This window comes from Lytechinus variegatus, chromosome 7 (assembly GCF_018143015.1).
Source record: "Lytechinus variegatus isolate NC3 chromosome 7, Lvar_3.0, whole genome shotgun sequence".
NCBI lineage: Eukaryota > Metazoa > Echinodermata > Echinoidea > Temnopleuroida > Toxopneustidae > Lytechinus > Lytechinus variegatus.
Window position 1 is genome coordinate 28164721 of NC_054746.1, and position 60948 is coordinate 28225668.

At 35.9% G+C, this 60948-nt stretch overlaps 2 protein-coding genes across 2 annotated transcripts; both read left to right on the forward strand.

Moving 5' to 3' along the window:
* Positions 1–5738: 5738 nt before the first annotated feature.
* LOC121418894 (B-cell lymphoma/leukemia 11B-like) lies at positions 5739–14005 on the forward strand. The gene has a single exon (XM_041613087.1). It carries the CDS (start codon positions 5757–5759, stop codon positions 7998–8000), a length of 2244 nt encoding a protein of 747 aa, XP_041469021.1. The 5' UTR covers positions 5739–5756; the 3' UTR covers positions 8001–14005.
* Positions 14006–26585: 12580 nt separating this feature from the next.
* LOC121418895 lies at positions 26586–58392 on the forward strand. The gene is made up of 28 exons (XM_041613088.1): positions 26586–30807; positions 31160–31450; positions 32016–32186; positions 37847–38000; positions 38251–38353; positions 38959–39103; positions 39521–39595; positions 40225–40386; positions 41187–41384; positions 42024–42194; positions 42472–42744; positions 43041–43254; positions 44131–44282; positions 44838–45070; positions 45595–45807; positions 47329–47455; positions 47982–48086; positions 48793–48941; positions 49456–49638; positions 50097–50223; positions 50880–51110; positions 51857–52013; positions 52498–52683; positions 53445–53608; positions 54259–54507; positions 55296–55319; positions 56170–56333; positions 57511–58392. The coding sequence occupies exons 1-28, from the start codon at positions 26751–26753 to the stop codon at positions 57913–57915; spliced, it is 8883 nt and encodes a 2960-aa protein (XP_041469022.1). The 5' UTR covers positions 26586–26750; the 3' UTR covers positions 57916–58392.
* Positions 58393–60948: the final 2556 nt, after the last annotated feature.

Here is a 60948-nt window from a genome sequence, read left to right on the forward strand (position 1 = left end):
TCCTGGCAAGAAATTTTCTTTATTATTATTTCTATATATTGTTTTTTTTCCAGTTCTCAGTTGCAATGCAGCTTTCTCTGTCGGATATTGATTGTTAAATATTTGTGATAAAAATGAAAATAGTGATGATGATCAGGATCTTCATCATAATGATCAACATCACAATGATGATGGTGGTGATGATGATGCCCATAATATCAGTAATTAAAAAAACACTCGTACAAAAAACATTGAATTTGGTTTAATTTTGGACCTGCTCAGACACAGTAAAACTTCCCTGTGTGAATGAATATAGGTATATATAGTACTATACTAGTCCATTCAGATTGTTTTGGTGACCTGAATCTAAGGACAAGGCCATTCCAGTAAATCAGTGCAGACTGATTACATAACTCAGGATGTATTTAGGATTACCCAATCAAGAGGACAAGGTTACTCCAGTCATGAGCCTTCCAGACTGATTACATAACCTGTGGGATACTACTAGGATTACATCCAAGGCTATCATAACAGACTGGACAGGGAATGTAAACAATGCCTCCCTATAGTCTAGGTTTTGCAGACCCACTTCATTGATTTTCACCAGAATTCTACTAGAAATTTGCAGATTTTTTAAAACAAACTAAATGATTAAACACATAGTGTGCTGTGTGGTTTGTATCATCACATAAAGGGTTGATGTTCATTCAGAAGCAGTTATGAGTACGAGGATGATGGCAGATCTATATTGGAGAAAATGAAGAGAAGAAGAAATTGATGATAAAAAAGCAAATGATGGGAATAAATGATATAGATGGGAAGTAACCCCAAAATAAAAAAGGAGATAAACTTTTGAAGGACTGATGGGGGAAGGATACTACTTTCCACGGTCTTTTTCAACATTAACCTAACACCTCAAATCACATTATGTGCAACTACATGTGTATATATGTTTTTCATTTAACATGTCAACATCTGTGCTGTACAAAGTTCCTTTGAAATCACAACTGCATAGTTTCCCTCTACAGATGGCGTTGTTTAATATATCCCAGTTCTTGCTCCATTGTGGGCAGTATTGAACTTGCAAGAGTGTGAACTTCATTAGTCCTTTCCTGGCCATCTTAATACTTTGATTAATTATTGGTGATTGAATAAAACTGAATTTAAATTCTTTGAGCCAGTTCATCTCCTGAGGCTATTTCAGGGGATCGTTTTGGTTGGTGAGAAGTCCAAACTAATTACGTCCTTTTACAGAGTAAAGGACGGTTTAACTTGACCACAGGCCAGTTGAAAGTCACATGTACTTTCACTGAGGTCAGTTGTGTCCTTGATCATATCAAAGTGTGATTAGAACAAATAGCTCCATGATTAGAACATGTTGTGATCTATTTATTGTATTAAGGTCTATGTCAGGGATATGTCAAATACTACCAACCTAGAATTTTGATAATTCCCTTCTCATGTATAAAGAACAAATGTTCATTATGTTAAAATGAATTAAGACTAAATTCATCAAAAGTTTATGTTACATTAAAGGAAAATGAAACCCAAGAAGAGAAGCAATCTTATTGGAAAGAGTAAAATGAGAGGAACAATTAAAAAAAAAATCATCAAAATCGGTTATGAAGTAAGCAAGTTATGGCAATTTGAAAACTCTTGTTGTACTTTCTATGGGCATCCTCAAATTGACAAACGTACTTCAAAATGGTTGATTTTGTGGACAACTCTCCATTTGTTTTGTACACAAATTTTCAGATTTTCCTCATTATCTTTCAAATTGCATATTGTCTCCTGAGCACAACACATGTCATTAGAAAATATAATCCACACCATATATGTCAAAGTCAGGAGGAGATAATGTGAAATATGTAAAATAAAGGGGAAAATATGTGTACAAAACAAATGGAGAGTTGTCCACAAAATCAGCCATTTTGAAGCATGTTTGCCAATTTGAGGATCCACATAGTAAGTACAACAAGACTTTTTAATTGTCCATAACTTGCTTATTTCATAACCGATTTTGATGAAACTTTTTTTAAATTGTTCCTCTCATTTTACTCTTTCCAATAAGATTGCATCTCTTCTTGGGTTTTGGTCTCCTTTAAAAGAAAATTTTTTTTAATCTTGCCCGTTGTTGTTTGAGTGGTGATAATCACTTGTTTAAAGTAACTATGAATATAGTTTTAAAAAAATATATTGTTATGTAGCTTGTATTTAGCTTGCTTGCTAAATATTCAGTTTTAGGTCTGTTTACATTTGCTTATGCATTTTGCCCCTGTGGTTACTATTTCATGTTTAAAACTAGAGAAATCTTGAAAGATGATATACATGTATGCATTAACTCACATTTCTATAGTTGGTCTTTACACAACATTGTAAATGTGATGATATTTCAGTCTGTACAGTTAACTAAATGGCACCAGAATATTTTCAAACGGAAGTAAAATGCTGTCTCAACCTTTTCACCCATTATCATTTCCTTTCATTTAAAGCAGTCCATGCATTAATAAATTGTTAATGTATATTGATGACACCCTGTAAAATGAATCCAAATCAAGTGAAAATTTAAAAAAAATGTTGCATTTATGAAATGCAAAGCCCTTCCTCTCACTGAATATTACATCAGATAAAAATATTGTAGATTTTTTAAATTTGAATTAGGGTTGGCCAATTTGCCCCCGCTACTGTGAACAAGAATGGCAGCTGGTCATAAAATAAAATTCACAAACTTATTGACTATTAACAAGCAATCGCTAGTTATTATTGCACTGTTGAATCTCAATGAATTCTACCCGCAGTCCATCATTTATCGATAATTGTGATTCACCTAAGTGTCAGCTGTCCAGATAGCATGCAATTTCTTTTACCTTTGACCAATCGACCAGTCACTGTGGTCAGTACAGTGTTTGAGTGACCTCCATTTCAACCGCTCCCAAAAGTCGGTCACTTGTAAAAGACAACTGCAGAAGGAAATCCATGCATGTGTTAAACTCACATTGTTTGGTTATGTTTGGCTGTGAAATGTATTTCAACCTATAATGACTTCACTGAAAGTTAACTTTATTTGACTTTATTATATACAATGAAGCTAATTTCCTTCATTCGATATGATTGGTGGATAACAAAGACTTGATGGGTCATGAGTCTTTGCTGCCTTGTTGATGTCCCCCAAGCAAAGTTTAAGAGTCTAGTATAATAAAGACATGAAGGAAAATAGGAGTATAAATGCATTTCCTTTCATGAATCAAATTTTCAAATCGATGGAGGAAACAAACCACTTTCATATAAAATTTATTTCCGAAAGCTTTAAAGGAGTTGAATGATAATTAGCACATGGCATGCCTGATAATGGCAGCCTGTTTATTTTTTTAATGAGCTGTCTCAGACATAGGCCTGTCTAGCCAAGTATTAATTCTACTGGTACCTATGAACTTTTCCTGACCTGGTTGATTTCACCCTAAACTTTATACTAATACTCACACCTCGGTGACAAAATATCACAATTCAATCTTACCGCGAATTATAACTGAGAATTCATACTGCCATTCTTTACACCTTCATAGTCATGGGTTAAAAAAGTAGGTCAAGAAAACGAGATGGGTGGATAGCAATGGAGGAGGTGGAGGTTCAGGGGATAAAATAAAAACACACCAGGAACATGTATGTAACACTTTTATAATGGGAAGAAAAAGGGGTATAGAAAGGGCAGAGGGGGCTCCAACCTTCAAGGAAAGATAAAATTGTAGGTCAGCAATGAATTAGATTTGGCATTTGTGGTAGTAATGATGGTAAAATTAATAGAGATGATGGTCATTGCTTTGGAACTAATATCCAAGGTCACTTTGACCAATTGAATCTTGATGTCTAGTGAAGAGTTTAGACCTGATTAGGCTTGCATACGCTTGGCCTACATTGCTACTAGATTCACAGATTTAACGACAATCGACTTCAGACAAGAAAATATGATTTTGTACTAGAATTTTTTTTCATTGCTTGTTGTTATATGAATAGGTGATCTCTTTGAACCCTTCCCCTCTATCATTTGATGTAACTTGCATGCCAAAAAATATGAAGATTAAATTGATAAAAAGAAATCTTTTTTTTTCTATCCTAAAATTGAGCGATATAAATTCACATAATGTAAATATCTGTTCTGTCAAATAATGTGAAAGTTTTCTTTCATTATTTTTAAATTAACCTGCCTATGTCTAGCCATTGATGTTGATGACAAAGCTGAATCTGAAATTGATGTATAATCCCAAGTTCTTAAAAAGTGATCATTAAGCCACTCCCTTGTGAGAATAACTTTCATTTAAATCATATTCAAACTAGGAAGACTTCATGATATTTTAAGGTTTATTTTAAGGTTTGGTTTTCACAGAACAGTCATTTGCACACACAAAAATCATAGTGATATGCAAAGTAGTGATGGCATCACACACTATTCTTTAAAGATTTTAGTAATTTTCAATAAAATATTGAATATATCAATTTTTCAAAGATTTGAAATAAACAAATGTGTTGGTTGAAAAATAATGACATACAATAATGGTGATTCTACACATGTTCACTGAACAAGCAGACCATATATTACAAGGGGAAAATAGTGAAATCTCATGTTTCAATTTTCAAAGAGCAAAGTCCAAAAGTCTTGTTGTTTATGTAACTTTTTTTTGTAAGATTGAGTACAACTTTAAAATTAAATACTTTCTTAACTTACTTCTACTTTTGATGACATATTGGTGTTGTGCTCATTCTATTCTTCTACTTTTAATTCAAATCTATTAGTTGTTAGGAACCCAACTTGGGATGGACATATTTAAAAAAGAAACAATGTGAAAATTGCATCAATGAATACAGAAAGTAGTAGTTTCTTTTAAAATTCATAAGAAAGCTAGAGGGACCTATTATGAGAAAAGGTATATGTACATGTATAATGCATGCATGATTCTGTCTGCAAATAAGAGTTATGGATGCCATGCAGAATATTCATGAAGATGTTGAGTCGGTCAAATCCTAGTACATCCCACAGTGTCATATCATTATCCATTGGCAGAAATGCCAAACCAACTCATCTTATAAAAATATATAGGGAAAAAACACTTTCTCTTTCCATCTATAAACTTTCTATTTCTTTTCATTACAGCCTGCACTTGCATTTATTTACGAAGCTGTCCCCTCATTTTGCCTCAAAATATAGAATGAACCTGTTTATAAATTCATAGATGACGCCCAGTGTATAAATTCTACATAGTACTTTTCATAGAATTGAATTAGAATGCATTGACAGCCCGACATAGTTTTTCACTACGGATTAGGATTTATTGACAGCTTGTTTAAGAATGTAAAGGGGGAGAATCTATTTCTAACCTACTACATTTTTCTCAAGATGAACATCTGATTAAGTTTTTGTGATGTATTAAATGCCAATGACATACTTTAGAATAATTATTTGATGAATTCTTTCTAAGCCCTGTATATTTCTTTAGTCTGATAATTTAAAACATGTTAACACCCACTGTAATTATTTGAATTAATCATTCTTAGTTTTTAAAAAGACTTATCATTGGTTTAGTTATATGTATCATTTGATACATGCTAAGATTTTTATTATTTTATCATGATTCATCCATCTTTTATATCATTTCTACTTTTTTTCTTCTCATTTACATTCTCTCTCCCTCTCCCCTGCTCTTAGCTTTAAGATTTGTTACTGTTCTATTTATATGTATGTGATTTTAATAAATTTAATTTACCTCAAAATATAAGCATTCTCGATGTTTAATGAATTTTCCTTTTTATATTCTTTATTTCTCTTTGCAGATCCCCACGCAGCTGAAAAATACATATGTGTGTCTTGCAAGGGCTTGTTTGAGAATGCTGCAACTCTCCTAAAACATGCACAGGAGGACCATGGAATGCAGATATACACATTTCCAAAGGAGGAGAGACCTTTCTCAAGGTCCCGGTCTGTGTCTGTGGAGTCGGTCTCTCAGGTTGACTCCCTCTCACCCAAGAGCACAACATCTAGCACCAGCAAGCAGCTTATTCCCAAACCAATAGAGAGCAGTTTACCACAAATTATTCACCCTCCACTGGCTCCTATACCAGTCCACAGTCCACATTCTCATCCTGTAGATGGTCACACGCCACCGTTTCCAGTCTTAATTCGTCCAACGGGCCCAGATAGGCTGTATTCACCTGGGATGGAGAGGCTGTATCCCCATATAAATCACATGCACCGGAGGGATTTTCATATGCCTCCTCCAGAGAGTAGAATCACTGAGATACCACCACATATATCTCCTGTCAGCATAGCCGACTTTCACACTCCTCAGCTGCCATTTGTCCCCCCTCCACCGCCACCCCTACCGCCACCACACCTTCAACCGCAACATCAACCACCGACGGATTCCAGTGCTGCAAACCACTTGAAGCTGTTGGCCAAAAAGAGCCCACCACTCTCACCACACAGGCGTCTGCCTTACCCTGGCTATCCGACCCGCAGGTATCCATCTTTCTCGTCCAAGGGCAAGTCATGTGAATTCTGCGGGAAGACGTTCAAGTTCCAGAGCAACTTGGTTGTCCATCGCAGATCTCATACAGGTGAGAAACCTTTTAAGTGTCATCTGTGTGACCATGCCTGCAGTCAAGCCAGCAAGCTAAAGCGGCACATGAAGACGCACATGAATAAACCACCATCGGCAATGGGGTCCGCTCCAGATATGGATGATAAGGATGAAAACAGCAATGAGGAAGAAGGGCAAGAGGGATCAATGGGCACCGGCGATAGAAAGAATATGAGTGATAGCTCCTCCCCAGAAGAGGAAGAAATGGAGGAGGAAGAAGAAGAGGAAGATGAGGAAGAGGAGGAAAAGGAAGAAGAGGAAGAAGAAGAGGAAGAACCTGATGAGGCAGACATGGTTGATATAAAACCAAAGGAACCTGAAAGAGAGGATGAAGAAATAACTGTGAAGTCTGAAGGTGAGGCCAAATCATCAGAACAAGAATTTGAAGAGGAAAGATCCAAGGAAAGGAGGCCATCAAGTGCTGATGTGGAACGCGTGAGGAATGTGAGCAGAGGGAGTCCTAAAGGGCTATCACATCATCATTCTTCATTGTTAAGTGAGATGATGGTCAATTCTGGATTAGATGAAATTCAGCAATACAGCGAAGCATTCAAGCAGGCCATAGCAGAACGGAATATAATCTTTGGAAAGCCTCGATCATCGAGTGATGTATCGTCACCAGAAAACCACCATCCACGTAATTCTAACAGCAGGCCACCATCCAGACCACAGGATCACCACAGTCCCATTGAATCAAGTCTGATGGCAAGGCTACGAGCAGAGCATACCCTTCTGCAAGGTAATCATCCTTTAACACCAGGTATAGCAGAGCGTAGTGCTATGTCTGACTTGGAACTGGTGACCAATCGCATCAAAATGGAACCATCAACATCATGGCCACCTTCTCCTTTAGCAATACACAGAGAACCACTCATGTCATCACCCGTCCGCTCAGATGCCAGCCCACTTGGAACAACAAATGGCGGTCCAGCTGCTTTCTTTGCTCAGCGTCGCTTCATAGAATCCAATGGTGGCATGCCATCCAACGCTGTACTCCCGTACTCAAGTCCTCCCAATAGAATGAAGCCACAAAGGGCAACGGAGAAACGGAGCGATACCTGCGAGTTCTGTGGCAAGCGGTTCAAGAATTGCAGCAACTTGACGGTCCATCGTCGTTCACACACTGGTGAGAAGCCGTACAAATGTCAGCTGTGTTCATATGCTTGTGCTCAGAGTAGCAAGCTTACACGCCACATGAAGACCCATGGTCATGGTGCAAAAGAAGTCTTCAAGTGTGAGGTGTGCAACATGCCCTTCTCTGTCTACAGCACTCTAGAAAAGCACATGAAGAAAGAGCATTGGGGGGCCATCAAGGGGTTGGCACCTCGTTCTGACGCGGTGGGTGCACGAATGTACAGCTACAAGGCCAATCTACCAGGATTGTCTAAGTGATATGAGGTAGTCACTCTAAAAGAACAACCTCAAATCTACAAGACTTGCCTGTCTTGAATGAGAACAGCCACTCAAGGCTGGTTCTTCCTTGCAGCTGATTCCCGTCGTATTCACTCCATGGAGTGAAAATGTCTGTCTAGTATAACTGTAAATGTTCCACAACCCCTAGTTTGCAGTAGCTTCTTAGCAACTTGGATAGTGGTGATCTAATTGTCACTCTAATTCCCACATGACAACTCTTTAGCCAGCCATGTACTGTCTTCATTACAAAACAGGCAAGTCATTTTTAGCAAGCTTACATTTGCAGCCTATTAATGCTCAATGCTATCTTTAAAAGCCTTTTGCTTTTAAATTTTTTTTTGTTCACTTATGGGCAGTCAAAACCGCCATACAGTGATTATTTATAAGAAATTTCTTCATAGAAATTTGATAATTTCTTCTGCAGAATCTGAGTCTGAAATAGAAAAATAAGTTGATAATGAAATGTACAAGTTTTTCTACATTTGTGAATATCCTAAGATTTCCACTCTTCATGTATTTCTACGTGGGAGAATGGAGCTTTCCATGAAATGAATTGGAGCTAGAAGATATCCATTCCATGTCTGTCTGCCTGGTGTAGGGGTCTTATGTATAAAGTAGTGTAGGCAAAAATATAGCTTTCTTTCTCCTGGTCCTGCTTGCATCTTCAAGTGAGCTTATTGCAACACAGGCCTGATGGTCCTAAATATTCAAGTGGAATGTATGATGTATACATCATTGGCTGCATATCATTATCATGGAATATTGATAAATATAATGTCTGTCATTCATTGCCAAACTTCGAAATAAAAAAACTATGAAATAATAGAGTTATGAAATTATTGAAATATGAATTAAGTGAAATATTTAAAATTGAAAAATCTTCAATGCTGTCATTGGATCATGCTGCACTGAATTATCCAAAGCACTTTATTAAATATGAAATTTATTACAGCCTTACAAGATGGAAGTAAAGATTAACATTCATTATGCTGCTAGAAAAAAACAAGCTGCAAATATATACAAATTTATATTTATATTTTAGATCTGACTCTTGAGATGTGTCACAGTGTTAAAGGTAGTAGTATCCATTGTTAATGATATCTCAAACCTAAAAGAACATGTAGGAGTATAGTAACATAATTGAAACTTGCAAACAAGTTTGATGAATCGAATTCAAAATTTAAATGTCTTGACTTGCATTGATTAACAAGATATGGGGATTGATATTCCATAGCAACACATTTTGTCAGTGAAATAAAAACATGTACTTCAATTGAAATATTTGCTATTTTTTATAAAACATTCGTATCACAGGAGAATGAAAGTCGAATTGTGTCCTTTTATTTGAGCAATTGACAAATCAGGTTTCAGTGCTGAAAAACTAAATCTTGCTTATTGGATAAAAAAACAAGTCTAGAAAAATTCACAATACAGACTGCTTTGTCTGCACCAATCGGTACTGTATGCACTATATATCGTAAGATGAACCACCTACATTGATCTGCACTCACCAATATAATTAATCATAGAAACGATATCTTTTGTAATTCTAAAATTTGAAGTATTTCAAATCCTAGTGATTGCAAGGCTACATTCTGCTTGTACTTCATTCTGTAGCATCCATGAGAACACAAAGGAATGAGGAAAGGTCTATGCTTAATGCTGAGCAGGATGTAGCATGAAATGCATTGGTCACTTCTTACTATGATAATATATTGACAACTCTAGGTTGGAAATTCATGTGCATGGGTACCTTGAATGTTATTTTTAAAGTGAGTTTTTATGTATTACACAATGCATAATCTGTATATTTGACTTTCATTCTCCTATCAATATAAGAAAAATAATTTTGAGGAGCTATTGCTTTTCTATGCTCTCTATGTGGAATGAAATGAGGCAAAATGTAAAAAAAAATAATGCTTCTATACTTTCTGCTTCAAATTAGTTTTTAAGTGCAAAAACTGTGCAGAATATCTATAAATGATAGTACCAATGATATCGTCTTTGATGACTGAAATAAACTAAATTGTGCCTAAAGTTTAACATGGAGCATCTCATTGTATTTGCCCAAAATGAATAAAATTCAGTGACCAATTCTTCAAGGTAAATGTATCCAAGTGCCAAAGAAGAATATATGTTTTTGTTCATTTCTGGAAAGACCTATGGAGTAAAAAGATTATAGATGTTTGTAATGAGGTAGTAAGAAATATCTTAAGCCGAAATTTGTATGAAAAGTGTAACAATAAATAAGGTAGTCACTGGTAATTTGAAGGTAGAATTTAACTGGAAATTTTCTCTCTTGTTGGATGCATGTAAGATTAAGTCTATAGACTCTTTAAAGAGTTCAAATGATACAAGTTTGTAATAATAGTGTTTTACCAGTTGTCAGCAGCTACAGGTGATGACACAATGGATGTCAAAGTTAGTCTTGCTAACAGACTGGATCTAGCCATGGAATATGTTTTGAGCCAGAATACAAATCTATGTTCCATCATATTGGATGATGGGTGAAGAATCCATCGGCCAGTAGTTGTGGTATAAAGCTCCAAACCTGGATGTTTAAAACTACTAATAATACCGGAGGAAAGCTTGTGTAGTGTAGCAAGTGAAAAAAAACCTTGGAATTTGTGAATTTTCTGGTAAATTGTGGAGAGTCCATGAGGAACATGCACTGCCAGCATTCATATCCAGATCTTTGAAATGTAAGGTGTAAAATGAACTATGCTAAGTTAAGTATTACTCTTTGGAGATCCGTAGAGGTAACAAACGGATGTATAGTGTGTGAAAACAGCCGTTATAAAAAAAGGTGTTTGCTGCTTGCTTAGGAAATGATGCTATTCAAGACGAAAAGACTGTAGTGCGGAAATTCTGAAATTATTTTAATGTGTTTGAAAAACACATTTTTTTTACTTTAATTTCTCATCAACTGTTATTGTATTTTTTTCTTTTTGTTTGATACTGTTGTGTGTTTGTAAAAGATGAGAACTTGTGTCATATCCTCTGAAATGTATGTTGTTTGTTTTCTTATTAATGGTATGAACTAAAAAGAGCTTTGTACGTCTGGGATTTTTTTTTGCAGAGCAAAAAGTTAGGGTGATGTATGGTACTCTACTTATGCTGCTTGAAATCCTGAATTCGAAAGATCATCATGTCTAAAGATTTAAAACTTGTGCAATATTTCTATTTCATTACATTTTTTTTAATTATCATTTTAGTGCTGAAATAAGTCAATTGTTTAAATGTGATTTGCATCTTAGGGGATTGTCAGCTTTTTACTGTGAGTTTTTGATTACGTTTAGTAGGTGTAATTAAGATGCTAAGAGTGATTAGTTCTACCATATAGGTATACTAAGAACCAAACAAACCCTAAACAAGCATGGTTATCCTTTTTTATCACTAGTATATATTAGGTAATACACTAGAGTAAGCTACATCAATTCACTGAACAAAACTATCTATGATGTTACAAGATTGTTGGAGAGTATGAAATGCTACTTGGGATGGTGATATTTGTTTTGTTTTTTCATCTTCTTTATTTGGGTAGTAGGTATTGATTGTGGGGGAAATCTGTACAGAATGTTAGGTAGGTAGGACTACAGAGGTGGAATTATATATATTGTAGTTTTCTATCTACCTGTATGTGTGTGGTGGGGCACAAGGAGAAATGTATATAAAAAGAGCCCACTAACACACATGATTGATATTTACATTGCAGAATAACACTTTTTACTTGTCACACACACAAAAATGTTTCAATCTTTGGATTCATAACAAATACACCTTCAATTTGTTTCTACCTTAAGATGCAGTGCTAGAATGTACATAAATGAAGGGAATGTCTTTAAATTTTGGAGATGTGGTATTCACATTTAAAGGTTTACCTTTTCATTTGTGTCTTTCTTTAAAGGCTGCTTCATTAAAACGCACCTTTAAGGCACATAGCATGATTTCAAGTAACAATATCTACATTTCACAGAAATATTATATATATAAATATATATCTATACATATTTACATTACAGTGACACAATTTATCTGTCTTTTATAATAGATTTTCTTTTTGGCTATACCCACTTGACAATCTAACACAATTTTAATTTTAATTTTTTCTTGTCGAAATCTTATGATTGTGATGCCTGTCTAGAAGTATGATGTGATGTATATGGTTACATTGAAGTCGTGGATGTAAATATTTCATAGATTAAGAGAAATTACACAAACTGACTGGGTGAGTATTCTTGAAATATTCTATTAAAAAAAATTCACTGAAATAGATGAGGTTTGAAAAGATATAGCTGTTGACTGGAGAAGGGTTTTATATTGACAGCAAAGTCATCAACAATCTGTCCAATCACAAGATATTTTGAGATCGATCCATTGGAGAAAAAATATGAAAATACAGTCTGCATATTGATACATTGCTATATATTTATACCACAATGTTCTTATGAAATATGTCAAGTTTTATTCTTATCTGTCAAGTAGCAAATTGATTGGTGTTTGTTATTATTTATCATGCTTTGCAGCTATTCTTTAATTTACCTTGTGTATTTTCCACTGTTTTTTTTTCTTCAATCACATGACCCGGTTGTAGGTATACTGGTGACACTGTTCTGCAGGTTCCTATGAATTATTACCGGTAGTCTTTAACGTTATAACAGTTTTTTTTTCAGTTCTTTGCTTGCATGAAATCTGTCTATTATTTTTTTATAAGAGCTGGTGTATTATCACAATGCAGTTTTTCCTATTATCTGAAATAGATGTACTCTCTTGTGTATAGTGAATGAAATCCCTAGCAATTGTTTTATTTTATATCCTTGTACTAATTAGATTATTAGCAGCTGATGCAACCTTTAGACACAGACAATGTCATCCCAACCTAACTATTAAGTTATCAAACTGAAATCTAAAACTTGTTTTACAATTTTTTTCCAACATCCATTCTAATGTCCCTAATATTTGTGTAAATAACTTGTTCTGTGTTGTGAATATTTCCAAAATAAGATCTCACATAATTTTCAATATACTTCCTAACAGTTATATGAACCGTTTATTACTTGATTCATGAATTTACTCAGAAATTTCAATAAATATACATGAAGGTTATATTTCAAATTTACATTGACATTTAGCACATCATTTAAGAATTTATTATTGATAGGCCTATTGTAAAAAATGAAATAATTAAGACACGGTGTTTGAAATGATGGAAATACCCAAGAACAAAATTTGAACAAGGAGAGAATTGTTAACAAACATTTATTGTTGATTAACTACATTTCAATTTTAAAAGTTCCATATTGTTGTTATAGGCTTATTATTCAAAAAAAGACAAACCAAATTACTCAAAGAAAGGTTTAAATACATTTGCTATTGTCAGGCAAAACATCTTTCAAGCTTTGGGCCACGAAACTTAGCATCGAATTTTTCCTCGATTTTTGCATCATAATCTGGCTAAATTCTGCATTCCTCAATTTTGATTGGATAATAGTTATTATCTACCATTTGTGATTGGACGAGGGGTTGTTTAATTATGAAATGCTGCCCTCTTGGTTGTATCCCCCATATGATAAATATGCTGCCTTTTTATTTGTGTGAGTTTCATTGTCATTGAGAGCTGCGTGGGAAGGATACAATTTTTCATTATGCACGTATAAATATGTTTCCAGATTCCTATAAAATGTTTGTTATTCCATCATTATTGACTTTAGAAATGATAACATAATAATTTTCATGAATAACCTTCATTTAAAATCAAAATAACAAATACTAGAATGATTATAAAACAAAAAAAATGAAGTATGTTACTTGGTTACTGAAGGAATTCGAAGTTGCTAATCTGGTAATTTAAAAAATAAATCAAAGTTTTTACTTAAACTTGTGAATCAGGAAAGAGTATTGACAAATAGATGGACATTGGAACACTGTGAAGGTTGAACATAGTTGTGAGAAGGTTTTGTGTTTTTTTTAAGATAAAAGTGTTAGGGATTTAAAAAAAAATCTACTAAATAAAACGGTCGTTGTATGTAGTCAATAATTGCAGCTGAATCCTGTTATAGTTTTAAGAAGAATGTACGCCTTGAGTGAAAATAGGAAGTGTTGAACGTGCTTGTTTTTTTTTAATGAAAGAATGTTTGTATTTTAATTGGAAATGGGCAGATGGATTCAAATTTGTACAAATCACCACTGACCCAAGTTTGCCGTGGATCGTGTCAAATAAGCTATAAGCTAATGAGTTATTTCGTTTAAATTCATAAATGAGTCATTTTCGTTTTTGTTTTAATATCTGATGGCTTATGAAGCTGTCTTGCTTTTTTTTCCTTTGCTTTAATGACATGTTCATTTATAAATACGCTTCCTTAAGGAATTAAAAATAACATCTTTACCATTCAAATTAGATATTTTATCAGTATAGTATTTTTATCTTTTGTATTTGGTTTTGGGGACGGGGGTATTGTTTAATCTTGATATTATGTCGTGTATTTTCTCTTTAATGCGATTTTAAATCGTCTATAATGTTTCATATTTCTTTTGAATTTATATTGACAATAAAATCACAGACATGGTATGCAAGAACGGTTACCCCGCAATACATTTTAGATGTATTTGATGTTAAAAGTTTACACGAGATCAACATGGATTGTCAAGGGAAAATAATTAACATGCAGTACAAAATAATTTTAGCAGGATTTTTTTTTTTTTTGGGGGGGGTCAAATACATGTCATTATATCGGGGATGGCTGTGATTCACAAAACTAACTGACTTAATGCGACAAACGACATGAAACAGAATTTTGGCCCAAATTAAGGAAATAAACACTTTTCTTTAGATTTGATTACCTTTATAAATGAATTTATTTTGATCAAGCAATTCATTTTTTTTACTTACAAACACAAATAGAAAATAATGAACAAACGACTTTATTTTCTATTGACATCACGTAAACCATACTTATTAAAATTGTGGAAATTGTTGCAAAGAGAAAATCTCGTTTTTTTACAATCCAATCCCGGCAATGCGAAATCGGACCCCCCCCCCCATTTTGTAGGTCGACCTCGTACGATAATAATTCAATATTTTATCAAATGGCAATTTATCTGTGTAAATGATTTCTAGAATTTGCGAATTTATTTTAAGGTTAATGTTATTTCTGGTTGACTGGTTCAATTAATTGGCAAAAGCTTTTCAAAGATTTTAATGTACTTCGTGCTAAGAATCGTCATGAATATCGTAATGATGAGGTATCATACAAAACACAATTATATTATATTCGATTGCCTTGTCGAACTTTTTTTTTCATACACCGATCTTTTGACAAAGGAGAATATTTAATTTAAAAAAAATCAAGGTCAAATCTTGATCAGGCGATTATGACTTGACAAATACTGAAATGGATACAATGCATTGAAAACACTTTTTAAAAACCCGTTATACCAATAGAGTTTTTATCATGATATGAACTTTCTAGCCGTTTACCCAAATCCATTTGATGTTGTGTTTTACTCCTAATGCCCTTAAAAGTGTGGTTAAAAACATTTAGCCAATCCGATATTGACATTCGCAATCGTGTTTTTATGCTGCTTGAGAAAAAAATGGGGTGTAACCTCCTATTGTATTGTCATCTGTTTTGTATTTCACCATGAAACCTATAAGGTTTCCATGTAAACTCATTTGCTTTCTAACCATCACTAATTATGTATCACTCAATATAGTTATGGTATCGTTTAGCTCTTTTAATCAAAATGAAATGAATTAATCCGTTCTCGTAAACTATTTTGTTATTGTCTGTCAAAGAACTATTTCCATCTATTCTTTTTTGTGTTTTGATGTTATTTTTTTCGTGCTTGTTTATACGAAGCATTATTTGTTGGCAAATAAAATGGCTCCAAAGGTTTATGGAATATTCTTCTGAATAATATCCACGTGTTCTGGCTCAACTCTATTTTGTATCTTCGTCTTGGTATCCGAGTGTGTTTTAAGTGTTTGTCATGAATTTAATTTTTGACTTGTGATTTAGAATAGTTGTTGTATCCAACATGAGATCAAATTTATTTTACACCCTTAATCTTTTTTATTAAAAAACAATATGTATATAGTGTTAGATATATCCTTTGACAAAATAGGTAACAAATTGCTGAAAATTACTTCCCGATTGACAGTCAATCGTTAGTGAGAGGTGTTAAACAAAGCCTGTGGAAAGAGATATGAATTTGTTTTGTGGTCTATATTTATGTATATGATCATACTGTGTTACCGAACAAGAAATCAATCGTGAACATTTATCGATGTTTGATGGATTTTTGAAGGGAAACAAACTGGTTTATTGGTAATGGTTGAAATGGGTGATGATTGTGTGACTGTCAAATGGAGGTTAGGTGAATGATGGTAGTAATTTTTGGCATCAAGCCGATGAGAATATGAGCAAAATGAGTAGTAATGATGATGAAGAGAACATTGCGACGACGATGATGATGATTGATGTTGACCATGATTAAGATAAAATTGCCACTGCCGATAATGATAGCGTCATTGGTGTAACACAGATCAACAAAAACCTACATTTCTGCATATATATATATATATATATATATATATATAATTCATTTATTTATATATATTATATGCCGTCAATCTCCGAAAATTTGTACTAAAAATTTGCTGATCCCCACCACAAAATCCACTCCTTCATGCCGAGTGTTTAATGGAGACAGCAAAACTGCAATGTCTGGCTAGCCCATATAAACAAACTACATTAAATGTAATATTTTATCACCTGACTTCACAATTCAATATCTAAAACATGGCAGAACTTACAACACTTTTATGTTCATTTTTCTGGTGGGGTTCCCTAACTTTTGAGCACCATTGTATGTCGTGCAGCTTATGAAAAAATAGACATGGAATAAATAAATATGTAATTTTCAATTACTCTTCGTTTCACAAAACAACGATGATTTTGATATCCACGAGCAGGGATTGATATCAATGAAGGATTCGGTGATGCCACTCACTTCTCGAGTTTATATCTCAAAGATTTCATTTTTGTCCTCTTATTAGTTCGAATACCGTTTGAATTTCTTTATGAAAGGGAAAAATTAATTTTCTCTGATTATTGAAATAAGAAAATAGTAGGGCGGAAACTTCAATATTATTACTAGCAAAGTAGTATGGGCATCATTTCCAATGATTATGATAACAGGATCGAGCTTTGTTATGGCTATTGATCCCGACAATGAGGAATTGATGGTGGAGAATACAAACTCTCAGAAGTCAACATGACTTGGAAAATACAGGAGGATGGGGGCAAAGGATTAAGAACTACATCCGATCAATCAAGGATGTATTATGTCTGGTTTGCACTTCTTCGTAAGATTATCTACTACTGGCTAGCGTACACCTGTGCATTCCTTACTCAGCGAGACATAGCGATTCCTTCAGGTGAGTCTCATGGTATAATCATGGACCTATTATGATATATAGGTCCATGGTATAATACAGTCGTAAGTGAAAGTTGGATGTTATCGTGGTTATGGCAATGAGAAGTGAGTGGTGCAAGGACTCGGGGGGGGAGGAGTGAGTTTGGTGCAAGAAAAACCGATAGGTAGAAATTTTGAGTTATGAATGCGGCGGCGTCCTGGTAGGAATAGCGTCGTTGATGGGGCATAAAAGTACACTTTGTCTATCAAGTAACGTCTTGTACACAGAGAAGACGGCAGTCGGTGAGATTTGTTTCCCTGATGTTATCTCATAGATCTTCATTGGGCTACACAAATAATTTTTATAACACTTGCCATTAAAATGCTTTTCATGAAAGTTAATATGGGAAAATAATTGGGGTCCAGTGTTGAGACAAGTATCAATATATTATAGAATACATATTCCATTCGGGATTCCATTACCTTTTTAACATGTTGGAATGTAAGACTTATGTACGAGATGATGATGCCTGCGAGGTTATCTTGTATTAGGATGATGCCCGGGAGGATGTACTCTTTGGCTAATTTGATGCATTTCCATTCAAAGTAAAGTATGATAAAAAAAATCATCTTTTTACAAACTTGCCCGCAGAAAATGCCCTTTCGGTTGGTATTTTTAAAATCATTAACTTCTGCAAATGTCTCGCTGAGAAATATTGAGCGGAAAAGGATAGAAGTACATTAACGGTTGTAAATTCGTTCCGAGTCTACTTTGCACTCGATGCTGATTGCTTGGGAACGTTCGAGCCAACGTGCTGAATAATTGGCCCCCAACGTTAACTTTCAAAGTGACGTAGAGGAAACGAAGCAAAGCTACCTGACAAAATTCATATCAAGGTGTGTAGAATGATGTCTTTCAATCGACTATAAGGAGTGCCGTTTACTTTAGACCCCTGTCAAAATCCTTACTTTATAAAAACGATTTAAAATAGCTCCATTTTCAATGGTTAAGATCTTGCTGAACTTCAAAAAACAACTGTAGGGTCCCGGTGAAGGGTGACGCTGTCCCACCCCACTCAATCCGTAACGACAAACATTCGTGCACAAATGTTTCGCTGAATATCTCACCTTTAACCTTGGTCATGAGGACGATCTGTGAGTTAATACACAGCTGGAAAAGAAAGTAGAAGGCAGTTTGCGAACTTGAAAATGTTGATGGTAGTAGGGGGGGGTGTTAAGAAATGAGAGAGGGGCCCTTGTAGTCATGACTCGTTAACCTTCGCCCGCCATAGATCATGAATCATAGATGTGATACGGAACATTCGTGGGGGTCAGACGAGGGTCAGGAAAGAAAACCCCTGGCCAGGCAACACAAAACAACATAGTCTCCTTTTTCTCCTTCAAGTTCGAAGCATGTGCCAAGAAAGTTAAAGTCAAAAGGAGAAGAACGACCGCAGAGTGCCCTCCATGATTTATGCGTGGACCTCACGGAGGCTCTTAGAATGTGTAGGCCATCATGGGATAGCCTGCGTGGTTTCACATACAGCACGAATGTTGTTCCGCTTCATGGTGATTATGTTGACAGAGACAAGGTCGACATGACAGCCATTTTATATCTGACCACATTACCAACCCTACCCAAAATTATGAAGGATTCTATAATGGCGTGTGCACTTTAATATTATTTTCCCCAAATTCTTGCCTTTGAATATATTGTCCTTTAGCAAAACCCTATTAAAAAAAAGACGATGCAAATCAAAGTATTTAAAAGGGGGATGCAATGAGCATGTAACTGTAGTTTTGAGGAGCATTAATTTATTTCACTTGAGGTACGACTACAAATCACTGTGACATTGCAGACACGAAAAGGCATTGTTTAATATTTTAACGGTATCGACTCTGGATAGCTGGTTAATCTGGCCCTTCTGATCCTACATGTAATAATAATAATCCGCATTTGTATAGCCTTTAACACATAGGAACGACGTCTCTAAGAGCTTTACAGATGTATTATTACCCCGATCATCGGATCCTTGTATGCCCGCATACGTTATATGTACCTTCTCCATTCCCTGGGGAGCATTCCAACAAGAGTTCTTAGACTCAGTTGCTAGGCATACTACATAGGCTTTTGCATCCTATATCGGGTACTCATTTAACACCTGGGTGGAGAGTGGCAAATCGTGGATTGACGTCTTGCCAACGGACGCTAGGCCATGGTGGGATTCGAACACACGTCCCTCTGATTACAAGGCGATAGTCATTCAGAACCGCTACACCACGGCGCTACATGGAGTCAGCAAGAGGACCAGCGGCATTCATTCCCTTCTGATGTTCTGAAATATTGAAATGTTTTCTCAAAAAGACTAAAAAAAAACGAATCCCGCTTTTCCAACACCAAGTGAACGCAGCGCCGTTGGCCGTTCTGACAAGCAAAAAATAAAGGTGAAAAAAATGAACACTTCCCCCCCCCCCCCCCATCTGGAATAGAAAGGGAAATCTGGTAGGCATATGCAGTGAATGATTCTTACTTAGAGAAAATTGGGTAAGTTCAAACCTGAAAGTCTGACAGGTTAAAAATTTTAAAATTAAAGAAATAAATAACTGAAAATAAATTATACTAGGCACAATACCAATTTTTGTATCGCCTGCATAGCAGAGCGAGACTAAAATATAGGCGGCGGCGTCGTCGTCAACATTGAAATCTTAACCGAGGTTAAGTTTTTGAAATATCATAAGTATATGAGCCTAGTTTATGAAACTTAGAAAATAAGAGTAATTAACTATCACTGATCACCTTGCCCGAGTTTCAGGTCGCGTGATCAATGTGAAAAGTCATTTAGGGTCAATGAACTTAGACCATGTCGGCGGAATCGATATCGCAATCTTAACTAAGGTTAAGTTTTTGGCATCTCATCACAACTTTAAAAGTGTATACGTCTAGTTAATGAGCAAAGCGAAAATACCGTTTTACCCCTCTCCATCCTTATATAATTTGTATCAATTTGCAGACTTGATTGCCATGTTATTCGTTAGCTCATCTATTGTGTTTTTACCACAGGATCTCTTTGAATTTCTTGTTACTATTAGAACCTGCTAATCTATGTTGTTACATTATCGACAATATTTTGCAGGAAAAATAATATATTGTTTCCTTAAATCTTAAGACTGTTTTTTTTAGTATTATTATCATTTGAAATACGTAAATTGAATAATGAACACGTTAGCAAATTAATACCTTCACAACGTGATTGCTCTGATTTGATCATAATCTGCTATGTCATCATTGTGTTCATATACACGCATGTACGTTAAGCATCCGTAATTTCTGAACAATATCAAAACATTCTGAATTGAACTTATGATATTTCAAAATTGCAACATATTATGATAATCAATAATAAATAATATCATAATTACAACATATATATTAAAACCGAGGGGGGCTGCTTATTAAGCAGCCCCCCCCCTCGGTTTTCTTGCACTTTTATTTCGCTCACTTGGAGACACAAACACTTGAATCAGTATCACCGATAGATGGCGCTGATATAGATTTCATTTCCCAGTTTCTAAGAGCTACTCGTTCACTCTTTTAGATGCCTCCCACCCCAATCCATCCGTTTGAATAACATGTAATCATTACTATCAGTCCAGTTCCCTACTTTCACTATGCAGGCTTTATATTAAAAAAATACGTTCGCCTTTTTTTTAGGCGTGCCTAGGTAGGTTGAACATAAACGAAATCGCATGAAATTACACGAGTAGGCCAAATTTTGCCTTTGATAAATCGATTGGAATACATTACATTTAATAATATTAGTAATGATTCAATTCAATTCAATTCAAATTTATTTTCATTCTTCAAAATGATACAAATAGTACAAGATAGATTGATTCAATTTAAATAAACAATAGCTTGAACAAAATTCAATATTGGAAGAAAAAAAATACATATTTGAAAGTAATCTAAATATAAATTAACATACATGTCAAATTAAATCAATGATAATAATATTGATAATAATGATAATGATATGATGATAACAATGATAATAATATTATAGTTACATTTACATAGCACTTCATTCATGGGATCCATCACAGCTCCACACATAAAGTGCACCATCTCCACTCCCTGGGGAGTATGAGGCAACCGTCTTGTATCGATGTATGCCAATCTAATTACTTTCGCATTCTACTGGGTACCCATTTAACAGCTGGGTGGAGAGTGAAAAGGGGAATAAGTGTCTTGCCAAAGGGCATTATCGCCGGGTTGGATTTGATCCCGCGACCCTTGATTTAAGAGTTAAGCGACTGAACCACTTCACAACGACTCCTCCACCATCACCTGCTAAATCGGAATTTCGGGGGGGGGGTGAAACTTGGTGAGTCTATATGATTGAGTGATAGAGAAATACATAAAATCAATAAAAAACAAACATTAGAATTCACTTTAGTTCTCACGAGATGGAAACGACACTGTTCCGTCCTAGAGTACCTTTATATAGAGAGTAGTGACAACTCAGCGATAGGAGCCATTTTGTTTCACTCGTAGACAATGGTAGATATAACAATAAACAATACACGGCGCCATTTTGTTTCACTTTCGGTTCAATTCCGGTCCCCTATGTCGCTACTCTCTATATAAAGGTACTCTATTCCGTCCTATTGAAGAGCGCCATCTATGATCAGACCGAACCAAGCTTTGAACCTCGAGAGCTGCACTTATCCCTATTACTTATCCCAAGCTCTAGAGATATACCTGGTCTTGACATTAGTAATTGGTTTTTTTTAAAGTAGATTGATAAATGACAGCCATCAACTCAAAAGATGTTTGACTTTTATTTCTTTTTTTAAGGGCAAATTCACCCCCAAAAAAGTTGATTTGAAAAAATACAAAAATCCAGCAAACACAACACTGAAAATTTCAAATCAAAATTGGATGTAAAGTAAAAAAGTAATGGCATGTTTTTGAGTTTCACATGATAAAAAAATAAGTTATATGCACATCCTGGCCTGTATGCGAATAAGGGGACTGATGACGTCACTAATTTACTATTTCTCATGTGAAATATGAGATATTCTCATTTTCTCCTCATTGTCCCATGAATAAAAATTGTATTCCTCCCTGGACATGTGGGATAACAAATGTTTTACAATATATTGTTCGGTAAAGTTTATCCTTATTGTTAAATCTTAAAAATAAATGAAATATTGTATAATTCAAACAATAAAAGCAAAAGTGAATGAGTGACATCATCGACTCTCTCATTTACATGTTACTGAGTTATACAATATTTCAATTTTTACCGATGTGACAATAAATATCAACTTGTCTGAACCATGAAATGTTAAAATATTCGTAATTCCACATGTTTCCTCAGACAATGAGGAGAAAATTAGAATACGTCATATTTCCTGTAAAATACAAAATAAATAGTGGATGGATGACGTCATCAGTCACATACAATACAATTAAATGCCGACCAGGATGTGCTTGTAAATGTTATATGAAAAATAAGCGAAATTTTAAAGTGTCATAACTTTTTTTTTATTTTACATCCGATTTTGATGAAAATTTCAGCGTTGTGTTTGTTTGATTTTTCTATATTGATTTAAATCAAAACTTTTTTGTGGGCGGACTGGACCTTTTGGGAATCATGACAGATGACGAGATTGGGCGGTCTCACAAATGTAGCGTACTTCTTTTCAAGTGCCTGATTTCTTATCCAAACTAAATTAGTGTGGCCAGTATTTTCAAACAATTTTTTTTCCGATGCCTCATTTTTATCACTTTTTTTCTAGTGTCCTTTTCGTGTCCAACTATTTCTTTTCCGATTTACAATGCCAAGTATATTTTCTTTTGAAATCGTTCCCCCTCCCCTCTCACCCCCTTTTTTATTTCTACATTCAACGGCCGCTTTTATCTATTCTAAATAGCGCCCCCTAGAGTATCCTTTCATTCATTTTCAGAATCCTTTCCTGTCTGTCGATATAATATAAACAAAGAAAATATAAAACAAATTTAATAAACAGAACATATTTCCCTGTCAAGGGCTCCCCAGACCTCGGAATGTTCAAAAGATTATCAAAAACTTATTTTCTTGACAGAACCTGATTATTTTCCTTCAATATGTATTTTAAGTTGATGTATTTGCATTTAAGTTGATGACCTACTCAGAATCTATGTTTAGTATGTACATGTGTGGGTGGATGTGGTTGTGTGTGGGGGTTTGTGTATATATGTGCGTTTGTAATAGTTTTTCCATTCTATATTTAGCATCTTAACCTTATTATACATTTTTTTTTCTCTCTGCTTTGTATCTTGTAGATTAGTATATCCTATGTTTTATGTTAATAACCATTCCAGGGCCCTACTCACAAGCTTTGCTTTTAAAGGGGTCCTAAAACCAATTCGTATATGCTATAGTCTGATTGATGTATGTTCATGTACTCATTTACATTGTATGTACATCTATTTTGATTATGATGTGATGTTTTTGGTTTCGAATAAATAAACTTGAACTTGAATTGATTTAATTCTAGTTATGTCTATCATTTTCTATTAAAGTCTACCATCGGTCAAAAAATGAACTCTTTTACTGTGCCTAATCCGTGTAACTGTTCATTAAATACAAATACGCTTATGAGAGATTAAGTCTTCTGTCAATGATATTAAACTTAAAAGAAATATTGATTTGCTTCATGTATTTTTTTTCATTGAAAAAGGTAGTTTAGCCGTTAATTTTTTATTTCATTTATTTATTCATTTATTTTATTTCTTATTTTTATTTATTTTTTTATTATTGTTTTATTTTATTTTATTTATTATTTTTTTTTTTTTGGGGGGGGGTCGGCAGCATGTTATTGCAATGACCCTGAAAGGCGGGATGCAGCGTATGTTGTACCCCATAAACAGCAATCCCTGGAAATCAGATTGGCACGCTAAATTGCAGAAAATTGATCCAAAGAATTTTTCCTTTTTTCCGCGAAAACCTTTTTTTTTCCTTTTCCTTTTTTTTTCAAAACCAGCGCCCCCTCTTCAAAAATAGTTGCCAGGCCCCTGTTGTTGCGTGTTAATTTTTTCGGGAATTTTTCTTTTCAGCTTTCTGGAACAAAAGAAGAAAAAAAAATCAATTTTTGCAACGATTGGATGCTTTAAAGAAAATTGAGTTTTAAAGATTAGTAAGCGCAGTGAGCCAAATCATGATTGTATACAATATCCAACTGTTTCCTCGATGATTTAAAACAAATATTTCGTAACTGAAGTTAAACTTAATTTGTACTATTTGTTCAATCATGCATAGACGCATAAAGCATTGTGTTATGTTGCCTTATCATTATCATTCACACCCACATCTATTCGGCACTATCTTTTCCATATTTAAATCTGTCCTCAAGACCTACTTATTTTCAAAATATTTATAATGTTCAATATACTATGTTGTTAAAGATTATTAGTTTTCATTGATTATGTAACTTTTATGTATTGATGTAACTTGTTCTAATTTGTTCAAAATATTTGAGGTTTAGGTTTAATTGATATTTTGAATCAGATTTAATGCATGATTTAGTAAATGACTATTATGCGCTATATTCATCTCAAACATTATTATTATTGTCATTAAAAAATCAATAATTTTCTTCAAACCGATTGACTTCAAACTGTCTTTATGAAGCAGGTTAATTAAGATAAAGTTTAGAACTTTCCGTTAAATCCACGCAGCCCCCGTGGATTTCAGTAATAATTTAGAGGAGGAGCTAGGCCAAGAGGAAACCTGTATATAATGCCAATAACTCATGTACCGGGATGTCAAAATATTTAAGCAAAATGATAATTAGGTCGAAGGGTTACAGGGAAATCCTACCCCCCCCAAAAAAAAAAAGTTATACTTTGAAGAAAGAGAAAACCAGACAAGAAGATAGGTGAATGTATGAAAAATGGACGACGATAAGAAATATATGATTTCTCAAGTTGTAAGAAATTCCAATTATTACACATTTGGAGACTTTGAATTAATGTATTAATGATTTAAGCTAAGAAATATTTTTTCCATTTGCCCCAAAACCAAAAATTGCTAAATTGTGGAGTTTTTTATGAGAAAGATGTGATTTCTTAAATTGTAAAATAAAATGTAATCATTACACCTTTGGAGATGTCAAATAAATGTACTAATGATGTAAACTAGGAAATATTCTTCCATTTGCCTCAAAACACAAAACGGCTTAAATTCGGAGTTTTTATAAGAAAGTTACGATTGCTTAAGTTGTAAGAAATTGTAATTATTACACCTTTGTAGACTTTAAGTTAATGTACTAATGATTTAAACTATAAGATTTTTTTTCACTTGCCCCAAAACACAAAATGGCTAAAATGTGGAGTTTTTAGACGTTAAATTCTAAGTATGTATTTTTTTTTATTCATGAGGACACAGAACAATAAGATATCTTAGTTATATTTCGATTATTGCCCCAGGGGAATACGTACTAATAAGAAAACCACAATTTTCTGATAATTGAGTCCACAGCCTATGGGAAATTTGTCCCTACCACTTATCCTACATTATTTACTGAGTGCAAATTTGCATTTTACATCGTCTTAATGATCTCGTTTCTAAAACAGTCCTTACTTTACTATATTTCCCGAATTCTTTTCAACTTTCGACATCTTATTTTTCCCCTTTCTCAGACATCATGTAACGACCAAGGTTTGATTTCCATTTGAAAAGAGAGACTAAACTCCGGACCGAAGGAATGCTTGAATTAACACGGTAGATTGAATGGATTTCTCTCGTTCTATATTTTTCAGTAATACGTGAAAGTAATATTACATTTTTCTCAAATTATACAACCAAGTAGGTGTATTGATATTAACTTTTCCATCCTCGTTTTTATACACGACCTAGTCTAGGACAAAATCTTCAGTCCCAGTTGTAACATCATTGATAGCTTCGATTTTATTCCATCTCTCCATTTATACTGTGACGTACCTATTTAACACAACAAAAACTTTTATTCCGCAACTGAATGCACGTCATAAGTCCACAGCCCCCCAAAATATTGATCTCGTTGTCTTCTTAATCAATATCCAACTCTTTCCTCTTTTCGATAAAGTGTAGCACGACGGAACATCAGATATTGATTGGCGATCTGGAGAGGGAACAAACTGCACTCTCTTTGCAATACTAATCTATATACGCCATTACAGTCCATGTAGACGGACGTCTTCATGTACTTTTAGTTTGGATGTAGAGAAAAATTATGTCCCTTTCTTTGTGGATGCAAGATTAATTTTTGATAATCGGCACCATCATGAGATGCCTGTTTCTACTAGTCCTGCTCCTTGGAGCAGCTACTGTAAATGCGGATTCCAGTTCGTGGTATTGGGGTGATTCTTCATATTGGTGGGATTCGTCATGGTGGGGATCTTCATGGGATTCGTGGTGGGGATCGTCGTATGATTCTTCTTGGTGGTGGGGATCATCATATGATGGATCTTCATGGTGGTGGGATTCATCCTGGTATGGATCGTCATGGTGGTGGTATTCGTCTGAAGGAAGCTGGTTCGATTTTCCTGTGGATATTCATGAAGTGATAGAGGTACTCGGCCAGGTCCTCAATGCCGATGCTATATCGGAATCCATCGGAATAATGTGCGACAATTTCGAATTTCTTGGAGAGTTTCTTCCAGAAGAGATGACAACATTCCTTTGTGAGACACTCGTCGATGATCCACAGGATGCCGATTTCAATGGGGTCTGTGAAGGTATCGTAGGACTAGCTGAGGGAGATTTCGATAGTGAAGATGAAGGCCGTTATAGAAGAGGTGGATCTTCATCTTCCTTGTCTTCATCTTCCTCGTCATCATGGTCATCTTCGTCTAGGTCCTCGTCATCATGGTCATCTTCGTCTTGGTCCTCGTCATCATGGTCATCTTCGTCTTGGTCCTCGTCATCATGGTCATCTTCGTCTTGGTCCTCGCCATCATGGTCTTCATCGTCTTGGTCCTCGCCATCATGGTCATCTTCCTCTTGGTCTTGGTCGGATTCATCCTGGAGTTCATGGTCCTGGTCATCCTGGTCCTGGGGGAGTTCCTGGTCATCTTGGTGGGATTGGGATTCCGAATGGGAGTATTCCGAATGGTGGTCCGGATCTGACGACTGGTGGTGGGAATCAGACTGGGATGAGGAAGGTGGAGAATTGGACTTTGTGTTCGATCAGTTCACGGATGCCCTAGGCATTGTTGATCCGAATAGCGACCACTCTGTTTGTCGTGGAGTGACCGGTACCATGCAGTACGATTCAAGCAGCGTTAGCGACATAATGGATGAATTCGCTTATGATTTCATCATACTCGTCCTCTCCGATGAGATTAACAAATGTCGTAGGGGTTCTGGATTCAGCAGCTCAGGTTCTAGCTTCAGTAGCTCATGGTCGGAAAGTTCTTTCATAGACTCTTTCAGCGGCAGTAGCTGGTATTTCCCCGATTTTTCCATTCATGATTTTGTATCCACAGTGATGATGACTCTCGGTGACTATTCAAACAAAGATGATTATTGTGATAATATCGTCCAAGCAGCTCTTGATGAAAAGAATGGGGATCGCGATGCACTTGATGACATATTGAAAACAATGAAATCGAATTTATTTGAACTTGTTTCTTCGGCATCATTCTGTGAAAGCATGCTTGAAAACCTTGTGGAAGAGGCCCCAGACTTGATGAACATGACATTTAGCTTCATCAACATCACTCAATCTGAGTTCTGTACGTCGATTATTGATTCTTTCGACGAAGATGCCGATTTTGAGATTGAATTTCCTTCATCGTTCCCAGAGGAAAGTTCATATTCATGGTCTTCATTCCCCTCATCTTCATATAGCTGGTCTTCATCATGGTCTTCTTCATCTTGGAGTTCGTTGTCCTCCTGGTCTTCTTCATCTCTATCGTATTCCTCTTCGTGGTCATCTTCATCTCCGTCATCCTCCTCTTCATGGTCATCTTCATCTCCGTCATCCTCATCTTGGTCATCTTCATCTCCGTCATCCTCATCTTGGTCATCTTCATCTCCGTCATCCTCCTCTTCATGGTCATCTTCATCTCCGTCATCCTCATCTTGGTCATCTTCATCTCCGTCATCCTCATCTTGGTCATCTTCATCTCCGTCATCCTCCTCATGGTCATCTTCATCGCCGTCTTCATCGTCCTTTTCATGGTCATCTTCATCGCCGTCTTCATCGTCCTATTCATGGTCATCATCGTCTTTGTCATCGTCATATTCGTGGTCATCATCTTCATTTTCCTGGTCGTCATCTTCTTGGTGGTCAAGCTCTTCATGGTGGTGGTCAAGCTCTTCATGGTGGTGGGGATCCAGTTATGAAGGTGAATGGAATCCAATTGATCCATACGTCATAGAAAGGGTTCCAATCGAAATTTGGATCCAGCTTGCAGGTCGAATATACCAGGCCGATAATTTACGAGAAGGTGCTCTCATATTCTGCGAGACTGTTCCAGATGCGTTAATGGATAGAGTTGCGACAGAAATGTGCCAGGCTTTGGATGATGAAAATTTTTATGAATTCCTCAAACTCTGCTACCAAGTCTCTCACGAAGATGATTACGATGACTGGGAGGATTGGGAGGATTGGGACGACTACCTTGAAGATATATTCCTAGAAGGTTTATTTGATACGATTCCTTACGCAGTGAATATCAGCGACGATGACCCATATGAATTGTGCAATTCCTACACCAACCTATATTCATTGGATAATGATGGAATAAAAGAAAAGGCCAATGGTCTGATCTCAGCTATTGCCCACTACAGTAGCGCCTGGCTTTACAGCACTACTTGTTGGAGATACTATGATTGGAGACATTTTTGGCCATCATCTTGGTCTTCTAGCTGGTCTTCCGAGGTCTCATACTCTTTCGACGAATCCAGCACGCTCTGGTGGTACAAAATCCCTGAAGTTGACTCCCTTGATAACGTCCTCTCTGTCATCTTCCGACATCTTGGTGACTGGAACAGTGAGGAACAAATGTGTCAACAGATGGCCTCTTTATCGGGAGACCCAGAGATCAGCCATGAAGATCTATATGATTTTCTAGACAACATGGTGGACAGCGTCCTAGAAATGACGACAAACCTCCGTTCTTGCAGAAATTTTGTCAACGAAATCATGAATGCTGAAATCCTCACGAGTGAAGCTCTTGAAAAAATGACAGGATACTCAAGTGCTTCTGATGTATGCTCTTTCGTTGTGGAGACCTTTTCAGCAAATAAGATCAGAGTCGGTGCTGTAAATCTCCCAGAGGTAAGCGAGTACAGTTACGCGGAGGATTATTTGGGTTATCTTGGTGAACAGGCCTTTGAGTCAGGAATGATCCTACCCCTCATTCCATTTGAAACGGCTGTCAAGATGATCGCTAAAATGTACAACGCAGACAACTTTCCGGAGATGAGTGAAACATTTTGTGATGTCATGGAACAATACATGACCCACGTCCAAGGTATGTCGACAGTCGAGTCTCTTTGTAGGATTTTCAGCAGGCGCGGTTCTGAACAACAAGATTTGATATCAGAATGTGAAGAAAGCATTGTTCCAGTGTATTATGGACCAGACTATCCTCTGTCCCTTCGTCCGTTCGACTTAGATAATTTTTTTGAATTTATCACTGATACCTTTGAATTTGATACCAGTGTTATTGAAGAAGGAGATCCACAAGGTATCTGTGTTGAAGTGGGTGGTGTAATTAAAGAAGTACTGATATCAGACCAAAGCATTCTAGACGTTGTTATAAGTGTCATGGTTGATGTTGGCCTCTGGGTAATTGATGAATATGGGTTGGCGTTTTGCGATCAGATTGAGCAGGTTCGGGACTATGTTGAAGAATTGCAATGGTGGGACAATTATGGTCAATGGTGGTACTGGGATTCATCAGCGGAGGATTTTGATTACTTCAGGGAGAGTCCACGATTCATCACGCAAGAGACTCTTGATGTAATGGACGATGTTTTGGGCGTCATCACCGGTATGGGAAGTTTGGATAGGGTCTGTGACAGCATGGTCGACAGTAGAGATGATCTTGAAGAGTTCATGGAACGTATGGCTGGTGAGGTGATCGGGCTTTGGGAGAATGTAGACCGCTGCGAGCGTTTCATTGACACCTTGGAGGAGCTCATCACATCCGATGACCTCTTTGAAGGAGAAGAAAACAGTTGGTCTTCATATTGGGACTCATGGGGATGGTGGTCATCATCTGCTCCTTTTAGGATGGACATCGATGACATTTTGAACATGATTGGATTTGAAGACAGGAGCGATATGTGCCTATCTGTTGTACAAGCCATTACCCAAGAAGTTGTTGGTTAGTAATAGATGGTCGGTTTTTTGTTGTTTTAAGTTTAGGATCTTTATCTGACCTCTAAATATGATTGATGTCTAAAAAGATTTTAGAAACAAAAATAACGTGAATTAAAAAAGATCGTTTGCTCTGAATATCACGAAGGACTAATCAAATTGATGTTAAGGCATGTTCGAATGAGACTAGATGTTTTGTAAATTCATCCAAAAGAGTGTTCTTCATTAAAGAATGATAAAATTTTGTTCATGCAATTGTGTTTTCCCTTGGTTTTATTCCTTGGTTGTAGAATTTTTACACATTGAGAATGAAAGGTTTCCATATGATAATCGAAGTTTGATTGTGTTTATGTTTACAGAGGAATGCAAGGGAATCGTCGATTGTGCCGGTGAATGCAACGGACCCGCTCGTGAAGACTGTGCCGGTGTCTGCAACGGTGATGCCAAGCCTGATTGCGCTGGTGAATGCGACGGGGATGCTTACATCAACTACTGCTTCGAATGCGTTGGCGGAAGGACGAACAGAGACGATGACTTCGGCGCTGACCGTTGTGGTCTATGTAAACAGGCAAAAGACTACAAAGAAACATGGGACTGCTCTGGTTCCTGCAATGCTACTGCTTTCTATGATAAATGCGGGGAATGTGTTGGTAGGTAGACCTTTGTTTATTTCATTTGTGGAGAAATGTTAAAAATGCCTAATTATACCAGCATGGTTTAATGTGATAAAATAATTCATAGATTGTATTGCATTAAAGACAGGCGATATGATGATAATAATAGTATTAATAATGATAGTAATAATGATGATGATGGTGATAATGATGATGATGGTGATAATGATGATAATAATAATAACAACAATAATAATAATTATGATAATAATGGTAATGATGGAAATTCTGCACGTAAAGCCAAACATACAAACTAACCTCCAACACTATGTAAATAAACCTTAATCCCAATCTTTATATTATTCTGAACCAAAAAAACTCTATTGATATCCTTACTCTGTGTGTCCTCTGAGATATTAAGACCGGAGCATATTGAGATATCTGAGATACTCAGAACTTTTTCATCATCATCATCTTCTTCATCATCATGATCATCATCTTTAATATGATTGCCTGAATGGCATTTGCACAACGCTTCACAGTTGTACTTGCATATCAATATTACCCCCCCCCCCTTCCCGTTCCCTCCACGATCACGTAGGTGGTGACTCTGGCCTGGATGAGGACGCCAATGATGACCGGCTCGATTGCCGCGGTGTATGCGATGGAGACTGGGTGGAGGATACCTGTGATTTCTGCGAGCCGTATTCTCGGGTCAACTACACCGGTGGCAGCAAATACATGGACTGCTCCTCGACTTGTGTAACACCAGGTAGGTTTGTTCGTCACTTAAGTTTGGCGGAAAAAAAATATTCTTGTGTCTGAAAGTCGACTAGTAATGGCGTCAGTTCGGAGTGAATGTAACGCAGAAATGAGTATTTTTTCAGCTGATACCACATCATTCCGTGTCAAATTCATTCGGAATCTCATTCACTTGCAAACTGGCGCCATTGTGAGTGAAAACAAAAATAATGGACTCCGCAGAGGAAAGAGTAATTGCAGGATTGTCCCTAGCCTCTATACAGCGACGATACCTCTGTTAGACCAATTTAAAATTCATCTTTTTTACCTTCTGTACTGATTACATCTTATGTTTGTCCGATATAATTTCACCCATCTGTTTATCTATTTTCTATTTTCCTTTGAAAAAAACTTGCCATTTGAGCTTTATTCCGTTTCATAGGCGGTAGTTTGTTACGCATTTGTTGCGAACTCCTTCCAATAAACATCCATCAAAGATTTCGGACGAAGAGTAATTTGTTGTTTTACTATAAGGTGAAATAATTTTCGTAACATGGCATCAGGTGATGAGATAGATATGAAGTAGAGATACTTTACAAAACAGGGATGAAACATTCAAATCTATCTCAATATTTTTGTCACCAAAGGCGTATCGTTTGATATAATAATGCATTTATGATAACATATAGATTGTTGAGGGAAATACAGGGGCTGCGGAATGGTTTTAAAAGTGAGAGACAGAGCCGAAAGAAATAAGATATTAATTTTCAATGTTTTTGTACAGTTTTACTAAAAAAAATAGGTGGCCCCTCATTCCCGGTTCTGCAGTCCCTGAAATAAATTCTTATGCGCAACCCAACAGCCCCTACCAGGAAATCAGTGGCGTACTGAGCCAAATAAAATGTGAAGGGGCGTATCACGAAAAATTCATAGTTTACGAGTGGGCGAAGCGAGCGAACAGAAATTTCGATAATTTTATTACAAATATCAAATTTTCTGATTTTTACATGATATTCAGAAAATATCAAATTTTCCTTTCTGCCTTTTATTTTCTTTATCTTTACCCCTTTTTTAGACCCCCATCTGTACGCCACTGCAGGATATTGTCCAATTTAAACCTCCGAATGACCATGTGTAGTTGCGTTATTACGGGGAGGCACTGGGTTCACGTCGTGTTATGTCAATCAGTGCTTAAAGGACAAATCTATCCCCAAAAAGTTGACATGAAATATAAAGAGAAAAAAATCCAACTAGCAAAGCACTGAAAGCTTCATCAAAATCGGATGTAAAATAAGAAAGTTATTACATTTTTAATTTCACAAAACAATTATATGCTCATCCTTGTGGGTATGCAAATTAGGAGACTGATGACGTCATCCACTCACTATTTCTTTTGTATTTTATTATGTGAAATATGGAATATTATATTTTTTTCCTCATTGTCAAAAAATCTGAAAAATAACATAGCTAAGACATTTTTAAGCATTGCATTATTTCGGTGAAACAGTTCTATGCATGCAATCATCAATATGCAATGAACAAACATAATGTCATATTCTCTCTGATTGTTTTGTATTTTGTTTTATGAAGTAAGATTTATTCCAATTTTTACCACCAAGACCACCAAGAAAATGGTTTGAAAACTGATCTAATGTATTGAATATTCATTGCTGTAACTTTTTACATGAAACATCCATGAAAATATGAAATAAGTATATAATTTCATGTAATAACGTAATAAAGGAAAGTGGGGACATGACATCATCAGACGACCTAGTGCATATTCATGAAGGCGTGCATATAATTGTTTTCAAAAAATTCTCGTAATCTTTACAATTCAATGACTTAATTATTTCCTATCAGATTTTGATGAAAATTGCAGCGTTTTGCGTGATGATTTTTTACTTTATTTATTTAGAAATGACTCTTTTGTGCCCGGAGTAACCAAGCATCTGTTTGATGCTGCACAAAGTGTTAAGATTAATCTTATTACCAACTTTTCATTATTGATGAAAATGTTCGTCATGTGCTACTAATTGCATAATTCAAATTCTGTACGATCGGATCAGTCGCTAGGTTATGAGTGACAGCTCCAAAATATTGATCCGTCATATTTGAAAAAAACGAGATCATAATAAATATTGAAACTACGCAATACTTTGAAAGCTTTCGTTTGTTTAATAGCTTGGTTGATTTATGAATTTTAGAATATATAGGTGCATAATCTAGGCAGTCAATAATAACATATAGATAAAAATGTTTTATTGAAAATGTTTCTTTAATAAGGAGAATTATAACTGTAAGACACAAACAACCACACAAATCCTTTGGCGAAATAAGGAATTGTGCAACAAGAACGCGAATCAGATATTTAAATAGGATTATGTTAGTAAAGAGTATCGAAATGAAGGTGTTCTTTATAAATCCATCTATTCAGTTCTCGTCTTCTAATAAGGGAATGGATACCAGCCAAGTTCGCTGAAAAAAATCAAACCACACGAAGTTCCAACATTTTACACATTAACGCAAATAGAAAAATCTTTACAGCTAAAAACATCTCACTCGTTTAATTTGTTCACTCATCCTTCTCATTAGTGTATAACATACGTTTTATTACAGAACAAATATAACGGATTACGGAATACGATAATTAACGGCAAAGTGTGCTCTAGTTTTAGTAAACAAATGAAGAATTCTAATTTTATTTATATTGACTTGGTTCTGGTTGATTCATTTTTATTCAATTGAAGAGTTTTAATGTTTAGTTTATTAATGATTTTGACTGAGTTTGATCAGTTTCGACTTATTTGCTGGTGTTCGTGTGTGGATTGGGGTGAGAGATTGTATAATCAAACTATGTTAAACAACATAAGGACAGTATTATGAATGATACATAAAAGGACAATTTAAGGGTAGCTGAAAGAGAGGATTTCTGGTCATAATTCTTTCACTTAAAAAACCTCAAGACTCTTTCAGATTAAAGCAGATCTAGGTGAATCTTCAAGTTTAGTTCAATATCATCTTCAAAATGGGAATGGTAGAATCTATCAGATATTTCACAGTTTTTTTTTTGTTTTTTATCTTCATTTCATTTGGAGACTGTGTATAGCTTCGGATATTGGAATTCGGTTCATTAAATATATTTTATTGGGGTAGGTTTTCTAAAAATAAAGAAATAAACATTTTTCAAAACTAGTTTAAAAATTCAAAACTTAATAAGATGTTTATATGACATTTGTATGTTTGCATGGTGGAGTTTATAACGTGGGGAAGGCGTACGGTTCACCATGTGTAAAGATATTTATAGTTCGTTGTAGGTTTGTTAATCTTCCATCGTCTTTTCAAATTCTCAGAAAATTCTTAAATGTTAGCTCGTCAAATATGACTTTGATTTTTTTTATATTTCTACCACCTAGTTTCGTTGGCATTAGGCAAAATCAACTCAATAATTGAGTAATCATATGCGGGAGGGAGAATATAAGGCACCAAATAGTAATTGTGGAAGGTTATATCCTACTTTTTAAAGAATTCCAAGCAAGCTAATGGTAATATAGGTTGCATAAAGCGGAAAATGTAAAACAAAATGGTGGTCTGTGGTAGCCCACGTCCGATAACATATTGATTTTTTTATGGTCAGTTGTCAGAAATCGATTCAGTACTTCAAAGCGAAACTTTGTTGGTAACTACTACCACCAAACATTCTAGGTGCACGATTCTTATGCAAAGAAGTTATAGCCAGTCTACATCGATAAAATCAATATCGAGACAACCCAGTTTATACCATACCCAACCATCTTCATATTATGCAGAGTAAAAAGTTGACTCGCTTGGTTAATTGATTTTGTATTATGTCGGCCATTTTGGAAAACTTCCGTGCGGTTTCCCGCACAATAATGAGCATTTTGTTATCTGGCCTTGGTTTTAAACTTCACACGAAAGCGTGTCTGGGTTATTGTTAAGGAAAAACAATCGATAGTTAGTATCATTGGAATTCATCATACACTTTGCTAAGTATTGTCCCGAGTAGTTTACTTTAACTAATCTTTATCAAGGTTTAGATATTAAATACGCCGACTGGTAAATGTTAAGATTTTGGTACTCTAATTATTTACAAATCAACAAGGAGATACGATATATGTTTATGATAAAACTTAATATACAATTTTAGAGAGCTTTAATGAGTATCATTTTTATATATTAATATTGTTCTTCTTGTAGAATATTTCGAACTTTTAGCTTCTTCGAGTCTTGCAAATTCATCATAGGCTATAATTTAATGTCGCATTAGATAATTATGGTTACGTAGCTACAGACATAGTAGTATGAACATTGTTTCGATTATGCTTTCTACCTTTATGTAAGCCAACAAATTCGAAACTAATGTCCTTCATGAGATACATAACGATTAAGCCTTTCCAAACATCAGATTTGTTTGAGAAGTTATGGAGACCATTTTTTGGTGGTTAGGGCGGGGGTATTGGTTGAGTCGTGCGGCTGTCGAGGTAGTGAGGGTTGCTCTTCAAATACAATACATTATCGATGCACGGCATGCTGCTCTCTCATCGTGTATTTGCACTGCATTCAATCCATTTCATTAGGAAGAAAAAATCTTTGTATCCATCTTAGTGATGACAATCGAACAATCAATTATCAATTCTGTACCAGGCAGGTGATGGTATGAATCTGATCAGGGTTGGTCTAATTTTAGCCTAGATATAGTCAAGTAGGGGGCTAGCCTATCTTTTCCATGTTACGTCGTTAAAGAAAGGTTTATGTAAGGCCAATCGGTGGCCATAGCAAGGGGGATGTCACACCCCTCTCTCTCTCTCTTCCTGAACTTTTGAAAACTGATAACGCCATGTAATAATTTGTAAATAGAAAGTAAAAAACTATAATGAGCATTCTATTCAAATTGTAAAAGGTTCCATATGATCCCTTTCACCCCTCAAAACTTTTTTCCACTTAGTCACCGCTCCCCCGCAACTCCTGCAACCCAATAACTATAAAGAGTGGGCTTTGTTCTAGGTTTTGTGCTGTACGCCCCGATTTTTTTTTTTTTGTTCTTGCCGTCCCCTCTTTTGCCCCTAACACCACGACTACTTTAAAAATACTGGTAGGCACTGAAGACAAGCATTATACATATATAAACAAGATTTAATATCAAAGATAACTTCCCTTGTCAAGTGTATTTTGCTAACACAATAAATTGTGTCTTTAATCGGATGAATAATTAATTCTCTACCTCTGATTTAATGACAAAATAGTGGTAAATTATTGCACAAGTTTTGAAGTCTTGGTATGCTAAATGATCACACGGATTCCGTTTTATAAAGACTGACAATTTTGCCATTGCATGTGATATTTACCACGGAAACCTTGATTTTGTTTTACTAATGAGCAATTTTACCTTGGTACCACGATGGCAAAGTTGTACCATTCATATCAATCCTTTGTGAATGTCGTACATGGTGTACATTTGGGGGTGTTTACCCCGCCTACCCCCCCCCCGAGAAAAAAATGAAATAAATGAATATAAAAAAGCCTGTAAGTGACATTACGACCCCCCCCCCCCACTAAATTGAAATGTGCATTTCAGGGGATTGTTACATTAATTTCATTTGCTGCATGTAACTTTTTAACGGGCTTTGAGGTTAAATAATTTCATCCAAAATCTCCATTTTTTTTTAATAGGATTCCCTCGAGCCCAGGAAAATGACTGCGGTGAATGCTATGGTGGTAACACAGGACTCGATATCGACGAAGGAGTCAATGCCTGCGGTCAATGTGAGAGCGATCCAAGTGCTGACGAACAATCTTGTGCCGGTTGCGACGGGGTTCCCGCCAGGTACATACATTATTTGCTACTAGCACATCATCGAATATTAGAATCATGAATGTAAAAAAGTATATTAAAAAAAGATTGAAATAAAATTGATCATTTTTCTTTTGTCTGTAATACCATCTTCCATGAATTATTGGTATTCATACTCTGAGACAAAAGACTGTCTCTGAGCTTTGTTATGTTTTGTTTTTGCTTGTTGTTTTTCATTCCTGTGATCAAACTACGAAATGTTATATTTGTTCTTTGGTGACAGTGGTGTGGAATATGATGCGTGTGGGACCTGTGGCGGAGACGGCTCAGATTGCGTTGGTGTGTTAGAAATTACTCCTAATGTCGTACCAAACAAAGCAACTAAGGTGAGTTCGTCCTGACTGTATATGCATAAGCCCTATAGATATAAATTCATTGTTAAGATGCACGATTCAAGATGAAATTTTGAACTTGAACTTGGTAAATGTTCTGTTCTCGTTCTCAATGCACTCTATTTACCCTTGATTTTAAAAAAGGTATCAAATTGGGTCAGCTTGGGCTTTTGGTCTAAAATTTTATTACTGCATAGATCAAGTTGAATTCGTGAAAGCAGTTTGAATAGGAAATGCCATGGTGTTTCAAGAAGTGAGACGCCCAACATTTTAGTGAATCTTGTCACTTTTATAAACAAATTGATCTCTTCACATATTTGTGTGTGTTAATTAAGGTTCAATTTCCTTTGACTTTCCAATATGACAATCCTTTCCTTTCTGTATTGGACTTGACCCTTAATACATTCCAACGTGATGTTTCGTTCAAAAACTGGTTTTTAGCAAATAATGTATTGCCCGTTGAACACACGTTGTTCTTTTTAGAAAAGTTGTAATTCCGACTAGAAACATCTCCCCACATATCATTTGCTTAAAATGGCATGTATCAAGGATTCGCCACTCCTGAACCATGTTTCCTGTTTTATTTTGTTATTATTCAGATCCACGTGGTAGGAGCCGGTTTCAACAGCGATGCATCTCTATCCTGTGTCTTCATTGACAACAGTGGTGAACAATACGAAGAAGAGATTGACGATCTCATCAGCTACTATGAACTTGATTGTACCACCCCGTCCTTGGATGCAGGTAAGTTATATCGATAAGAATCTTGCAGCTTCACCGATTGATTATTGATATTATTGATAGAGTATGTTGATCTGTGCATACATAAGCCAAGATCGGGACCCCCCCCCCAAAAAAAAGTGACAGTATGTATTTGTGGGAAAAAATGCATCATTTAAACTTGCATATTCATTTGTACTGTCAGCTGATTGGAGGCAATTAGATAATAACATCATATACATAGTGCACTTAAGTGGTTCTTATAATGGAAACTTACTGTAGGAATGATATTACTTTGTGTAAGTTAACGAATAAAGCCTTGATTTTTATGCCATCATCATTCCTTCTTAAGTTTTTCAGCCGTGTTTAGCATTTTAGATTACGATACCGTCACATGCTAACATCTTGATTCATATTTTTAACGATTATCTTTGTATATAGGTGAATATGAGCTGGCAATCAAGCGTAATAGCGACTCACTATCTGAATTCAGACAGAGTATCTACGTATATGAAGGTAAGTTTGTGTGCTTTTAATGATCTGGCGCCATTCACAGGGAGAGGGTGACAATAATGATGAGGAAGGAGATATTTTTACAATTGTGTATTGGTGTGGTTATTGTAATAACGAACCATTTTTCTAACTAATGTTTATATTAACAATTTCAGGCCTATACCCCCCAAAAATAAATGAATAAATAAATGAATTAAATAATTAATTAATTAAAAATTATACAAATGAATAAATACTAGTAGATGAATGTATAGGTAAATAATGATACAAATTGCAATCAACTATACCATTGAGTGGAGCGTTGTGGCCAAGTGACTTTGAAACAGAGGGTCGTGGTTTCGAATCCCAGCCATGGCGTAATTTCCTTCAGCAAGAAATTCATCCAAATTGTGCTACACTCAACCCAGGTGAGGTGAATGGGTACCTGGCAGGAATTTATTCCTTGATATGCCACTCCGCTGTAAAAGGCTGCGGGGCTAAAGCCGGGGTAATAATATCCAAGCGCATTGGGACGTTTTGACATAACGTGATATGCGCTATACAAGAACTGCGTTATATTATTATTATCATTACTATTATTGTACCATTTGCCAGTATATAATAATACTTCTTCTTCCTACAACCTTTGTCAGATTTCAGCTTCAACAGCATCAGTCCTACCGAAGCTGTAGTTACCAAGGAGCCGAGGCTACAAACCTTTGAGGTCACTGCTCCATCTGGTTCATTCTCAGACTTCATGTCATTGTCTGATTACAATGTCATTCCTACAGTCTTTGTTTCACCTGAAGATGACCGTAAGTGAACAAATCATAATTGAAAAAAAAAAAAGAAAATCAACGGAGAAAATATTGTCGAATTCGATGAGAATAACGTTACACCTTTTATGTAGTGAGGAGATTGTGATGCATGTGACGTTATTACTTGCTTCCCATCTACACGTTTTAATTGCGATATAGAAACATGATTCCTATGTGGGCCGAGCCCCGCTGCATCTGCTTTAACCAGGCTCATTGTTTTTAATGTTTTAAACTTTTAATTGAAACCACAAAAATTGATACTACAACCCTTAACCCTTAACAGGTATTCTTTATATAATATATATATATATAAAGCGGTCGTTCTTTAATTATGCCAATTAATGACAATTTGTCGGTTTTTGTTTTCGTTATTGCTCAAACAAATGTAAATATCTTGAGCCTTCACTTTTGAATTTTCTGCTAAAACTCGTTCAAAAGAATCCATATGAATAGACACCCCAAAGCTTTTACAACATAAGATTTATTGATCAAATCAGTGCTTTTAATTTTCAGCATCAAGATTCTCATTGAACTTCGTGTAATTCCTAGTCTACAATACCTTTCCACTCGCAAAATCTATTAATCATCAATTTAAAACTTAATCATCAATTTTCTCACTTTCTTCGCTCATTTACAAATTGTCAATGCAGTGATTTTGTCCATCCTCCTCAAAGTAATTGCCTTAATGTAATTACCTCAAAGTAATTACCTCTACTAAAAACCTACAACCTTATTGTTTGACATCCCTCACGCCCTCCATCTAACCAACGTCCATCTAATAAATTCATCTTCCACAGCTGAAACAGTGTGGAAGAGTGCAGGAACATTCACAAACGACAGAAAGTTCACCGTAGACTTTATCTTACCAACGACATCGGGTCGGTTCTTCGCCTTCCCAAGCATTAACGGACAGGACAGTCTTATTGGTGACGAAGTGACAATGACTGCTTATTGGAGCGCTCCGACCATTGACTCAGCTCAGTTTTCTTCAACAGGTACGTATATCAGTTGGTCTGTGGTATTCAATGTACCAAAAGAGAATAACAGGACAAAACGCGCTCGGTTTGGTTCCCTTGATGTAAACTTGACTCCTTGAAGTTTAAGGAGCATTGATCGTTAATTCGACGTCTTTACCTAATGTTTGAATTTTGCGGTTTTAGTTTCGAGCTTTGAGACTTTTGTTTCAGAATCTTCGGTTCCGCTGAAGTGCGATCAATAAATAATTCATATCGCTTTGAACTTCGAGTCCATTAGTAATTCAACTTTCACCTACAATTCGACTAGTTTACCGCAAACTCAACGATTTCAGACACGAAATTTGTAACTTGTTGTCGCCAACACCCTCGACGCAAACTTTGCGATATTTCGTTGCCACATTCAATACTCTCGTTCGCTAATTTACTCTCATTGTCAAAGTTGCCGAATTCCATAACCAACACCAGGAAATCTAAGGCGATATGAAACATCATGCTACTTCAGCGCAACCATATTAACTCAATCTGGTTACCTATAAACTTTGAATTTACAAAATCATAATAATTCAATAAAACAATAAATTGATTAACGACACGCAGTGCCTAATTAAGCTTATCAAATCAATCATAATTGCTTTCCTATGTATTTCCCCAAACAAGGTGCATTCCTATGGGTGGAGTTTGGCGCACCTGTTCACTACTACGATCTTGTGTCTTGTGATGATATATTTGAGGATGTTGATGGCCTTGGAAAGGGTGCCTGGTGTATCTGGGCTGGTCCTATGAATCTGGCTGTCATCTTTGGCACCGGGAACAACCTCTTCAGCATCGGTGAGTATGCTCGGAGTGTCAGAGGGCAAATTTCTTAATCGGTCATCTGTTCGGTGCAAGGAATTCTTTAATACTGAAAATCATACCAGAGAAATATGCTCCTTGTCCCCAAATGTAGGCCATGCAGAAAAAGATAAACGTTTGAAAATTTTGGAATGGAAGTCGATGTCACCTCATCGGAAAATAATTTGTTGCAGATACCATTTGTAATCATCATGATCACCTCTCAACAATTTGATAATGATGCCCTTTTCTGTTTTACTTCTTGTTTTCACAGGGGACAGTTTGACACTTAAGAACGATTCTGTGTACGCGTTCTTGCAGGATTATTCTTACGCTGCTAACGGTAGCGTTGCCATCCAGGCCCCAGATACACCGCTCATTCCAACAGCTATCCTCTCTGGACCATCCAAGATACCAAGCTGCGGGAATGTCGTACTGAATGGACGTAAATCTACTGGTTCTGGAGCCAGACCTCTCATTTACGAGTGGTCCGTCAGCGCTTCTTCTGTCGATGCAAACCTCACCGACGCTCTTGATACTATCAATGGTAAGGCAGTAGTATTTGCAGAGATTATGAAATCTCGAAATGATAACGGTACGTTTGAAGATGGTCAGAAAAGATATTGAGATAGACTTGATCAAATTGATCGAACGTCAGTCTACCTGCCGTCATGACTCGAAAGATAACTATTATCATGATTATTCTAAGCTTTTTTGCGGGGGTTCTACGGTGCGATGAATAACACTTATACCGAGTTTCTCCTTAAGCTTAAAGCTCCATACGAATAGCAATAGATTATCATAACCTACATTCTTCTATTGCATTCTTTTTTTAACATACAGCGGCCGATGGTGGTTACGGGTTGGCAGATCTTGTCCTAGATGGATCCCTTCTAACAGCAGCTGATGAGGAATATGACTTCACGTTGAACGTGACTAATTTCCTTGGTCAATCTGACTCTGCTTCCCTGACCGTTGTGCGTTCAGCTACTCTAGCACCAGAGGTAAACATCCAACCACGTGGTGTCGATGTTGACTACGTCAAAGTGGCTGATATGTAAGTTCTGTTTCCTTTCACAATTGTTCTCCTCTTTGTGTAATATAACAATACGAAGCCAAAGAAAATGGAAATATTTTTTAACAGAGGCAAAATTGAAATGTTATACATAGCTAGAACTATTACAAAGGAAAGCAAAACTTGGTCTTACATACTGAATTGTTATCTAGTAGGATCATGTCCAGATACCTCATTAAACATAGGTGGTCCTGTAAGTCTAGGAAACCCCCTTGAAGATGATATACATGCACTTTAGTTTTAGTGACTTGGTCGTAAATTTACCATTTTTTAACAGTTCAATATATAATAAATGAATGTGACTAATTAGCAACTGATAACTCTCTTGTGTTTTTGTTTAAATGAAGGTGACTAATTAGCAATTAATAACTCTTTTAGTTATAGCATTTGAGGGTAATAATAAAATCAACTATGACGACATTGATCTCTGATATAGTTTTCCGGTCTGTCCCAGAGTCTCTTGTCGCCACACATTCATTACCTCCGACTTAAGAAAAGCGAAAAATAATTATGGCACTTTCAAATTTTAATAAATGATCACCTGGTGATCCCTCATTAGCTCATCTTGGTCGATTGTGGCAAATGCACACCATTGCCTAGCCTCAGGACATAAGCACGATTAGTGCCAGAGCGGGACTTCAAACCTTATGATCTACAGCCCATATTTTATCCACCGGACCTCGACTATTCTGAGGAAGCAGGAAGTCACCATGGTGGCAGTTGTGAAAAACTGCATCAAAATAATAATTCGAACTTGAGAACAATCTCGGTGTAATCAATTCATACCAGAGTGGGTGAGAACGTTTGTTTCTGGGTGAAAACAAACATCCCGATAATGAACTACTTTTTATCTTACAGGTTCTATCTGGTCGCCGACATCAAGTACTACTCTGAGTGTGTGCCAGCTGGCGAAACTGTGATCGAATGGTCGGTGAACAACACCGATGTCGCACTCAATCTCTTCACTATGTACACACGTGCATTAAGGGTCGATGAGGGCTCACTTCCAGGTGAGATATATTAGGTCAGGCTATAGGGAAGAATGGAGGGCGAGGCTATAAGTTCATATCTAACATAGATTCACTGGGTGTTTTATGGAGAACAATCTTGCAGAAAAACATTTCAGTCATTAGTTCCTTGTTTAAAATGGGATACAAAGAGAGAGAGATGGGGGATAGAAAGTGACTGCAAAAAGTGAGAATGCGAGAGGGAAGGAAGGAGAGGGAGAAAGAAAGTGTGAGAGAGAGTGAGTGTGTAAGATAGGGAGGGTTGGAGAGGGGAGGGGGATTAGAGGGATATGGGTATGAGATAGAGATTAAAGTGAAGTTCTGAGAAAAGAGTGCTAACGTTTAGGTAAGAAAACACAATTATCAAAGAGATTATTGAATTATATATAACTAGTAATGATACAAAGTGAAATCATAAAAATCATACATACAATACATATACATAATTATGTAGTTCAACCAAAAGGAACGGGACGTTGGCGGAGGGACGTATAAATTTCTGATTTTTTTCTAATCAAATCAACGAGAAATGACACATCTCCATTCCTTCTTCTACAGGTGGAGAGAACATATTATTCACTGTGACGGTGTACAAATCAAGTACACCTAACCAAGCCACCCAGACATCTATCCTCCTCACCACACATCAATCGGACCTCATCGCCAAGATCGACGGCGCTAAAGAGTTCATCGTAGGTCGCGACAGCGGGACCGTCTCCTTGGACGGTACCAACTCCATTGATCCCGATGAACAGGCCCGTGATTGGGAGTACACTTGGTTGTGTGAACAGGTGAGAAACAATAATACTAATTTCCCACTTTCACGATTCGCCCACGATTGAAACGGGGATAATCGTAGTAATAATCCTAGTGATCGTATCAGATCAGTCTGGAAATCGTACTGATGGCAGAAAAATTAAATCGCTCGAAAGCTCTCGCGATCGGTTACGGAAGGCAAATCATGGTGTTCGCAGCGGACAGTAAGACGGTGGGAAGGAGACATGACTCTCCTATTCTTTCATAATGTGTACAACGTAACGGTATTATTATCAAAATGAAAGTAAGTACTTAATAAGAAAACCGTCCGCATGTTTACTACTCTCAATAGATACGAAAGATATAAAATAAAAATACTTATCAGGACACTGGTTTACCAAACGGTCATAAGCTTGAAAGTTAAATCATTTGTGCATTTTCCTGGCAAGTGGGATTATACATATTACAAACATTAGTAGCATAATACTGATCTTTTAGTTGAAAACTCAAATTTTCATCTTATCTTGTTATTTCCTGGGTTATTTTTTCAATCACACAGACGACTGACAACTCTGCATGTTGGTCATTCGATCCTGACTCTCTCGGTTCGCTGATCGTCAACACAAGCAATAACGACGTCGGCGTGCTCGAATTCGATGCTCAGGCACTCGAAGCAGAGAAGACATATGTATTTACCCTGGTGGTACGCAAAGAAACGAGAACGGCACAAACCTTTGTCACCATATCAGCTGTAAATGGAAATCCACCAAAGGTATATATTCACAATATTTGCAATAATATATATCATCTGAAGGGATATTTTACTTTGGATTTGCAATTAGTTCCGTTATGAGATACGAATCTTAGGATGATGAAAAATCCATTCTCTCCAGATAAATAGGGGTTATTACCAAATCAAATCAATTTTGTGTCTATATAGATCCTCCCGTTAAAAGTTAAGATGAGACAACTGATGCTTGGTTCTTTGACGCGAGGTTGTATCAGCAAGTCGTTATGTCTCGTGTACTCCGCAATGTTAATGTGTGATTTATGTGTTTATTCAAATAAGATTAATAATGAACGGCGATGACATTATTTGCAGATCAGAAATCTCACACCGTCTGTACCAGATTAGCATTTACCTTTTATCTCTAAATCATATTTTTCATTCCAGTTTTTAAAATGGTAGGTTAGTGGAAGTGTCTGTGTTATGGAAGCTTAAAAGTGCCACCGAGATGTTGAGATAATTATCTCGGGAAGTCGACATCTTGATAGCAAAAGATAAGATGACGAGATCCTGGATCTCATCATGTCGACATCTTTTAGAAGAGATGATGAGATGACAGGTCCCGGATCTCATCATGTCAACATCTTTTCGAAGAGATGTTGAGATGACAAGATCCCGGATCTCATCATGTTGACATCTTTTAGAAGAGATGATGAGATGACAAGATCCTGGATCTCATCATGTTGACATCTTTTGGAAGAGATGATGAGATGACAAGATCCTGGATCTCATCATGTTGACATCTTTTGGAAGAGATGATGAGATGACAAGATCCCGGATCTCATCATGTTGACATCTTGTAGAAGAGATGATGAGATGACAAGATCCTGGATCTCATCATGTCAACATCTTAAGAAGAGATGTTGAGATGACAAGATCACCTCATCATCTCATCATCTTTTCTACAAGATGTCAACATGATGAGATCCGGGATCTTGTCATCTCAACATCTCTTCTAAAAAATGTTGACATGATGAGATCCGGGATCTTGTCATCTCATCATCTGTTCTAAAAGATGTTGACATGATGAGATCCAGGATCTTGTCATCTCATCATCTCTTCTAAAAGATGTCGACATGATGAGATCCAGGATCTCGTCATCTCAACATCTCTTCTAAAAGATGTTGACATGATGAGATCCAGGATCTCGTCATCTCAACATCTCTTCTAAAAGATGTTGACATGATGAGATCCAGGATCTCGTCATCTCATCATCTCTTCTAAAAGAAGTCAACATGATGAGATCCAGGATCTCGTCATCTTATATTTTGCTATCAAGATGTCGACTTCCCGAGATAATTATCTCAACATCTCGGTGGCACTTTTAAGCTTCCATACTGTGTAGTAGTACTAATGTCTATCTTGTAATCAGAGGGTCGGGTGCAGCCTAGCGTCACGTGACAGATGTTATTTCTTTAATGCGCTTAGAGCTGCCATTCCGATGTGTAAGCACTTTATTAAAGAGAATGCTATTATTTTCATTATTATATGACTTGCGTTTTATAGATTATCCTCATTACAAGCGACGAGGATAATATAATCAATGATGACGTCAGTCTTGAGCTTACAGCATACATCTTCCACTCGTCCGACCTTTCTACTTATTCATTCCAAACTGTGGATACCACTTCAGGTAAAGATTTGAATTATATTTTCATTTCTTTTTATACATTTGTATATACATATATATATATTAAAAACAAATCATTACAAGACAAGAAGATGAAATTATTTGTATGAAATAGGTCTATAAATCTACATTATAGACACATGTGATACAGTCATTCTGATTTAGGTGAGTGTATCATGAAAGGACTTGTCGAATGATTTATCCGACACGTTTTTTATTTCAAACAGTGACCACAGTGATTCTGTGCTTCGAGATCGGTGAAAATAAATTAATCAGATCTGACAACTTGTTAGACGAAAATTGTTGATGAAATGCTTTCAAGAAGATTCATTACAAGTGTTAAGATGCAGTGAGATGCATTTTCTTGAACTTACGAATGTATATGAAAATATGTTGATATGTGTTTTAAAGTCATTTAGTTTTTCACTCACGTAAATGCGGATCAGCGAAGAGAATACAGGAATACTACCAAAGAAAGCGAGCTGTTAATATTTATCTGAAGTCGTGTTCTTTTTTTTGCTTTCTTCAGGTTATTCGTACATCGACCTGACTGATTCTTCCAACCTACTTGGAGATGTGCAGCTTCTTGAAGCGGGTGATGGCTTCAGTATTGCAACCATCACTATTGATAAAGGTTAGATATTTTTTTAACAGTAGCTTCATTTATTTAGGTGTCGTCATCTTTTTTACGGGAATGGGTCAAAACCTGTATTTCCAAGATTAATTTGAATTTTAAGACGATTTGGTGTTAATAGTAAAAGAGGTAGGCATATCTTGGACAATTTATCCGAGTCTTTCTCTCTTTGTCATCATGGTTATGGCGACGGGTTAAGATTCGAATAATTACCACGACAAGCCCGTGATGCATTCAGCATGCTTCCATTAAAACTGATGCTCAACGAAGAATAATACAATACAATAATCGTGATGGACTTCTGATAGATATTCAAAATGTTTAATGACAACATTCAACATTTAATGCCGGTCGCACATTTCCAACTCCTGCTATAAACTATGGTGGCTCGTTGAGAAAACAAAAACAGCACTTTATATTGATGCTGTACGCTACTATTGGCTCTCTTCATTCCCTCAGCTGTACTATACAAAATAAATGAGAAGTACAAAGTTTGATTTTTTCTCCGCACATCATACAAGATATCTGTTTTAATTATCAGTATATTTGTGTTTGTATTGTTTGGTTGAAATTGTGTTAACTGTGTGAAGATTGTTTTCTTATGTTACGATTTAAAAATAAAAAAGCTTGAAAATTAAAACTTCAACAAGCGTTTGTCTTTGCTAAAACTGAATCTCTCTCCCACCATTCTTCTAAAAAACAACAGGGATTGTCCAGCGTGGTGCGAGCTATGCATTCTTACTGAATGTAACTGACGTCGGTGATCAGTACAGTACGGTAAAGAGCTACGTCCAAGTCCGTTCAGGCCCGACATCATGCGAATTTTCCGTGCCAAGTTATGAAGAACTCGATGAGGTTAGTCAGTCAGTCAGTCAAGAGGTTATCATTGCCATGAACGACTAATTGTTTGTATATTTGTATATTAGAGGAAAGTAGCTGTTTATCAGGGATGAATTTCCACACTAGTTATATTGTTCATTTAGAATAAAAATCATATGGGTGCGCTTCTGTCGGCACATCCCTGTTCTTACAAGATATTCTATTATATTACATTATACAAGTTATGGGCTTCTTATCATAAAGGAAATGATATTAAAAATGGAAACCTAATTGCATGTAATACCTTGAACAACACAGGTGAAAAAATATTATAATATTCATTGTATCTTTATTTTACAGATTTATTTTCGAATGTGATATTAGTGATGTATGTGATCATTTATGGCAGTGATCATTGTCAAAAAAAATAAATATTCAACAAGCATATTTCAAAACCACAGCAAGGCGAAAGTAGACATAGTAATCAGAATAAAAATCACTCAAGGCTCTCGATAAATACGAGCATATTATGTTGATGTTATTATCGCAGGTTACATTCACCACCGAGAACTGTGTCACCTCGGTCGACGCCTACCCGCTCAACTACCAGCTCTCCGTCGTCAAAGCCGACGGCGAACTCGAGATCATCACTGAGAAGAACTCTGAACCAAGCTTCACCGGTGTAGGCAAACCAAAGCTAGAGGGGAGTGATAATAGAACATACGTCATCACAGTGAGTTCAGTACCAATATGAAAATGAGTGTGATTTGATAATGATAATGGGGTGAATCATGATGAGAACAATAAAGTAAAGCAGACGATGAGTTAGGAGAGGGTGATAATAGTGGTGACGATGATGGTGGTAGTGGTTATGATGATGATGATGATGATGATGACGACGATGACGATGATGATGATGATGGTGTTGGGGTGCATAATACTAACGATGATGAGAATTTAATTCAGCAGTTTAATGATATAAAAGTACTAAAATGTCAAATTTTATTTTACTGAAAGAATAATTACACTGAAGAATACCTAAATAATTCAATTACTGTATCTTGGCAAGTTACTCCTAATTCATCAGTATATGTCTTTAATTCAATTCAAATTTGGTAAGAAATAATGGGAAAGTTTTACATACATCATGCTAATTTTTTCGTTATCCATTATTTTTTCGTTTAAAAAAAGGTTTGTGACAAGAATGAGATGTGTGCTACTTGGATAGCAGGAACGAATGTTTCACTCAAGTTAAGCTTTTCTGCTGCTGACATCAATTCCTTCAAGGCTGACTTCGTAACTGCAAAGACATTCGCAGGTTAGAAATAATAATTTGCATATTCCATACAAAGTATGAATATGCAGAGTATTTATTTGTTATAGTTGTTCTTGTTTTTCTTCTTCCCCCCCCCTACCCCTTCTCCCTCTTCTTCTTCACCTTCTTCTTCTTCACCTTCTTCTTCTTCACCTTCTTCTTCTTCCTCCTTCTCTTCTTCCTCTTCTTCTTTTTTCTTCTTCTTCTCTGTGTTTACTCTTTCAAGTTCTTCATTTGAATGTGAAGGACTGCCTACACAGTGCCGCCATTTGGTAGGAGTCTAATAAAAATTACTTTGATCCTCAGAACGATCTCCTGCACGCCTTACTGAAAAGGGGCATTTTCTAAATTGAATTGTGTATCAGATAAATGACTATGATATAGGTATAAAAGCGCGTGCACGAACTTAGAAATAAATTGACATGTCTACACTGTTAAAAAAAGGGGTTGGTCAAAATACGAAATCTTTTGGTGCCCTACCAAAAGAAAGTGGTCAAAATCAACCCAAAATTGGCTTGGCACATTCAAACTGATGATTCATTGGATTTCGAAAATCTTTATGGTTGGTAACGTGTTTAACGATTCAGTAGTTATTTTACTTTCTGTCATCATGTATAATGATCAAAAGATGTTAACCAGTCTTTTTTGCTTCTTACCAGGTGACCACATCGGAGCTCTGGCTAATCGTAACATGCTTGCATCCAAGGTGGACGAAAGTGCTTCAAGACGACGTCGTGTAGCTTCAGACGAGACATCGGCAACAGCAGCCGAACAAATGGTCCTGATCGCCAATGTATTAAGTAATACAGTTCTTGATACTACCACCGCTCAGATTCTCATTGACCAGATCGCAGCTGTCAGTCCAGCTCAGTTGACTCTAGCAGATCAAGGTAAGATCTTAGTCAAGTTTAGTTTTGTCAACCCTTCTACCGAATCTGCACTGCCTACAGCATTTGTTTAACTTGTTGCTCCTCGATGATTATATTTCATTTCATCAATTTGAACATATGATTTTGTTAAAAAAATCATGCTCACACCTATTTACCAAGAATGCATAGCATTTCCATTTATTTGAATGCAGAATAAAGGAGCACTGACGATTAGGTGCATTGCTCACGGGCATATGTGTGCCTTGGCCGGGGATCGAACCCCAGACTTTCAATGTCTAGTCAGGCCCCTTAGACCACTCGGCCATAGCACCTCCAAAATTAATGATATTTTTAGGCACGATACCTTTTTTCGACACCCTTGGCGCTGTTTGTTATAGAAGACACAGTGTCAGCTTATTGACATTTCCATGAATATCTATAAGCAGTGGTAAGGAATTGGTCTTGAGTTTGATTCAGGGCTGGTATTGGATCTGAATCCCTAGAGTTCATCCTTAGATGGAATCCAATTTATTTCAACTTGAATTTAATTGTATGATATTGCTGTCTCCAAACAGACTCTTTGCATGTTACTAACTTTTAAATGACATAAAAGAAAATACCGTCGATGTTGTCAATCTTTTTTTTTAATTATGTTTTTATTGTTTTCGTAAATAATCAATTACATGAAATCACAATATTTACATAATTAGACATGATCGTAATCATTATTTCTAAGTCTACTCCTTTGTAATTTTGCCTTCAATCAGATACATTCCTAGGCTACATCCTCCAGATCGTGAATGTATACGTGAGTGAAGACGTTACCATACCTGATTCCAGTGCTGAGAGTATCCTCTATCAGCTAGCTATCATTGGAGATGGACTGACTGCCACCGACAACGGACCCATGCTTAATAAGATCAAGTATGTTATATGAACGACATTTATTGAGCAAAAAAAAGTGTTAAAAAGAATAATATTTATTACTTTTATTACCATTGTGTGTCTGATCACTTAATTTGAATGTGATTGAACGAGAATACAATCAAATAGAGTGCAGCTATTTTGAAACATGTTTTAAAAGTTTACCCCTTGACGGCTTCCCACCCCCCCCCCCCACACAAAATGATGCCATGAATTATGTTGGGTAATTAGTTTTCAGATTTTCGTGTCCTAAGATTCCAAAACTTTACTATAAAATGACAAATAGCCCATTTTTATCATTTTTTAAAATTAGCGGATGCATTGATAACATTTGATGGGTTGTTCTGTTTCTAGGTTTACTTTCATTTACACAAATAATTACAGCTTATTTCCTGCATCACTTACTTAACATTATACTAGACATTTAATTTCAATTCTTTTGGACATTCTCTGGTAAACTTAACTTGAACTTCTTCCACCACAGCAAAATCACAAGCAAGATCACGACATCAATGATGGGAGCGTTGGCGCTTGGTGCACCTCGTCAAGAGATTATCTCGGCTGACGTCACAGTAGGCGTCATGCGAGCTCTTCTTACAGGGAGCTTTGAATCTGCCAGTTCCGGGTCTGGAGCAGCGACTATTGATTTCGGCAGTGAACTCAACAGTTTGTAAGTTCTTTTCTTTTTTGATAAATATTATTACAATTCTAATTGATTCCCACGTATTTGCGTTAATTGATTGCTCCTTCAGAAAAAATAATCTACTTGGCGTAATTTGAAAACAGCAAATCGTGTTAACGGCTACGAAACTATAATTCGCATACAAAATGTTGTATTATGATGTACCTGAAGACGGCTTGACATGAATTCATCATTTTGACTGAATTTCAATCTTTGAGAAATCGTCATAATTGTTCCAAATAAATGGTGGCATTATACTAATATGATAGTAAATCACTAGAAATTCCCTTTTTTTTATTTATAATGCTGTGACTATGAATTCAATTCATCTACACTTGTATGAATAACTTGGCACAAATTAATTCCTGAAAAATGCTTAAGCACCTTCATATCACCTACGTTGAAGCCAGTGAAATAACATAACCTGCCTAGAAACATTTGTAAAAAGCGCTCAGAGGTTGCATAATCCCATTAATATCAGTATTATTACACTCTGAAAACACATCAGTCAAAAATGACTAGTTGATATGGTCAGCTGGGTGCAACTGTTATTCTAGTCATATTTGACTATTTTCTAGTCGTATTTTACTAGAACAGAGTTATTTCTGACGAGAATATATGTCAGAAATGTGAATATCAGTGATTGCCATATCAGTTGCTCCCAGCTGACTACTGGTCTAGTCAATTTGACTGATTTGTTTTAAGAGTCTACTAATATAATCATAATCATCATTTGTTTTGTCTGTAAGGTATGGAAGTGCGTGGGATTGTGCCGATGGAGAGACATGTTCAGGAGTAACGATCACATTCTCTCACTATTCGACCAGTAATGATCCCTTCTCAATGGATCAGGATGATCTTGATAACAGGGCAGCTGATATCATTGGAATTGAATTGTCTAATCCGTCTACTGGTAAGTAGATCATATCTCTCACCCGTTACATGTTCTATCAAAGAAAGATGTTATTCAAACTTAAACATGAATTAAACAGTTCCATAGATTCATACAAACTTGATAAAACAAACTTCTTATGTCATGAGAAAGGAGATTTATATCTAAAATCCCCATATTGAACAACGGTCAACACAAACCCCTTATAATACAACTTCACCTAAAGATGTAAGCCTATATACTGCCCATTTTATAACTTTTTACAAAGTACCACGCAGATGACTAATTACAGACAAGAAACAAAGACAATAACAAGATCTGGCCCTCAAACTATTTTTTGTGGACTCCTGATTTTTAGGCAAATTTACAGAAGTAATGAAATTCTCAATTGACTAGTTATCTGATGAACGGGCTAGATTTGAAAAATTTAAATGGTTAGAGAACAAACGTAACTGAGAAAAAAAATGATATTGCCTGTGCAAGACGATTTTTTTGCTCTAGACCTTCAGTTCTGCTTTACTCTCACAAATCACTCTCTGCAATTTTACACCTCATCTTATAGTGTCATTTCGTGGAGTTGCCTCTATATCCTTCGTTTCTTAAAATCTATACAGATTTTCTTAATAGTCATGTTTAAATAAAATCCTCGTTATCGTATATTCACACACCAGGTGCCACACTGAACGTGAGTGGCCTGACGACACCAGTCACCATTTCGTTCCCTCTAACGATCTCTTTGACCGGGGTCTCTTACGGCTGCGTCTATTGGGACAGCGATCTCGATGACTGGAGCACGGATGGTATGACATCGAGCACGGTAGATGATAGTACGGTCTCGTGTCAGAGCACGCATCTTACTGAGTTTACAATTATGGGAACGCCCGTCCAGTCCACGACACCGCCTTCTACCACTGCTCAAAGTGAGTATGGACGAACTGAAAAATCAATATTATTAGCCGAGATACACTACAGTGTATATTCACTTATTTCAAATAAAGATGGTTGTTCTGTGCTTTGCCTGCCTGATTAAGTAACTAGTCTGTTAATTTGTTCATTCATTCATTAAATTTGTTTTATTGCTTATTGTTACATCTTTTTACATAATTATTCATTTTTTGTTCATCCATTTATTTACTAATTGAGTAAACAGTCGGTTAATTTGTTCATCCATTCATTCATTTAATTGCTTATTGTTACATCTTCTTACATAATTATTCATTTTTGTTCATCCATTTGTTTATTTATCGATCTCTCTTCTATTCATCTAATATGTGTTCCATTATCTATTTGTAAAGTTAGTTAGATAGTAAGTCAGTCAGTTATTTAGCTGAACATTGATTATTTTCTAACAGAAATCGGCAACAGCAATAACCAAAAATATCAACATACATGAATAAGTTGATTAAATAGAACTTAGACACATGAGGCATTTATAATACTGATAATTCTGAGAAAAAATAACAAGAATGCATTTGATAAAACAATTCAATACAGTACATAATGGGCTTGAACTTTGAATTGTGAAACCAATTTATTTTTTTTTTTTTCTTCCTACTTTGCATATTCATTTCTATCATTCTAGTGTATCCACACCATTTGTTAAAAGATCGAAATTAAAGAAAAATTATTGTTTCAAAATAAATCATAATCTCTGCTGTATCACAATTATATCACTATCTCTCTCTTCTTTGTCTTTTTTTAAACATAGCTGACGAACTTGATGGACTAACAAGTAAGTATCTTTCGTCTAATTATACACATTTTAAGTTTAAGATTTCGAATCTTCATAAATTATGCAGGTGCGGATCCAGGGTGGGGCAGACTTCCCTTATCTGATGAGGTGATGAGTATATATACCCCCCTTGTGCTCTTCTTTGGGTGTTATAGTGAAAACATATACATTTATTATATTGTTATGCCTAAGAAAAGCTAATGTATGCGCTGACATAGCACCACACGTGGCGTTAATGCATAAACTATAAGCCAGTTCGTAGTTCCTTTCTGCGCATGATCAAAAGATTCTACTCATGATCAGAGGAATGTCATTTGTACTCAAGTGACATTGTGGTTTAAAATGTAATGAAGCACCAACTTTGATGTCTTGGTTATTCATATATTCTTTTGAATTCTGGTTTTCATTTACATCCACAAAAAACAACTATGCGTCCACGAACGACTGGTATTTCACAATTTGCCAAGTACATTGTGCAACATGCTATGATATGCATTCAAAGTAAGAATGCAACAAATACCTTCATTAAGTGTTCATTGGTGTGCTATTCTAGTCACCTGGTCTATTCAATTTCTTCATCCTGCTATGTAAGGCAAGATTACGTAATACCTTGCTTTAAAATCTGCCTATCATAATGACCAAAATCGTCCATGAACTAACTACGAACTGGTCTATTGAAGTGCCTTTTTGTGTTCTCTGAAAGATCCCCAGTAAGTCGGATTCATCTATAGGGTACGTTGGAACTGTGGTTACTATACGAACTGGTCTTCCAGTATTACAAGCAGATATCAAGCAACTTCTCATAATAATCCATAATCACCATATCATTTTTCTTCGACTTTTCCTACAGGTTTGGTCCTCTATATCGCCATCGGATGTGCTGCTGGGTTTATCATCCTAATCTTTATTGTGATTCTCTTGATCTGTATGGTAATGAGGATCAATAAGAGGTCTGCTGTACCTTCTACCAGTGTTGAAAACGGCCAGTCAGTACCACCTCCACCACCACCGCAAGTAAGTGTCATGTCTTCCATTATAATTAATCTTATAGGGGCAGTCTATCTTGATGTAAAGATATTTGATAAAGGATGAACTTAATTGAAACAAAAAATATATTAATGAAGTTTGGAAGAAGAATTATCAATGAATAATCGAGTTGTAAACTTGTAACATTTTGATGATCACGTGCATGTGAATCAAGGAGTATAAATTCCAGAACTTCCTCAGAACGTTGAAATTTTTCTCCGAAACTTCAAATAGTTTTTTATAGTACATTCAGGGTCCCGTAACACAAAGGTTATCAATTGATCGTACGCTTGATTTTGATGCAATATTGTACTTTGTAGTCAATGCAATCAATAAAAAAATATGTTCTGCGAAGATTGTTTGGTTTGTGTTACGGGCCACATGTCATGTATTTGCTTCTGTGGAAAATATGTATCTATAGTTCGAGAACCTTTAAAATAATACATTTAAAAACTTTCTTTGAACAAAGATATGACAGTTTATAAAATTGATGTTCATGATGTATGCCTGATAGAATGTGATGACACAAAAATGAAAACTTTGAAAATTTGAGGTGTGTTATTTTTGATAGATTTTCGTCTGCCGTCAGGGATAACTCTCTTAAAATGTAACCATCATTTTTGATATACGGTTGTTGTGATAGCTGTTTGATCTACTGGCGTATAAGATGGTACACTTGAGGGGTAATGTTCCCCTCCCCCTCCCATGGACCAAGAAAAAATTGAAAAGAAGGAGGAAGGAGAAATAAAAGGAATTGGAAAAAGAATGAAGTATCATATTTTTTCAATATAATGCCTTGCTGAGCCCTCTATTGTTTGCTCATAAGATATTGATTATTGAATACATTGGCTGCAAACAGTTGTTACGATAGTAATTTATGAATGTAGGAGTAGTAGTATACCCTGTGTAATTATTGTCAGCTCATTGAATTCATATTCTTATCTCTCACAGAACTCATTGGCCGACCCCATGAAAAAGAATGAAGTATCATATTTTTTCAATATAATGCCTTGCTGAGCCCTCTATTGTTTGCTCATAAGATATTGATTATTGAATACATTGGCTGCAAACAGTTGTTACGATAGTAATTTATGAATGTAGGAGTAGTAGTATACCCTGTGTAATTATTGTCAGCTCATTGAATTCATATTCTTATCTCTCACAGAACTCATTGGCCGACCCCATGCCCCCTGCCTATGGTGCCCAGCCGCCTCCATCGTACGGCATGCCTCCACCAAATTACGCCCAACAGAACCCCTACAACAACATCCCGCCCCCAACAGGCGTGATGGGACCCTTAGACCCACCCCCTGTCGCTCTGGTGGGCAATGATGGTAGGGTTGTCAATGGAAAACTTGATACCACCAATAATCCTCTTCCAAAGGGCAAGATGGCACAGGGTAGTGATAATTCCTACTTGGATTACATGAATAACGTGGTTGGACGACCAGGAGGTGGTGGTGGTGGTGGTATGCCCGGTGTTGATGAAGTAACACCAAGTTACGCCGGTGCCACTACTTCACCTAGAGCGCCATCTGCGACTGGTAGCCATACATCCTTCCATCACTGAAGCAATGATCACGGTGGCAATGATGAAGCTCCCTAACAGCCCGACCCCCCCAAAAAAAGGAAATTAAATTAAATATATATGATATGAAAGTGAACATTATTATAGCTTATAACTCTCCCAGTACCACCAGTGTCAATTTGAATAGCAATTATTAGCATTTTAAAGTGGAAATCCTGATATTGAGTTGGTTTAAATGTAATTCTAATAACGAGCAAAAACGTTTTAGGTAGGTTAATGGGAAGGTAAACAAAATATATGAATCATGAAAGTTTCTTAAATGGCATATCTAAAAGAAATTCATAGCACATGGCCTGTGATAGGAGTTCACAAGTGACGATACCAAAGTAAAACTTATCTTGAATTAGGAAAGATCTTCCCCCTTTAATGGTAATCTACCTACATAATTTTTATCACCAGTTGTAAATTTTCAAATATTTCTAATCCTTTTCCAGACATTAATAGATACGATTGATCATAGAAAAGAACATTATACTCCCATTCTGATAAAGCTCTATAAATATTATAATACGCTACCCTGTATGATTCATGCACTTTATACAGTTTGATGTATTATTAGTATTATAGGCAGCTTTGAGCTGGTATGTATGTAGTTTCAAAGTGATTTGACTTTCAAAGTATTATTCCACTAATGTGTAAAATTTATTATACGTAAAAATAAAAAAAATCATCTTTCACATTTTAGTATCATACATGTACCATCTTATCTATATCATAATGTAAAACATCATCTTTATGTCCCAACTATAGATACATATTTTGACTTTTTGTTTGACAGATTAGAGATATATTGTGAAAATGTAATTTGTAATAAAATATTTTGAAAAACTTGCTGTGAATAAAATTATTAATTATAAACAATTGACGCTTTTTGTGGTTATTTCTTTGGTAATGTAATAATGTGGAGCGTTGTGGCCCAGTGGATTAGTCTTCAGACTTTGAAACAGAGGGTCGTGGGTTCGAATCCCAGCCATGGCGTAATTTCCTTCAGCAATAAACTGATCCACAATGTGCTGCACTCAACCCAGGTGAGGTAAATGGGTACCGGTAGGAAGTAATTCCTTAAGAAGCTGTGTGCGCTATGAACCTATAGCTTAGCCGGGTAATATAGGAGCGCCTTGAGCACCTAACAAGGTGGATATGTGCGCAATATAAATCTCCTATATTATTATTATAATGATTAGAGTATGACTACACCCTTACATCGAAGTATCTCTTTGCATTTGTTTGTCGAAAATCATTTGAGAAAGTACCTACAGATGAGTGATGGTTTTGAGGACTTTTTAAGAAATTGGCATGCGAAAATTGCACTTTAGAGCATACTAGAATACCTTTCTAGGCCTTGATATATTGTAGTCCACTTTCTCTATTGAATTAGCAAACAACAAGATTCAAGGTTACATGTGTTTTATTTCAAGAAAAAGAACAACTCAAAACATTAACAGAAAAAACCCTTAGGATTAACTGATTTGGGGAAAAATGTTTGTTTTTTTCGTATTGATGTTTTTTTTTCGTGCCCTCGAAATATTGGGGGGGGGGGGGTGTGTTGCACCCACAAATGTAATAATGCCCACAAATGTAATAACGCCCACAAATGTAATAACACTTTACCCACAAATGTAATAACACTTTACCCACAAATGTAATAATTTTTGATCGCCCACAAATGTAATAATGACTTTACCCACAAATGTAATAAATTTGAAGGGATTTTTGGCGAATCCGTTCTAAACTAATATCCTATAGTAATGCGTTCATAATGCACAAAAGTGCAAAGTCTTTTTTTCAGACCGGGTCAATAAAACATCAAAGTACAAGTCCAAAGTCTTTTTTCCAGACCCGGTTGTTTAAAAAAATATAATTAAAGTCCAAAGTCTTTTTTTCCAGACCCGGTTGTTTAAAAAAATATAATTAAAGTCCAAAGTCTTTTTTTCCAGACCCGGTTGTTTAAAAAATTGTGATATAAGTCCAAAGTCTTTTTTCCAGACCCGGTTGTTTCAAAAATTATAATATAAATCCAAAGTCTTTTTTCCAGACCCGGTTGTTTCAAAAATTATAATATAAATCCAAAGTCTTTTTTCCAGACCCGGTTGTTTAAAAAAATATAATAAAAGTCCAAAGTCTTTTTTCCAGACCCGGTTGTTTCAAAAATTATGATATAAGTCCAAAGTCTTTTTTTCCAGACCCGGTTGTTTCAAAAATTATAATTTAAATCCAAAGTCTTTTTTCCAGACCCGGTTGTTTAAAAAATTATAATATAAATCCAAAGTCTTTTTTCCAGACCCGGTTGTTTCAAGAATTTTAATAAGTCCAAAGTCTTTTTCCTGACCCAGTTATTTCAAAATTTATAATATAAGTCCAAACTAAGATACGATAATGATAAATGAAAAATGGGAATCGAGCTTAGTCTTTTCTCCAGACCCAGTTAATTAAAACTGGTGGAATTAATGTCTTTGCTGTTGTTTCAACTTATACGGTGTATATTGTGAATATATGCACTAAGAGTAAATTGAGAATCAAGCGTAGTCTTTTCTCCAGACCAGGTTACCTGTTATTTAAACATTATAAATAACAGTTTAAAAACAGTATAAAGACCCCATAATCTTATTAATGCTGGATATATAGCGTAGTCTTTCAGCCCGACCATTTTTTTCTTTAAAAAAACGCTAATAGTAACAATTAAAAAAATCAAAGTTTAAGACCAAACAAACCTTCAACCTAAGAACCTGTTTTAAAAGAGGTTTAGAGTGTTGTCTTTATTCCAGACCTAAAACAGTTACAAAAAAAAATCTTCTAACATAAGACCTTATATTCTTATTCTCGTGGAATAACACGAGTTTTAAAACGTACTCTTTCCTCCAGACCCGGCTATTAAAAAAAAGTAACTGAAAAACTTCGAATCTAAGACCAAATTTCCAAAGTTTCATCCAGTAAAAATATGTCTTTTTTAAAATAATACTACTACCCCTACACAACATTGTAATAACGCGTGGGTAAAGCAGACATCCTTTCTCC

Excerpts from the sequence above, each read along its gene's own strand:
- LOC121418894 (XM_041613087.1), top strand. The coding sequence starts at position 5,757 with ATGTTTAATGAATTTTCCTTTTTATATTCTTTATTTCTCTTTGCAGAT.
- LOC121418895 (XM_041613088.1), top strand. The coding sequence starts at position 26,751 with ATGAGATGCCTGTTTCTACTAGTCCTGCTCCTTGGAGCAGCTACTGTA. Across the intron at positions 42,745-43,040 it reads CGCTCTTGATACTATCAATG|CGGCCGATGGTGGTTACGGG; the intron begins GTAAGGCAGTAG and ends TTTAACATACAG. Across the intron at positions 53,609-54,258 it reads ATTGTCTAATCCGTCTACTG|GTGCCACACTGAACGTGAGT; the intron begins GTAAGTAGATCA and ends TTCACACACCAG.